Source organism: Diospyros lotus, chromosome 9, assembly GCF_014633365.1.
Source record: "Diospyros lotus cultivar Yz01 chromosome 9, ASM1463336v1, whole genome shotgun sequence".
Taxonomy (NCBI): Eukaryota; Viridiplantae; Streptophyta; class Magnoliopsida; order Ericales; family Ebenaceae; genus Diospyros; species Diospyros lotus.
Genome location: NC_068346.1, coordinates 10,937,969 through 11,010,057, shown reverse-complemented (window position 1 = coordinate 11,010,057; position 72,089 = coordinate 10,937,969). Strand labels below are relative to the sequence as shown.

Here is a 72,089-nt window from a genome sequence, read left to right as displayed (position 1 = left end):
GATTATCTTTCCTTCTAGTCAATTTCTTAACTTAAAACACTCACTTTTAATGTGTTCTTTTTTCATACAATAGTTAGAACTTCTGTCTTTATTTCTAGACTCTAATCTACCTTTTCTTTCGCCACCAAACTTTCGTTCATGTGTTTTCCCTCTAATCAAAAGGCTATCCCCGAGTTTCTAAATTACCCCATAACATCATAAACTTCTTTTTAAGATAAGAATGTCACGACTATAGAATATAGTCTCTAAAAGTTGAATATGAGATTGGCAAAGAACATAACAAAATTAAATCCAAATTTTCTTCATCATATTTGACCTCCATACTTTCCAAAATCAAAAATAATTTCTTTAAAAATAGTTAAATGGTTTTCAATGAATTTACCTTATGTCATTTGATGAGAATATAATATTTGCTTTATATGAAACTTATTAGTCAAGTTTTAGTTATTCATAGTTGTTTTAGTTTCAACCATAGTGTAACTGTCGTTTTCTCTTTTTTTCAAAATGTCCTATAGAATTTGATTTGACAAATGCAGATGAATCAGATATAAAGCTTTACCATCCTTATGTTGTTTTTCTTCAGTACTCCAAGATTGTGACATTTTATCAAATCGCAATAATGCATTATCTAAATCTATCTATGCTAAAATTATTTGTATTTTAACATGTCATAATGAAAATATAATATTCTGATGCAACAATGGAATATCATATTTCAAGGTTATCATTACCAAGATCAACTAACCCCAAATAGTGTCAAATGCCAATAAAAGAAAGGCCCAACAAAAAAAAAAATAGACTAGGATGACAAATTTGGACAATAGATTTGGTCAAGACAAATCATGATCTGTCATATATAGGTTGAACAAATCTGGACAGTAGAATAGATCTATGCAAATCTGATTTGGATCTATTATATTCGGGTTGAATTTGAGTAGAGATCTAGGCAGGGATAGTTTGACTAGTCATTGGTGATGACAGAAGATGTAAGAGTTGTTGTCGGCGATGACAAAAAGCTCAGGGCCAACGATTATGGTGAAGTCATCAACAATGATGATGAAAAACGAATGAGTAATCATCGTCTGCAACCGTGAATATAGCACAAAGGTAGACATTCAGTTGCAATCGACTGGTAAAGACAAACAAGTGGCTAAAGAAGACAAAGGCAAATGAGCAATTCAATTACAGCAATAGAATTGTTGCAGATGATAGAAAAATAAAGAAATATGACATTGGATTACGACTGCCAGAGAAGACAAAAGGACTGCCATGTTGACCAGAAAAGGCAGATGGTCGATCTTAACGATAAAAAATGGCAATCTGAAGGTCACTTGGATTGATGCAGTCAACGACTACTGTGTGAGGACTGACAGCCATGAGCAACAATGAATAGGTGACTAATGGTGGCAATGGTGACGATTGTAAAAAAACCCTAGGTGACGAAGAAGATGAGGGTGCAAATTTGACAGTTAAGATTGAAAGATATTGATGGTTTGATCCAATGGTTTTCATACTAGTTTGTACGAAATTTAGGATTAACAAGAAACGATAATTAAACCATTAAACATACAAAAGAACATAAAAGTTTTACATGAAACTCTCAAATTAGGAAAAACCACGAGTAAAGAGAAAAAATATCACTATAATAATATTAATACAATAATTCCAGGATATTGGATACATTTTTATAGACTTAACATTCATTTATAGATATATACAAAAATAATTTATATAAATCTATATCCTGATCAAAATATAAGTCACAAAGATAAATTTTCAATCTTAAATGTGTCTTAATCATAATCAAATTTGAATTTTGGGTTACAATTATCACCATGTCAATTATATTTTGTAATATATTAGAATTTAATAATTTTATATAATATAATTTGTGTGTGACGACCCGCTCCTACCTACAGGTGCCACGGGTGAATAATCGATCAGATTACTCACTCACTAAGTCATTAATGAAGAGATAGACCATGTTTTTATAAGAAACGCTCTAAGTGGGGCCTAGGCTTCGTCATTCTCCTTACTCTACTCGAGGAATCGGTCCCTAAACATAAAAAGAAGCACAATAGAATGGGACTCGACACTCGAGTGAGCATCATTTTTCTTCAGCTCGTCTCACAACAAGCTAAAGGTGATCCAAACACAAAATAACATATTAAAAATCTGTTGAGTACTGGGGATTTATGGGAAATTCCCTTTCAATCCTTACACAGTTCAAAGATTTGGCTCAACCCAAACTAAAGCCACATACAACAAGAATCTACATAATCACATACTACCCTATGCTAATTACGACCAACTAGATACCATCTAGTGCCCAACAACATATACATTCAACACATATGTATACATACAGGAATATATACAACATACAAAAATCGGGCAACAACACTAGTCGCCACTTCATCCTCTTGACGCCATCACTACTTGCATCTAGACTTGCAACATCTACAACATGAGGTAAAACCTCACGAGTCACAATGACTCAGTAAAGGTGCAAATGAATGTAAACAAGATAACATATGAGATGTAATGACAAGTAAGTATGCATGACTGGTAAGGTATCACTGCCCTCCAAACCCATCTGTTCGAGGCAATAACCTCTCATTTTACCATTAGCATGCATCTAGTCTCCCCATGGCCATAGAACTCCACTAGACCACCTATAGAACATGCACAACAAGCAACTACACACAACATATATTCATCGATTTTACCAAACATTCACAAGACCGCCCACCATTTGGGCCATCCCTTACCTGGCTTAAAGCTTTCTCTACCATGAGCGAGAATGCCAGCCTGAACTTCGAACTCTTCTAGGACCACCGCCTCCCTGGTATGAACTAGATGCGCAATCACACAAACCCATTATATTAGAAATTAAACTAGGGCCTATGTTTTTTTCCATACTTTGTAAAAACCCACCCATCAACAATTTCCAAATAGGCTCAACCGAGGGTTTAATCCAACCAATGCTTATTCTACATTATCCCACATAATGCAATTAACTCGAAATAATTTAATTCAATTACCTTAACCAATCTAGAAAAGAAATCCAACAAAACGCCCACACTAGTGTTGCCTCCTTGGTTGCCACCTTATGTCAAGATTCCATTTTCGAGCCTTTAACACGTTTCTCAAGTCCCAAATTAATTTTTAGAATTTTCTCTATTTTTTTTTAAAAAATAACTATTTTTCCTCATTTTTCTCCTCTTTTTTTCCCCAGATTTTCTTTCTTTTCTTTTTTCTTTTCTCTCTCTCTTCTTCCTCCTTCTTCTTTTTCTTCTTCACGCGCACAACCGCTCCACTAGCCACCCACCACCTAGGCCTCTGCTGGCTGCTGCCGCCTGTCAGCTCGCCTTCGTCAACCATCTTTGGCTACAGCGCTACCGGCTGCCTCCATCACAAGCCACGGTAGCAGGCCTCTCGCACGCAACCTTCGTTACTCGTATCTGCTTTCGGTCACCGGCCATTGCCACCTTTGCTGATCATCGCAACCACCGTCGGCTGCCACCGCACGCTTACTGGACCATCACCTCACACTACTGGAGCCATCATCACGGCTCAGGCTATCATCGCTCCTACCATTACTGATCGGCCTTCAACCGCCATCGATCATCCCCAGCCGGCCACCTCTAACACTTCAAGCCGTTGTCTCTGGCCAACCATCGATCACCCATCTCTCTCTCCCAATCCTTCTTCTCTCTCTCATTCCCTCTCTTGACCCAAGCTCTCAAATGAAAGAAACCAAAATCAGATTTAATTTTTTGCCACTCAGTGTAGCACACTTGGCCCCCAAGCCATTCACACACACACACACACACACACACACACACACACACACACACACACATATATATATATTAATTATAAATTACACATTAATTCTCTCCAAATCTCATTAATTCCACTTGAGAAATTTATTAATTACACTTGGACCCCCTAAGGACTTAAATTAATTACCATCAAGCCATTGAGATCTTGATTTCTTCAAAAGTTAATAATATAGGATAACTCGATAAAATCGATCTCGTCCCTGTGCCCGCACATGACATTTTCTCTCCCAAAAATGCTTTAGGGTTTTCTTACTCACAAAATCAAACCACACTCAAGGTCCATTTGACTTGCCGGAAGTCTTTTATGATCATTCGGTTCAATCAACAATTTGGACTTATATAGAAATTATTTCAGAAACTATTCCCGATCTTATTGCTTTCAGCGTCATTAACCTCGCTTCGAGACGCTAACCAATCTCATACCCTCTTTCCTAGACATCCAACTCCTAGGGCATTTCTTATCGTCTATTCGACAATTTATAAATTCATTTTCCGAAATCAACTTTTAAACTCTTCAAACCACTCAAGGTGCTTCAAAATCACTGTAGATCCTATATTTTCCAATACCATATAATATCAGGTATTACATTGTGATATCATATTATTTTAATTATATAAAATAAAGAAATAAGTAGGTTGTAAATAAATAAAATTACTTGCAAATAACTCAAAATTGGGTTCAATTAAAATTTGTTTAAGGTTATTTATGAAATCAAGCTTAAAATTAACTTTAACTTTAAAATTATGAAAAGATTCATTTAAAATTTACTTAAAACTCATTTAATATAAATTAATCAAATTTGAGCTCAACATCACAACTTGACTCTACATTGTGCGAAGGCAATTATACTTCGGTAATAATTTCTTCATATTTCTATTGATATGTTGATATAGAGAAATATTATCTTATTCGCATCAAGTAAATATTATATTGTCCGATTACATTGTTGATATATATCTTTGTAAGTGTATATATGTAATTTTATTAAAATATTTATTTGTATTAATTATTATAAAGTGTTGATTACCCCTCAGCCTCTCAAGAGTTAAGGCGGAGAAAAGGCTCACATACTCAAATTATTACATTCTTCTCAAACTCCATAAAACTTTAACTAAATAAGTTGAAATCTTTTAACGCTATTCAAGTTTAAATTCGAATAAAATTCTAAATAAATAATTCAAAATGCAGCCTTTGATACAAAAGTAATCCACCAAATATATATATTTTTTATTTACATATTTTTTTATTTAGACATTTAAACTTTTTATTATTTCAATTACACTCCTAAACTATTCAATTTTAAACCAATTACACACTGTAACAACCGAAGCGTGCAATACATGTGCTCAAGCTTGATTGAAGAAGCTAATGTGGATTTTTCAATATTATAATTTAACTCTTATATTTTGATTTATTTTCGTTTGGCTTTCTGAATTTTTCGTTATTTTAATTACAGAAAACATATTTAAAATAATGATTTATAAAAAAAATGATATTTGGACATTTTAAAGTGACATTTAATGTAACACTTTTGTATTTGTATATTTTGTTGCGTGTCTAATCAATACAAGTGTTAGATACACCAATCACATAGAATATTACTCTAAAGAATGAGTTAAATTGACTAAAAAATGTATAATTTACGAGTTTAATCGAAATAATGAAAAGTTTGAGTGTTTACATGAAAAAATGTCAAAGTATATAAATTAAATTGATTAAAAAATGTATGGTCAAAGAGTGTAATTGAAAGGTAAAAAGTTTGGATTGTCGCATGAAAAAATGTGAAAGTATAGGGGTTAAATTGACTAAAAAATGTATGGTCTATAAGTGTAATCGAAACAATAAAAAGTTTAGAGACCTAAATAAAAAAAAAGTTAAATTACAAAAATTAAATTATAATGTTGAAAAATCCATGTAAACTTTTTCAATTGAGCCCAAGCACATGTATAACACAAGTAAGTTTCCATTGTATTAAGGTATCTAATTGATTCAAAATTAAATAATTAAATAGTATAATTGAAAAAATAAAAAATTTAAATGTCTAAATAAAAAAAGGTGTTATTTTGTGCACTCCTTTTAACGGGGTAAACATCACCCCTCGTTAATTTGGAGGGTAAAAAGTCATTGGAAGTGTCTCTTCCCAAACCGTTTTTCTCTCTCATCTCTTTCCCTTTTTCTTTTTCTCGTCATTGACCCTCTTGTCATTGCATCCTCATTTTTTGCCACCGCCGTCCTTTTCACTGCCTCATCTTGCCTCTCACTACTTTCTCGCCTCGTCACTCACGGGTCGACTGTTGATGCATCATTCTTTTCTGTGATGAGGCAGGATGACAGCGACAAAAAGACATCCAGAGACTTACCAGAGAAAAATGAGAAAGAGAAGAGAGATAAGATTGCTCCCACAAAAATGAGGGTAAAATTAATAAACACTTATTAAACTTTAAAGTTGTGATTATTAACTCACTAAACTTTAAATTGTAACTAGTTACTCATTGAACTTTATTCAACATCAACCATCCATCACTTGTTATAACTCTGTCAGCTATTACAAATGAAAAATGCTAACGAAATTTGACGTGGCTAACGGAATCTGACGTGGCAAAAATAAATTTAACATACACTCACTGAACTTTAAAAATGTAACTATTTACTCATTGAATTTTTGCTCAACGCCAACCATCCATCACCCCGTTATATCATCGTCTGATCTTGAAACATATTAAAAGATTTTTTGTAGGCATTTGTGATCACTTATTTCTCAAACCAAAAGCCAAAAATAAACTAATGATTTAAATTAAAAAAGCTACTGATGCAAATCAAAAGTAAAAAAAAAATATTTGTTTAGATTTTTTTACCTCCATTACAAACAACGAAATTCACAAAAAATGTATTTAATAATGAGATCAAGAGTCAAAATTATAATTGTTTCAAGATCAGACGGTGATGTAATGGAATGATGAATAGTTGACGTTGAGCAAAATTCAGTGAGTAAATAGTTATATTTTTAAAGTTCAATAAGTATATGTTAAATTTATTTTTGTTACGTCGATTCCGTTAGCCACGTCAAATTTTATTAGCATTTTTCGTTTATAATAGTTGACAGAATTATAATGAGTGATGAATAGTTGACGTTGAGTAAAGTTCAGTGGGTAACTATTTATAATTTAAGATTTAATAAATAAATAATTTTAATTTTAAAATTTAATAAATATTTATTAATTTTATCTCAAAAATGACCCCGCATGGGGGGTTTGACGGTCACCCCGTTAAAGGCCGCACAAAATCGAACTCATAAAAAAACTTTTTAAGCTAATGTGTATTTGGCAACAGTAATCACTAATCACCTATAGGACGAAGGGTGAATTTGGAATTTGACGCACGAGAGGGGATGGCAAGATCGTAAAAAGGACAAAACCAGTTGCGTAAGTGGGGGAGGAGGACGCTTTAATTGAAGACCTGTCATGAATTGATTAGGCCATCACTATCCCCCACTTTCTTTTTGTTGTTTTCCCGACAGCGACGTGCCACGTCATCGGCAGCGGTTCTCTGACTTCCCGACCTATCTAACACATCCGACGTGCAATACGCATTACGGGTTGGTTTGGGCGACCACATTACGTGTCAGCAAAAAAGAGAGTGGGGCCCCTGCCACGTGGCCTAATGGACGGCTTTCCCCCAGCATGGACGACCTTCTTCCACTTCGAACGTACGTGTATGGGCTTTCTTTACAGTTAAGACACTTAAAAAAGATGGCTTGCTAGGATTCCTGGAACTGTTCAATCTTATTACAAAATTATTATATGGCGGGCCAGCTTTAAAATTCAATTTTATTAATATTTAGGGATAATTATGAAGAGATTTTTGAGACATAAAATTACCTAAGGTTTAAATTTTTTTAAAGAAAATTTTTGAAAACTAATTAATACACTTTTCAAAGATTATTAAAGTTGTAAGTCACTATATTTTAAAATTGGTATCAAATCAATCATTATATTTAAAAAAAACAAAATATAGAAATATTTAAATTTAAAATTGAGGTTTAATTTGGGCATTTATTAATACATGAACTTATTTTGATTGATAATAGAAAGGGATGTTTAAATGGTTAGTTCGATTATCCAATCGACTGAAATTCAATAATTGAAAGAATCGAATCGTTGTATAAAATCAAACTAAACTGACTAAACAAACCCAAAAATGAAACTAATAAAAAGCTGAAAAAATCAAACAAAATTTGTAAAAATCCAATCGATTGAGTAAACCAAACAAACTCAAAAATAACCGAACAAACAAAACTAATTTTTGACCTTACTGTCGTCACCGGCCACCCAATCAGCTATGATTTCAATTATCAAAACCAATCATCGGATTCCCTTAATCACAATGGTTCATATATTTAAAAATGAGTTTGGTTAATTAGTTGATTTTTTTTAGATCTAAAAATTCATTTTATTGTCAAACTCAAAACTTGTTTATGGAAAAACATCGTTGGCCACCATCCACGGTAGATTTTGACTATCGAAATTAACCATCAGATTAGCCTTGATTCAGTGATTTACATACCCAAAAATCAAAAGGATCTGATGGTTAAATTTTAGTAGATCTAGATTTTAAAGTAGAATACTCGCCCACAACAAGATTGCCGAAAAACTTACCAAAGGGGCCTTCAATGGTGGCTACCGAAGTGACGTCGATGGGCGAGCACGGTGGTGCGAAACGTGTGATGGAGCCAGTGACTTACAGTGGGAGAAAACAGTTGGAGGGAGAGAGAGAGATGCTAGTAGCGATAGTCGATGGGAATAAAGTTGGTTGTCGTCGATATTGAAGGTAGAGAAAAAGGGTTGACATTGGAAGGAACGACAAGTTCATTCAGAGACTGTAATGAGAGATGAAGGTAAAAGGAATGAGTCGAGTGAAAGGGAAAGGCGAAAGGACTGAAGCATCAGTTCGGTCCTTCCATTGTTCTGTGACTTTTGTTTTTTCTTCTTCTTTTATATTGGGCCCAAAATAAAATCATTTTATAACTTTAGTCGGTTTGGTTAGTTCAGTTACTTTCAACTCAAAAATCGAATTGAAATCCAAAAATTGAAATTTCTAAAAAAAAAAATCGAACCTAACCAAATTTTCACAAAAATCGAACCAAACCAATAATTTCAATTAGTTCGATTAGGTTATTTCAATTAAACTAGAGTTTTGCACACCCCTAATAATATAATTAAAATGTTAATAAGTAATATTAAAAAATTATCAACCACAATAGTAAACGTGACTTTAAATCTAAAAATAAAATGACTTATTTGATATTATTTAAAATAACTTACCCAAATTAACCCCAAATTTATATACAATGATTTAACTTATTAAAATATAATAATTAAATTAACTCCAAAACCATAATACAATTACATATTCAAAACTTCACCCAAACATAAAATAAACTTTGTCCCCCTTGAAATAACGATTGGAAGATTGACTATAGAAAAGCTAGTACCTACCCATTAGTAACTTGCATTAACAAAGAGAAAGACTACTTGGGACATGCCTATAAAAGTTCTTCGATCCTTAATCTCAGTTGGAGGGAAAATATTTTTTTGAGGGAAAATATTAACAAAGGATCTAGTTGATGGTCCTTTAAGGTATAGCCACTTAAGAGGGGTTGAATTGAGTGTTTAATTTTTTTTCTTTTTTAATAAATATTATTGAGTAATTATTTTATCTAAGAATATATATAAATTATTATTTTTAATTAAATTTTTGTTATTTAATTTTAAACAAATTAAGATTATATAACTATATATATGTAAGTTTGAGATTAATAAATTGCAAGTCATAAGATATAACAATAATAAATAAATAAAGCACAAGACAATTTATAGTGGTTTAGTGTCTTCACACACACCTACTCCACTCTCCCAAGGTCTCAACCACCCTTGGATTCCACTAATCTCACTAACATTTTCACACTAGCTCACCTTAGAAACTAGATACACTCCTAGATTACAATGGGTTCTAGAAAAACCACCAACACCAAGGTTTTCTCCCTATCTTACCTTGGAAATTAGATTCACATAGATTTTAACAGTTATAGAAAACCTATACAATCCACAATAGTAATTTATATGTTACAAATAATTTGTCCACACTTGGACACAAATAAGCAATTAAGAACAAATTATACAAGGCAATAATATTTAAATAAATAAATAAACGATGACCTCAGTTTGAATGGAGAAGATCGGATTCGATTTTGCCATCTCTTTTTTTCTTCTTGCCTTGTGGCTCTTCGGTATATGAACAATGAATCTTTGAGAGCCTTGGAATGCTTGAAAATTAGCTTGAGAGCTTTTGGGAGCTTTGGATGTACAATATGTGCAATAGATGTTCAAAAAATGAGTTTGAGAGATATTTATCAACATTTTAGCCACTAAAAAAATGATTAATATGAAATTTGAAATTCAAAAAAATGTAATCTAAGAAATTTGAGAGGTATTTCTAAAATTCTTATAATTTAATTTTTTTTACTCACACGTCCCTTTCATCACAAAAGGTGTTAATTAAAATTAAGGTCGAATAGATTGTTGTATCTTAAACTTATGGTCAATTTTTAATTTTATCTAGTTTTGACTTTTACTTCAATTTGGTCATCAAACTTTAAGTTTTGTTTTAATTTTATCCTCAAGTGGTTAGGTATATACCTCAGCATATGTGGCGTTGGGGTAGCATGTTATTGGACACATAAACAAAACAAACTCATCATCTTCACCGCTGACCTCCTCATTCTCCATTTATCACCACTCTCATTGTCGGACATCCAAGGCCTTAACCCTCTTTGGTCACACTAGTTATGTCAAGCACGAAGCTCTTCAGCCATGGCAGTGACTAGAGGTCATAGGCCATAGCGTCGATGGCCATTGCAATGCTGAGATTCAACCCAGGTTGAGAAGACTCGCCTCAATCGGTCGACCAACATGATGACCCACATCGGTGAGCCATCTGCCAAAAGGAGATAGAGAGCATCGGCCAAAAGAGGACACGAACCGTTGGCCATGGCAGTCACGACAACCCTAGATTTTGGAAAACATTTGATTATCGACGATGGCGAAAGTAAGGCATAGGCCAATCGATCAACAATGACAAACCCATAGGCTTTGTTGTTTTCTTGACGTGGGTCTCACCATGGCAGTTTTTTCCCCTCGACCTCTGGCCTTCTCCCATCTCTCTTCTTTTTTTGATCGGCTGTCTTTGTGCCCACTGTTAATGGAAGCAAACCAGCGACGAGAGTCGTCGATGATGAAGAGTGAGGAAGAATGAGGTGGCTGGTAGTGGTAAAGGCAGAAATGGTGACGGTGCAAGGTGGAAGGCATAAACCCTGGGTGATTTGGGGAAGAAAATGGGTTTTGACCCATTAAGTGTTGGGTCAACCCATTGAGTCTGATTTGAATCAGGGTCAACCTAACCTATTACTTGGATTTCAAAATACACATGGCAAAACAATGTTGTTTTGCCATATGCATTGTAGCAATATCATGACAAAAAGATATTGTTTTGTTGATATGTCTATTATTGGACACATCGGCATGCCATGTCAACCGCACGTAAACTAGGGCACACGCTTTGTCTATTGAGGATAAAATTGAAACAAAAGTTAAAGTTCGATGACCAAATTAAACCAAAGGTCAAAACTAGATAAAATTGAAAATTGACCCTAATTTCAGGATACAACAATCTATTCGACATAAAATTAATTAAACTAAATTAGATAAATTTAACTAATAATAAGAATTCAAAAATTAGCACAAATAAAATAAAAATGGCTTTTGGTAAGGGTAAGGCATCACCTATTGTTTCTTCAATTGAGAGAGGTGATATTGGACGGATAAGTGGCTTATTTGGCAATTTCTCCAAATATTCTTTAAATAAAAATGTTTAATAAGCATCATTCTTTTCTGATGATGAATGGAGGAAAAAATGACCAAAAGAAAGGAATCTCACCTGCATATCTCCACATCCCCACTTGATTTTGTGGAAACAAGTCGCTTTTGTGATGTGATTTTTAGGAGGTTTGACATTGAAGAGGCGTGTAAGCACAAGGCAACCCTAGTAGTAGGGGTGAATAAGCAGCCTCACTTTGCTTGAGATACTATTAACACATTTGTTTAAGCTCTTTCCCCTCCTTGTGCTCCTAACCATGGGGGGGTTAAAAAGTGATGTCTAGCCTTGACTTGGAGGAACACCACCATCGTGATTGGGCATAGTGTAGCCACCCTCGATCTCCCTATCATAAAGATTAAAGGACCTTAGGGGTGGAAAGCTATCTTTGTGGTGCTCCTTTCCTTCCCAAAGTCAACCCTAAGTTTTTGTTAAACCCAACTTCTTGATGGGCAAAGGTTGATGGGAGATCATTTCTAAGTTTATCTTGAGGTGATTGACACCGACTTTGTGGAAGACCTAAGGATTGGCATGCATTTGATTCATTAGGGGTACATTAGACTTGTTGTCTTTATTACTCTTTTTGATAGGTTTCCTTATTTTCCAAACTTTTTTTCTCTTTAGTTTTTACCTAAGGCATGAAAAGCATGATGGCTATAAACACTCAAAGTTGAAACGATCCAACAGTTGAATCTTACTGGATCTGAAAATTAAAAGTAAAGAACATTAAGTTCTTACCTTAAATAGGAAAAACTCTGGTTTATTGAGCCAACTTGTTCATATTAATTGAGTTTTGATGATTAACAAAAAAAAAAAATCAATATACAAATTATAGTATTTTTGGTGATTAACAAAAAGAGTATTTTTATTAAATATATTAATTATAGTATCGAATTATTTTTGATTGATTTATAAAATATTTTTCATAGAATATGTATTACCAAAAATATTATTTTCTATTAATTTTTTTAATTATCTTTAAATTAATTTATAAAATATTTTTCATAGTATATGTATTAACAAAAATATTATTTTCTATTAAAAATATTTTTTAGATTAATATATTAAATATTTTTTCATAGCATATGTATTACCAAAAATATTATTTTCTATTAAAAATATTTTTTAGATTAATTTATTAAATATTTTTTCATAGCATATGTATTATCAAAAATATTATTTTCTATTAAAAATATTTTTTAATTTATTAAACATTTTTTCATAGTACATGTATTATCAAAAATAGTATTTTTTATAAAAAAATATTTTTTAAATATATATTTTTAATTTATTAAATATTTTTTCATAGCACATGTATTATCAAAATATTATTTTGAATTAAAATATTTTTAAATATATTTTAATTTAATTTATAAAATATTTTTATAACATATGTATCACAAAAAACATTTAACAAACCAGCCATGTGCCTCTTGTTTCGAACCCTTAATCTCCAAGTAGTCCAAACCTTCTATTGCCGGCTGATCTACAAGTCTTATTGGTTATATGAGTGCACATATTAAATTTATGTTATACTAAGATTTCCTATCTATAACAGTCAAATTTTTTACCATTGAAAAAATAGCTAAAATCTTTATAAATACCCCTAAATCTTATTTTTGAGATACCAAGTGCTTCCATTCCAAATTCAAAGCACTTGAAACATGCCAAACGCTCTGAAGCTATCATCCAAGCAATCTGAGGCTCACGAAGTATTATTGCACATCAACCGAAGAGCCACAAGGTAAAAGGAGAAAAATATTTTCAAGTCTACTCTGAATTTCTCCAAGGTCACTAATTTATTTATTTTATTTAAATATTATTGTCTTGTATATTTTTGTGTTGAATTACTTATTTGTGTTTAAGTGTGGACAAATTATTTGTAAATATTTAAATTATTATTGAGGTTTATATAGGTTTCCTAGAACCATTAAAATCTTGGTGAATCTAGTTTCCAAGGTAAGTTAGGGAGAAAACCTTAGTGTAGTGGTTTCCTAAAACATGTTGTAATCTAAGTGTGTATCTAGTTTCCAATGTGAGCTAGCGTGTAAACCTTGGTGAAATTGATTTAGTAGAATCCCAAGAGTGGTTAGACCTCGAGAGAGTGGATTAGGTGTGTGTGAAAACACCGAACCACTATAAATTATCTTGTGCTTCATTTTATTTATTTTTGTTATATCTTGTGATTTACATTAATTATTAATCTCAAACATAATTTATTTTAATTATCAAATATATATTCTTAAAGAAAATAATTAATCAATAATATTTATTAAAAGAGAGAACAAATTTAATTACTCAATTCACCTCCCCTCTTGAGTAGCCATACCCTAAGAGACCAATATGGTTGTCGGCATCTAGGAAAATAGTTAATGGCTAGAGAAGAGAGGAAGAGAAGGCGGGCAAAAGATCAGTGGCTGCTATTAGTGTTGTGTGCCTTGATGGTAGATTTGGATAACATCTAGCAGAATGCATTAATTGTATTTTTGTATAAATCAATAATAGGTAAGGTTTTCTTCATTCATATTTTCTCCAATTAATTATATCAATGAGTCCCTAGATCTTCAATGTGAGAATCTTATTCTCAAGGCGGTGAGACTGTGTAACATGATTATCTAGTAACATAATATCTTAAACTATTCATAGTTCTTAGATTTTTTGGATGGGGACAATAATTAATCAACTATAGACTAGCACATAGGTTACTATCTCATTCAATATGGGGATACTAATGGGAGGATGGTGTGTCACACGCTATATGACATGAGATGTCTTAAGTAAACCTGTTAATGGTCGTTGGAAAACGATTAGCCGAATGTGATACCGATGACTGACCACATGGGATGATGGATAATGGTAGTGTCATCAAGTTGTGATGGTGTGTTGATCCTCAAACTTGAACTGACACGATTGTTTTGTGTATTGGTGTGCGAGATTTGCTAATGAGCTGAACCATCCAATCAGGAGATGAAAACGTTCATCTATGTGGTTCCGTATTGCTAGTATATGGAGACATGTGTTGGGAATAACATTTGTCACATTTGTAGGTATTTGATGGGGTGAACGTACCATGTGATCTACTATTGATGTGACGAGACAGTCTCTGGTCAGGGCAGATTAAAAGTCAGGAAATGTGTTTCCTAATGTGTCATCTGGTCACATTACTGAGGTCTGGCATATAGTTACTGAGTTTGTCACTCCATAACTCTCGCTCAGTTGAGATGTTAAGTGATGGAAGGATTATAACACTCGGTAATTGTTAATTATAATAAGTTCACTTGAAGTGAGACTTCACTGCCACTTATACTGTCTTGAACCGCTGCTAGGCGTTAATCAGGAACTTTCGAAACGTCGTCAGGATTTGGAGAAGCTCCATGATAGGTTAAGGGGTTGACCTATACTGAAAAAGGTTTCGATGTTATCTGATTACTAGCGAGTAGTAAACCTAGAAAGTCACACCATATAGTTTTGTGTTTGGTATCGACATCATATGCCCAAAATTGTCTTTGGAATTGATTGGTCAAAAGTTGACCATTAGCCCTCTGCCAATAGTGCATGATGCATAGTACTTAGTAATAATGTATAGTGCATAACGCATAGTGCATGGCGCATATTGTATAGTGCATAGTATATAGTGTGAAATCAACTATTGATTGCACAGTAAAAGGCAGCGGATTGCACAGTGTATAGTGAAATTTCATAGTAACCTCTTGAATTATTGAGAGAATAATTAGGATGGTGGGGTGGCGGACGTGAAAGAATTTCAAATGAGAGAAAGGAGGAAAAAATTATATGAGGGGGAATTATTTTATAAAATGGTAGGGGCTTCTTTCTCTTTCTAATTTTCTCATGTAGCTTCCTTATTTTCTTCTTCTTTCTTCTTGCTCTGAAAATATTATAAAAGTTATACATATAATTATTACATGTATAATTTTGTGACATGGACACCGGTGATACGTAGATTTTATGTATATAGCACAGGAAGAGGTGATTGGAATGGTACCTTACTGCATACTAGGCGTGGACAGACTAGAACCACCACAACATGAGGTGGACACGATTTCAGTACAAAAATAATTTTTGTACCCCAACCTTACATCGAACAACAAGTATGAGATTTATTTATGTATTCAATTATCGAATATGCATGTTGATTAGATACCCAAGTTATGTATAGCGTGTATATTATATTCCGTTGTGTGTATCTAATACATGATAAAAATTTTATTTTTACCTATACCGCCATATTAGTGATTCCCTTCAGCTGCTGGTCAGGGAAGAAAAAGAGAAAGAGACACAAGCGAGAGGGAAATGAATAGGCAAAGGTGGAGAAGAAGATGAGAATGAGGAAAAAATAATGAAGGGCATATATATTAGAGAAATTTAGAGACAAAAAAAATCCATCTTAAACATATATATTAGAGAGATTTAGAGATAGACAAAATTTCATCTCTAATTTCCATCTCTGTTCAAATTAGAGATGGAATATTATGCCTCTAACCTAAGGATAGAAATCTAATTTTCGTTTCTGATTGAAATAACCACCGATTTTCATCTCTAAAACCAAAGACGAAATTTTTCAGTCTCTAATTTCATCTTTGACAAAAAAAAAAAATAGAAATGGAAATTTTTTTCCATCTTTGAAAGTAGACAAAAATTAGAGACGGAATAATTTTCGTCTCTAATTCTGAAAAAACTTCAAAGATGGAAAATTTTCCATCTTTGATTTTGTCTCTGATATTAGGTAAAATTTACAGAATATAGGCAAAAAAATTTCTATCTTTGAACAATTAGAGACAATATTTTTTGCCTCTAACTTGAAAAATGTTCAAAGACGAAATTTTTAAGTCATTAATTCAATATCTGATTTAGAGAAAAAAAATTACCTTTAAAATAAATTTTAGTTATTTTGCTTATCCATCTCAAAATTTATCTCTGTCAGAGACAAAATTTATTTTCGTCTCTAAAATTTATCTCTTTAGAGAGGGAAATAAATTATGTCTCTAAAATTGATTTTTTTTTTTTTGGTGGTGTTGAGGAATGGGACTAGCAAGTTGAGGAGCTTGCTTTTAGCCAAGCACGTGAGTTAAAACTTCAAGAACAATTACAAAGTGCAGAGTGTCAGTTTAATCAAGATCACCCAATGGTGAGAGTAAATGCAGTTTGCAAGTATTGACTATCCTAAGACTATTATGACATAATAGAAGCATATACAACTAGTTTTGCTAAATATGGATTTTATATGGCTCGCTTTTCTTTTGAGTCAATGTGTCCTAGGCAATCCTTTGACATGCTCGTCTATACTCATGAAGTTGCAAATTTTGAGGCTCTTTACTGATGCCATTATGATCTAGAACCTAAGAGAGTCCAGATACTTATCTTAACTCCTTTTTAGTGAATAATTTAGAGAACGTCTTAGGTCCTTAAGAGCCTTATTTAGGTGTCCAAAAGGATCTCGAGGTGATTGAGACTCTCAAGGATTTGGACGTGGTGGCCCAAGATATGGCTAAGGATCCTGCACCAACCATTAACCCGGCACCTCTTCTTCAAGTTACCAAGGGATATCGACATCAATAGTCCTTCTTCATCAATCATTCATTTTAATGCTTCCTCTCCCTCTCAAGCAGATATCGAGATCCTTTCTAACCAGTCAAAGGAATAAGAGTTTTAAGTTTTTTCTTCTCCATGTACATTTGTTTTTTTCCTTTCGATCTTTGTACACTTTTTTCCTTTAAAGAAAAAGTATTTCTTTTTTCTTTCATAACTTTTATCATTGTGTACTCTAATATGATGTGTGTTTGCTCTTATGCATAGCAAGTTAGCAATACACATAGCATATAATATTTAAAATACTTGACTTTAGCACGAGCTTTAGATGTTAAGTTTAGAAGCACGCTTTAGTATTCACGACATTCAGAAGCATTAATAATTTATTTGCCTTGACACTTACTCTTTGTTTTTTCCCGTAGAAAGGTATTATGCTTGCTCTCTAATCCTTTCGAGAATTTGTTCTATAAAGGGATTCTTGTGTTGCCTTATTTATGGGATTAGCACGTGCATCTAGGGTATAGGATCTTCAGACCTTGATACTGCATGCACCAAAGTGGGTATTTTTTATTCATTGCATGTCTTGACAACTTTATGCTACATTCATATCAATGAATCTTTCAGCCTAATGTATGTCGTAGCAACCTTTATCTTCATATTGCATGCATCACAATCAATTTGTTTTGTCCATTGCATGTCTTAATAGCATTGAGCTACGTGTATCACAATGGATCTAGCTCATTACACGTCTTAACAACCTTCATCTTCATCTTGTATGCACCACAATGAGTATTTTTTATCCATTGCATGTCTTAACAGCGTTGAGTTGCGTGCAACACAATGGATCTTTTAGCTTATTTATACCTTTTGCCTCTTATGGTCCATATTGCACCGTTTTAAAAGTTTCACTTCCCAAGGTTTTCCTATAAAAAGGGCCCTCAATCATTTTTTTTTTTTTACTTTTCACCTAAGCAATCATTTGGAATTTTCATAAGAGTTTTTGGATTTTCCATTTGTCTCTGGGAGATTGCCCCCATACTTTCTCAGTGACCTCTCACACACTCTCTCAGAGTTGTCTTCAGGTACTCGTAGCTTTACCTGTCATTTCTCTAAGACTCCCAAATACTTCTCTTGATTTTTGTTCGACAAGTTCTCTTAAGTTTTGGCTAGGATGAAACATAAAACTAGAACTGCCACTTCTTAGGAGGTGGGGGTGAGGGTGCTTCTAGGTAAAGGCTCTAGATTTATGGAAGCAAACCTTGAAGGCATAAGGTTGCATTTTCTTTTCTCGAGGATTATGAGGTGAGGATACTCGAACAGGGGGACACATGCATCGCAAGTGTTCATGTAGATTGTATAGGAATACATGAGGCTTCATTAAGAACAAGCCTTAAGTTCCCTATTCCCAAGTTCGGCTTGAGCTTTTTGAGGATCGTCCAAGCTTAACTTTACCCAAACAAATAGGCCCAACTTGTAGTTTTTTCCCTTTTATGTCACCAAAGAGGAGTGATGCTTTCTCTCAAATTATTTAGTTGCTTTTTATAGGATTTGGGGCATGTGTCCCACATTAGTTGTGTAAAGAGAAGGGATTGAGTATTTATAGTCTTTCCTTTCACTTGGGTTTGGGCCCTAAGGGGCACCCAGATTTTGTGAGCGAGCGAACCCCTTAGGCCTCAAGCGCGCCATCGCCGTTCGGACGGATGGACGGGTCAAGTTGATTTAGATATATATATATATATATATTTTATATAAAGGAAATTAAAATGATTTTCTTTATTATATTTTTTATTTGCTCCTGAAGGGCGATTTGGTTTTTGAAACCTTCATCCTTTAATTTTGTATCTGTTCGGTCACCCCAAGTGACTGCACTCTCACCCTGCAATTAAAACATAATAAGAACAAATCATAATAAAACTTTTTTTTTATTTTAGTGAGAGGTTTATACTCGCCAGTGTACGAGTGCAGTTGTAGTCCAAATTTAAATTTATATTTTCTGGATGAATCCAGGTCGTCCACTGAGAGATTTATTTATTGCAAAAGAAAAAGAATGTCACACACACGCACACGCATTTGGACAAATTGGCAACAAGGTTTTTTTATGAGTTTTTTTTAGACAACAGATACTAAAAAATAAAGTAAGGCAGAAATTGAAATAAACATTAAACGTAAAAATATGAATTTGGATAGTGCTTGAGTTAAGACAATTTTAGTACCAACCCGTTGATTCCCAAATTTTAGCATAAAAAATTAGCAACATTAATTTAATTTCAGATATGAGGGTTTGTTATTAAATGCAATTAGAGATGATGATAGTTCTAGGTTAAGCAATCCCCATACATGATATGCGAGATTCTAATTTAAGCAACCACCATAAATCCAATTGTAATTAATACACAAAACAACTAAATTAATCATCTGGGTTTAGGCATGATAGCGTTTCCAGTTCTAGTAACTCTCATACATGGCATGAAAGCTCTAAGTTAGGCTTACGCTCCAATCCAAATCTAGTGATTTTTTAATAATTAATACATACTCATACTAAAATTTAAATTAATGTTACTTATTTAAAGCGCAGCTTTTTTTGGGAATCATTGGCGTTGGACACTGTCCTTGCCTTAACCCAAGATTAGATTTAACTACTCATTTTTATTTGAAAGTTAATTGACATAAATTTAAATGACGTAATTTAAATAACAGAATTTAAATGACAAGAAATTTAAAGGCATAAACTAACCGGCCATTTAGGTGGTGAATAATTAAATGACAAGAATTAAAATTACAAAAATTTAAAGGCACAAATTAACCGGCCATTTAGGCGGTGAATAATAAAATAATAATAAATGACATAAGAATTTAAAAGAAGAAAGAAAAAAAGTAAGATTATAAGAGAAAGTACTAAAGAAAATGAGAAAGAACAAGAACAATTCTCAAAGAGAGAATTATAAGGAAACAACTAAATTTTTATTCAAGAATAATAATCACACTTACAAATGCAATCAAGTGATCTATTTATAGGCCACAAGATGTAATACAAACCACACAATTTCAATTATTCAACTAGACATAATTATATCTAATGGGCACTCACACACTTAAAGTTAAATGGATTTTAGCTATAATACACACCTAATATTAAATGGATTTTAGCTAAAATACATACCTAATAAAGCATTCATAAAGTTAAATGGATTTTAGCTATAATATCCACCTAATAGTTAAGTGGATTTTAGCTAAAAAACACACCTAATAAAGCTCTCACATAAAAAAATAAAAATAGATTTCTATAAATTGGTTTTTAATCTTCATTAGGATTAAAAATAATCCTTGGGCCTTCTCCAAATAATATCTTCCATGGGTTGCTCAAATTGGGCCTTAATTCTTCATGGGCTTGAATTCTTCATGGATTTGAATTCTTCATGGACTTTAAATCTTCATGGGCTTGATTTCTTCATGGGTTTGATTTCTTCATGGGTTTGAATTCTTCATGGACTTTAAATCTTCATGGGCTTGATTTCTTCATGGGTTTGAATTCTTCATGGACTTTAAATCTTCATGGGCTTGAATTCTTCATGCCTAAAAAAAAATAATTTAATGTTATTAATAAATTATATATTATATATATGTATTACACATGGCACACATATATATATTAGATTATATTATATATATATATATATTACATGCATGCATATAATGATGTATATGTATTATATATAATTTTATATATTATTATTATTATTATTAAATTTTACTTTAAAATTTCATTTCATTCATTTTTCAATTTAAACTTGCATATAACCATAAAATATATATTAATATCTAATTTAAACCATTTTTAAGATCAAAAGAAGGGTATAATTATAACAAAATTTTTACAAGATTAACCACTAATCACCAAGCATCGGGCATTGATGTTGGCATTCAATGCTGGCTTGATTGCGAAGGCGGATCGATGCCCCATCAAAGCCTATAAAAGGCTGGTCGATCCTCGTTTTCTCATCACTGAGTTCAAAGTTCTTAGCCTTCGTGTGTTCCATCTTCCCCTGAGTTTAGTCTATCGTAGAGAGCAAGATCTTTTCGAGTTTTGCCAGATTTGGCCGATCGTGGTCGCCATTCGTCGGAATGAGACCGTTGTATCCTGCATTGACAGTCGTCGGAGCCTGCCAGTGATCAGAACAAGGCGTGTTTGTCTTCAGGCTAGCACTTCCAAGTATGCCTCGGTCATCTTTCCCTTTGCCTCTCACCATGAGTGTTTTCTGATTGTTGTTTATCGTCGTCAGAATCTGGGTTTGCATTTCCTCGCTGTTGTGCCTGCTTATAGTGAAAGTTGTGATATATATTGTTGTTGTTCATATATCACATTGTTGTTGTTCATACGTTGTTGCGATAGATTATTGTTGTTGCTTTTGCTGGGTGTGCAATCAGTATAATTATTATTACTGTTCCATCAATCTGAAGACAGATAAAGGAAACAAAATCCCTTGAAAATAATATTTTTTGGTTGGATATGGCTGCCCTTAACACCAATATTCCTGTTGCCACTGCGTCAGCTTCTGTTGCTGCCATTTCGGTCACTACCATTGGACTGACTACCACCAAATCAATACCACATGTCAAGAAGCCGCAACAATTTAACGACAAGGATTTTAAAAGGTGACAACAAAAGATGATCTTTTATCTGACCACCCTGAATCTGGCTCACATCCTCAAGGAGGATTGTCCAATCACTCCCGAATGAGATGTAATGGTGGAAACACAAGCTGCCAAGGAGGCATGGCAACATTCAGATTTCCTCCTTCGAAATTGCATACTGAGCGGGTTGGCGGACTCACTCTACAATGTTTACTGCATGGCTTATCCAATGTTCAAGCAACTTTGAAAGGCATTAGACAAGAAGTACAAGCTAGAAGACGCGAGCACCAAGAAGTTCCTGGGTAGGAAGTTTCTTGACTATAAGATGGTCGACACCAAGTTGGTGGTTAGCCAGTTGGAATAACTGCAAGTCCTTTATAGTGACTTGCTGAGTGAGGGACTGGTCATAAATGAGCCATTCCAAGTTGTTGTTGTGATCGAGAAGTTACCACCTTCGTGAAAAGACTTCAAAAACTATTTCAAGCACAAGCGAAAAGAACTTTCCACGGAGGATATGGCTGTTAGACTCCGCATCGAAGATGATAACAGAAAGGGTGATAAAGTCCCTTTCAGGCTAAAAGCTAGGGCAAACATGGGTGAAGCTTCAAAGCCTCAACCCAAGAAACAACAAAGCAAGAAGAAAAGCAGGAACATGGGTCCCAAGAATAAGACCCTTACCAAGTGCATCCAGGGGAGCTATTGGATGTGTGGGAAGACGGGTCACGGAGCCATCGACTACCATTATAGGAAGGGACAGAGCTCAGATAACAACCAGTGCAAGGATAATTAGGCCAACATGATGGAGAAGGATGTCGACCTGATTGCAATTGTCACAAATGTCTGCATGGTGTCCAATGCCAAGGGTTGGTGGGTAGACACTAGGGTTACGAGGCACATCTGCGGGAATAGGGCTTTATTCACCACTTATGAGAAGATTGACGGCTCTGAGAAGTTGTACATGGGGAATGCTTTTGCGTCTCCAGTGGTAGAAAAAGTTAAGGTCTTGCTGAAGTGGACCTCCTGGAAGATACTTACCCTTAATGATGTGTGCCACGTGCCGAAAATCTTGAAGAACTTAGTGTCTAGAACCTTATTGAATAAAAATGGGTTCAAACTTGTATTTGAGTCAGACAAGTTCACTTTAACTAAGGGGGGTACGTATGTGGGACAGGGCTATTTACTTGATGGCATGTTTAAGCTTAATGTGCTAACCCAAGTTCCCAAAAATAATGATAATAAGAACAAGGCTTCCGCTTATACTATTGAGTTGTGTGATGTGTGGCACTCTCGGTTAGGGAACGTTAATTATCATTCGCTCCAAAGAATGGTAAATTTAGGATTGTTGCCTAACTTCAGTATTGACTAAGGGCATAAATGTGAGGTTTGTGTCAAGTCAAAGTTCACAAGGAAGCCATTTTCGTATGTGGAAAGAAACAATAAATTACTTAATCTAATTCACAGTAATGTATGTGACATGAAGAGTTCTCCTACTAGAGGTGGGAAAAAATACTTTGTTACGTTCATAGATGATTGTAGCAAATATTGCTATGTATATCTACTGAACAGTAAAGATAAGACCTTAGATGTCTTCAAGGCATATAAGGTAGAAGTTGAAAATCAACTTGGAAAGAAGGTAAAGGTGTTGAGATCAGATAGAGGTAGTGAGTATGAATCATCGTCTCTCTCTGAGTTTTGTGAGGTTAATGGTATAATCCATCAAACCATAACACCTTACACACCAAAAAAAAAAAAAAAAAATGATATGGCCAAAAGGAAAAATCGGACTTTGAAGGGCATGGTTAACTGAATACTCAGTAGTTCTGGTTTACCCCACAACTTGTGGGGGGAAGTGTTGCTTACAACAAACCTAATATTGAATATAATTCCACATAAGCAGATTGACAAGTCTCCTTATGAAGTGTGGAATGGGAAGCAACCCTCGTACAAAATCCTGAAAGTGTGGGGGTGTTAGGCTAAAGTGCAAGTTCCTTTACCTAAAAAGACCATACTTTGACCAAAGATGATAGATTGTGTCTTTATTGGCTATGTGCTACATAGTGTAGCCTATAGGTTCCTGATGGAAAAATAAAAAAAAATTGATATTCACAATATCACCATAATGGAATTGATAGAAGTTGAGTTTTTTGAGAACATATTCCCTTTTAAGGAAGAGAGACACAATGACGGTGGTTCTAAGAGAAAGTATGAGGCCAGCTCTTTAGAAGGTCAATTCGGTCTGGAAACCGAGGTTGAACCTAGAAGAAGCAAAAGAGCTAAGAAAACTAATTCATATGGACCAGATTTCCTAACTTATATGGTAGAAGATGAGCCTCAAACTTTTAATGAGGCTATGGCATTTTCTGATGCTCCATATTGGAAGGAAGCTATCAATTGTGAAATGGAGTCCATTATACAAAATCAGACGTGGGTATTGGACAACTTACCTCCGGGAAGTAAGCTAATCGGATGCAAATCGATATTTAAAAGGAAACTAAAGGTTGATGGCACTATTGATAAATACAAAACCTGTTTAGTAGCTAAAGGCTATCGTCAAAATGAAAGGCAAGACTTCTTCGATACCTATTCTCTAGTGACAAGAATCACATCTATAAGGGTGTTGATTGAGATTGCAGTATTACACAACTTGGAAATCCACCAAATGGATGTAAAGATTGCATTTTTAAATGGAGATTTAGAGGAAGAAGTTTATATGGAACAACTCGAAGGGTTTGTCCTAAAGGGACATAAAAAGAAAGTGTGCAACCTTATAAAGTATTTTTATGGACTGAAACAAGCACCAAAGCAATGGCATGAGAAATTTTATCACACTATGCTCGCAAATGGGTTCAAGATAAATGAGTGTGATAAATGTGTTTATGTTAAAAACATAGATCACGAGTGTGTCATTGTGTGCTTGTATGTGGATGATATGCTGATAATGGGCACTAACAAAAGTGTCATAGAATCCACAAAGAAGATGTTGAATTCCAACTTTGACATGAAAGACCTTGGATTTGCTGATGTCGTTCATGAAATTCAGATAACAAAGAATGTCGAAGGGTATATACTTTCTCAATCACATTACATAGAGAAAGTGTTGAGGAAATTTGGTCATTATAAGAGTAAGCCCACGGTTACTACGTTTGATCCAAATTCTAAATTAAAGAAAAATAATGGTGAAAGTGCATCTCCTCTAGAATATTCTAGGGTCATCGGGAGTTTGATGTACATCATGAATTGTACAAGACCTGATATTGCCTACTCAGTAGGTAGATTAACGAGATACATGAGCAATCTTGGACGTGACCATTAGGATGCCCTTATCAGGGTACTCAGATATTTAAGGTACATGTTTAAGTATGGATTGCATTACACGAGGTATCCACATGTACTGGAAGGATTTAGTGATGCTAATTGGATTACAGATAGCTTAGAGACTAAATCAACTAGAGTGTACGTGTTTACCTTAGGTGGAGTTGTTATGTCGTGGAAGTTTTCAAAACAGACATGCATTGCACGATCTACCATGGAGTCGGAGTTTATCGCTCTGGATAAAGTAGGTGAAGAAGTAGAATGGCTTCGAAATTTTCTTAAAGATGTTTTGTTGTGGCCAAAGCCTATAAACGCCATATGTATCTATTGTGATAACTTAATTTCCATGATGCAAGCTAAAAATAATGTCTACAATGAGAAGTTGAGACATATTAAGTGCAGGCATAACACTATAAGACAGCTGCTTACCAATGGAATAATCTTTATTGACTATGTCAGGTCTAAGGAAAATTTGGCAGATCCTTTGACTAAAGAAGTGACGAAGAAACAATCACCTATACATTTAAGGGAATGGGGCTAAAGCCTATGAAATGAGTTTTTCGGTGGTAACCTAACCCAGTTGATTGGAGATTCCAAGATCTGGGTTAAATAGGCAAACTGATTGGAATAATTCATATTCTACACATTAAGGAACCTATGGTTTCTTCCTAATTCCCAGTAGCGAAGAGTGTGTGTGATCTGTCAGTTGTACATGTAATATTGATATCTTGTTACAAGAGGAATAGTGACAGAGTACTCTTAGTCAATGATTACCTATGTGAGAGTAGAAATGGGTTGCTTTTAAGAGAACTATTCTAAGGGCTTGGGTTCTTTAGAGCTCTCATGAATTCAGGACGTTGTCCAGGACCAAAATGGACACCAACGTATAGAACTCAAAGGTTCAAGACGAGTTGTGTGTGATATTTGTTGTCTCGATTTACCATTGGAAAGATGGTTCAAGAGCTGGTCTCATTATATCTTCAGTAAGTTTGATAGATATTTATTATGGTAGGTTCAAGTTCAAAAAACACATTGCCTGATGTATAACTTGTTTGCAGGGGTGTTCACGATTCGGTCTGGCCGATTTTGAGCTGGTTTAATGCGTCGAACCGCAAGCTCGATTTTCTACCAAATCAAACCAAGCAGTTTGATTGGTGTAAAAAATCGAACCGAATCGCAATACATTTTGCAGTTCGGTGTGGTTCGATTTTGGCGATTTTAGGATATTATATATATTTTTATATATAATATGTAAATTATATATTTTTTAAGAAATTATATATCATCTATGCGGGTAGTTCGATTTTGAACCGAACCGTTGGTCTGCTAAACCGCAAACCACGCAGTTTGATAGTTTTTCAAATTGAACTGGACTGCCAATTCAAAAAAACCATTTGGTTCGATCCAGTCCAGTTCGGTTCGGCCAAAAACCATGATCTAACAGCTTTTTTTAATACTCCTACTTGTTTGTTTGCTCTCTGTGGCACCGTGTCAGTTTATTTGGTTTAGCACACTACACTCATGTGGGGGACCGTTGTGGGTGTGAGTGTAAGTGTGAGTGTGGGTGTGGGTGTGGGTGTGTGTCCCATATTGGTTGTGTAAAGGGAAGGAAATGGGTATTTGTACTCCTTCCTCTCACTTGGGTTTCAACCCTAAGAGGCACCCAAATTTTGTGAGCAGACGAATCCCTTGGGCCTTGATTAGTGGTTAATTTTGTAAAAAATTTGTTATAATTATACCCTTCTTTTGATCTTAAAAATGGTTTAAATTAGATATTAATATATATTTTATGGTTATATGCAAGTTTAAATTGAAAAATGAATGAAATGAAATTTTAAAGTAAAATTTAAAAAATAATAATAATAATATAAAATTATATATAATACATATACATCATTATATGCTTGCATGTAATATATATATATAATATAATTTATTAATAACATTAAATTTTTTTTTTTTGTAGGCATGAAGAATTCAAGCTCATGAAGAATTAAAATGCATGAAGAATTCAAGCCCATGAAAAAATTAAAGTCCATGAAGAATCAAGCCCATGAAGAATTAAGGTCCAACTTGAGCAACCCATGAAAGATATCATTTGGAGAAAGCCCAAGGATTATTTTTAATCCTAATGAAGATCAAAAATCAATTTATAGAAATCTATTTTTATTTTTTAATGTGATTGCTTTATTAGGTGTATTTTTTAACTAAAATTCATTTAACTATTAAGTGTGTATTATAGCTAAAATCCATTTAACTTTATGAGTGCTTTATTAGGTATGTATTTTAGCTAAAATTCATTTAATATTAGGTGTGTATTATAGCTAAAATCCATTTAACTTTAAGTGTGTGAGTGTCCATTAGATATAATTATGTCTAGTTGAATAATTGAAATTGTGTGGTTTGTATTGCATCTTGTGGCCTATAAATAGCTTACTTGATTGCATTTGTAAGTGTGATTATTATTCTTGAATCAAAGTTTAGTTATTTCCTTAGAATTCTCTCTTTGAGAATTACTTTTGTTCTTACTTCTTTCTCTATTGTTTTCTCTTGTGATCTTACTTCTTTCTTTTTTCTTTTAAATTCTCATGTCATTTATGGTTACTTTATTATTCACCGCCTAAATGGCCGGTTAGTTTCTGCTATTTTAATTATTGTCATTTAAATTATGTTATTTAAATTACGTCGTTTAAATTCATGTCAATTAACTTTTAAATGAAAATGAGTAGCTAAATCTAATCTTGGGTTAAGGCAATGATAGTGTCCAACGCCAATGATTCCCAAAGAAAGCTGCGGTTTAAATGAGTAACATTAATTTAAATTTCAGTATGAGTGTGTCTTAATTATTGAGAAATCATTAGGTTTGGATTGGAGCGTAAGCCTAACTTAGAGCTTTCATGTCACGCATGAGAGTTACTAGAACTGGAAACGCTATCATACCCAAACCTGGATGATTAATTTAGTTGTCTTGTATATTAATTGTAATTGAATTTATGGTAGTTGCTTAAATTAGAATCTCACATATCATGTATGAGGATTGCTTAAACTAGAACTATCATCATCTCTAATTGCATTTAATAACAAACCCTCATATCTGAAATTAAATTAATGTTACTAACCTTATTTGTTAAAATTTGGGAATCAACGGGTTGGCACTGAAATTGTCTTAACTCAAGTATTATCCAATTTTATATTCTCAATTTAAGTATTTATTTCAATTACTGCCTTAATTTATTTTCTAGTATCTGTTGTTTAAAAAACCATAAAAAACCTTGTTGCCAATTTGTCCAAATACGTGTGTGCTTGTGTGTGACATTCTTTTTATTTTGCCATAAATAAATCTCTCAATGGACGACCTGGACTCATTCAGAAAATATAAATTTAAATTTGGACTACAACTGTACTCGTACACTGACGAGTATAAACCTCTCACCTAAATAAAGAAAAAAATATAGAATTTTTATTGTGATTTGTTTTGTGTTTTAATTGCAGGGTGGGAGTGCAGCCAAATTTTGGCGCCGTTGCCGGGGAGATTGAGGCAAAAACAAAGAGAAAAAAATATATACAAGAAGAAGCATCTCCTGATAAATTCGGTAACTCTATTTCTTTTTACTTTATTTTTATTTGTGCATAGTGTATGATATTTAGGTCAGATAGAACTATAGAATATCAATCACTCATGTCTCAACACAATGAGAACATGCCACTTGCACACAACATATCTGCGCATGGTAGTGACCACGGTGACCCTGATCCCATTGATCAGGGTATGATCAGACCCCTTAGGGAGTATCTTCATCCTCCTAGGCAGACAACCCCCTCATGTATTATTCTTCCCATCAATCATCATAGGTTCAACTTCAAACCTGGCACAATCCAATTGTTGCCAACTTTTCATGGCATGGATTCTAAAAATCCATATACTCATATGAAAGAATTTGAGGAAGTATATAGCACTTGCATGGACCATACAACAAATGAGGATGTCATAAGATTAAAACTCTTTCCATTCTCACTGAAAGATAAGGCAAAAATGTGGTTAAGCACTCTCCCACCTAGATCTATAGGAACTTGGAGAGAAATGCAAACAACTTTCTTAAAAAAATACTTCCCTGCCAACAGAACTACTACTCTCCAAAGACAAATCATGAACTTTACATGTAAACCAAATGAGAATTTTGCTCAAGCGTGGGAAAGGTTTAAAGACCTTCTTCACACTTGTCCGTACCATGCTTTTGAGCAATGGAGAGTAGTCAGTTTCTTTTATGATTCACTCACTCCCCAATTGAAAATGCTAGTTTCTACAATGTGCAATGGAGAATTCTATGAGAAGACTCTAGAAGAAGCTTTTCACTTCTTTGACACATTGGCTGAGAATACAAGGAACTGGGAAGTTGGTCCAACATCTGCTCTTGATTTAAGAGAAAATCCACAACCTAGAGGGAGATACCAACTGAGTGAGGGTGACGATTTAAATGCAAGACTAACTGCTTTAACAAAAAAAGTTGAAAACATGCAACCCAAAAAAGTGCAATCTGTTAATCAAGTGGAAGTAAAGTGTGCTGTATGTGATGCAACAAATCATTCAACTGAAGAATGTCCCACCCTACTTACTTTCAAGGAGGTATTGTATGGGCAGACTAATAACAATCATTCACACAACTTTGAGGGGAGACAAAATCAAAATTAGAGTGGAGCCTATTATGGGAATAATCAGAACTACAATTCATATTATCCCAATAATAGAAATCACCCCAATTTTTCTTGAAGAAATGATTCTGGAAATAATTCTCAACCTCCCTTCCCTGCACAACAACACACTTTCCAACAAAATCAAGGTTCTTCATCCAATACTTACCAACCTCCTCATAGGAGATCTTCGGAAGATACCTTGCACTAGTTCATCCAAAGTCAAACAGGTATCAACAATCAGGTTGCTCAGCTTGTAAAAAATCAAGACCAAACAAACAGAGCCATAGAAGACATTAGGAGCCAGTTGACCAAGATAACACAAACATTGAGTGTGAGAGAACCCGGAAGGTTTCCATCCCAAACTAATCCTAACCCAATTAGGCAAACCAACCAGGTAGAAGCTTCAACTAGTAAAACCTGATATTTTACTCTTGAGTAATAAAATGGTTTTGATAATGACTATATGAAAATCAATATATGAAAATCAATCTATGTGGATTATATGAATGAGAAAATGAATTTTTAGTATATAAGTCTTAAAGCAAGATATGAAATCCTATAGAGGAAATATTGAGTATGGCTTGTTGAGAGAGATTTGTTTCAAAATATACTTTTGATAATCTCAACTTGCTTTCAAAATAATCAAAATGAGCTTTCAAAATAATCAAAATGAGGATTCAAAAGAATCAAATGAGGATTTGATAAATTTTCAATCTTTTCAAAAGGATAGTCGACTATGTTTTTCATTTTGTTGACTATGCCTGAAAATAGTCGACTATTCTGTTTGATCTGTCGACTATTCAAGGCATCTGTCGACTATTTTAACATCTGTCGACTATCGAGTAAGGATAGTCGACTATGCCTTTTGGTCTGTCGACTATTTTTGTTCATAAGTTTCAAAATTTTCTTCACATTTTTGCATCTGTCGACTATTGGAATGTGTCTGTCGACTATTGAAAATTTGTGTTATAAGATAGTCGACTATTCGTTTTGTCTGTCGACTATTTCTTGCTTTACTTGTAAAAATAGTCAACTATATATTTCTTCTGTTGACTATTTCTTTTTGCAGAAAGCTCCAATGACTATTTTTTCAAATCCCAACAGCTCCAAACGGCTATATTTCTCTTCAACTTCGTGGGACACTTATATATACATGTCATAGATGATCAAGAGAAGGCTAATGGACAGGAATGAATTGAATTGAGCTTACATTTTACACTCGTTTCTATTTACATTCACTGTGCTTCAATTTTCTCTCTTCAAGGCTGTGATCTTAATTTGTTTACATTCATTTAAGCCTTGTATCATTTTTGAGAGACATTGTAACTAAGAGATTCATCTCTTAGATTCTCTCCAACTATATATTTCTTGTTTTCCTAGCTTGTATAGCTAGAGGGCCCATTTGAGTGGGAGGTTTTGTAATTCCTAGTCTCGGACTAGATGACCTACTTGGTTTAAGTATGGGGTTTTAGTGGATGATTTGAAAAATCCTTAGTGAGGAGCTAAGGTAGTGGATTAGGCTTGGGTTAAGCCGAACCACTATAAATCTTGGTGTTCTTGTGTGCTTGTGTTCTTTAAATCATCTTTATCTTTCCAAGCATTCCTTAATTCCTCACTTGATTCACATTTATCATTTTATATGCTTCACGTTTTAAATCATTAAAACTTCAACCTGTATTAAAAAGTTTTTCAAGTTCTATCAATTAAGTTTTTAAAATAACCAATTCACCCCCCTCTTGGTGTGTGCCATAGCATCTCCCGTTCTAATAAAACCAACACTCATGAACAAGTGCAAGCAGTGACTGCCCTAAGAAGTGGAAGAATAATTGAGAAACCAACTGATCCTAGGATAAACCAACATGTTGATGAAGAAAAAGAACCAAAAGATCATGAATCCACCGTGGAGAAAAATGAAAAAAATGAGAAGATAAGAAAGAAATTCAATATAAGCCTAAACCACCTTTTCCACAAAGGTTGAATCATTTGAAAAAAGAGCAACAAAATGTAGATATATATGAAGTATTTAAGCAAGTGAGAATCAACATCCCGCTGTTGGATGCAATCAAACAAACACCTTCATATGCAAAATTTTTGAAAGATCTGTGCACTGTCAAAAGAAAAACAAATGTGCATGAAAAGGCATTCTTGACTGAACAAGTCAGCGCCATTCTCCAATTGAAAACTCCTCCCAAATACAAAGACCCAGGCTGTCCAACCATTACATGCATCATAGGAAGTCAAAAGGTTGATCGGGCACTCTTGGATTTAGGAGCTAGTGTCAATTTGTTGCCATACAATGTGTATCAACAGTTGGATTAGGTGAGCTTAAACGCACTAGAATGACCCTTCAGCTGGCTGATTGATCAGTCAAAGTTCCACGAGGAATTGTGGAGGATGTTCTGGTACAAATCAATAAGTTCTACTTTCCAGTGGACTTCATCGTTTTGGACACCTAGCCGCATCAGGGGCCTCAACCTCATGTGCCAGTCATCTTAGGTTGACCATTCCTTGTCACATCAAATGCCATCATCAACTGTAGGAATGGTGTGTTAAAGCTATCTTTTGGAAACATGACTGTAGAAATGAATATCTTAGGATAGCCAAACATCAGAACACTGAGAGTGAAGTAGAGGAGGTAGACTTGATCCAAACACTGACCAATGACTATTTTGAAGAGTTCATGAGAAGGCCCAAAGAAGAAAATCAAGATCTTGAGGAAATAAGAGAAGTGGAAGTCATAGGCAAAGAAAGTGAGAAGCCTACATGGATGCCTGGTTTAAAGCCATTAAGGAACTTGGACAATAAGCTCATGGCTCCTAATAGCCAACAGTCCACGCCTGAGAGAAAGCCATTGCCCAGTGATTTGAAGTATGTCTTTCTAGGAGAAGGGGAAGCATTCACAATGGTGATCTCTTTAAGTTTGACACCTCAGCAAGAGCAACAACTGATAGAAGTTCTAAAAGCACACAGGAAGTCATTAGGATGAACCATTTCAGATTTGCAAGGTATTAGCCCTTTGATCTGTACTCATAAGATATTCTTGGAAGAAGGAGCAAAACCAGTTAGGCAAATGCAAAGGAGATTAAATCCCAACATGAAAGAAGTTGTCAGAAAAGAAGTGCTTAAGCTATTGGATGCTGGAATAATTTACCCAATTTCTAATTCTAAGTGGGTAAGTCCAACACAGGTAGTACCTAAAAAGTCTGGGGTCACTGTTGTAAAAAATGAGAACAATGAACTGATTCCCACGCGCATCCAGACAGGATGGCGTATGTGCATCGATTATAGAAAGCTCAATTCTGTGACAAGGAAAGATCATTTCCCTTTACCTTTCTTGGATCAAGTTCTGGAGAGAATAGCAGGCCAACCTACTATTGTTTCTTAGATGGGTACTCAGGGTACAATCAGATAGAAATTGCACTAGAAGATCAAGAGAAGACAACTTTCACATGTCCATTTGGGACATTTGCATACAGGCGCATGCCATTTGGGTTATGCAATGCTCCAGCCACCTTTCAAAGGTGTATGATGAGCATTTTTAGTGAAATGGTTGAGCAGATTGTTGAAGTATTCATGGATGACTTTTTTGTTTATGGAAGTAACTTTGAGGCCTATTTGGAGAATCTGAAAAAGGTTTTAGCAAGATGTGAGGAAACAAATCTGATACTCAATTGGGAAAAATGTCACTTCATGGTGAAACAAGGCATAGTCTTGGGGCACATCGTTTCATCTAGGGGGATAGAGGTAGACAGGTCAAAAATTGAAACAATTCAAAAACTCCCCATCCCTAGGAATGTGAAAGACATCAGAAGTTTTTTAGGACATGCAGGATTTTATAGGAGATTCATTGCTTCCTTTAGCACCATAACAAGGCCTTTGTGCCATTTGTTATCTCAGGATGTTCCGTTTGAATGGAATCCTTCCTGTCAAAATGCTTTTGATAAATTAAAAGATGCACTCATTTCAGCACCTATCATTCAGTCACTTGATTGGTCCCTCCCGTTTGAACTTATGTGCGATGCTAGTGATTACGCGGTAGGAGCTGTGTTAGGGCAGATGAATGATAAGAAACCTCATGTGATATACTATGCTAGCAAAACTCTTAATGAGGTACAAAAGAATTACACCACTACAGAGAAAGAGTTACTAGCAGTTGTCTTTGCCCTGGACAAGTTCCGATCTTACCTCGTATGGTCACTAGTGATCATTTTTACTGATCACGCTACTTTGAAGTATTTGTTCACAAAGCAAGATGCAAAACCCCGTCTGCTCCAATGGATCTTACTCCTGCAAGAGTTCAACATTGAAATCAGAGACAAGATGGGAGTAGAAAATGTGGTGGCTGACCATTTGTCAAGGATTCCAAGTCAAGATCTCACATAATTTGATGAACCAATTCATGACAATTTCCTTGATGAGCAACTGTTTGAAGTGAATGTTATTCGTGCATCATCTGTTGTCCCTTGGTATGCCGACATTGCGAAACTACCTGGCAACTGGTCTGATCCCAGACCATTGGAGTAAGCTAGATAGGCAAAAATTCTTCAGAAAAGTCAGAACCTTCTTTTGGGATGTACCCTACCTCTTCAAGTATTGTCCTGACCAAATCATCCGTAGATGTATACCCGATCATGAGCAACAAAGTGTCATTAATTTATGTCACACTCTTGCATGTGGAGGCCATTTTTCTGTCAAGAAAACAGTTGTAAAAATTTTTCAAAGTGGATTTTATTGGCCAACATTAATCAAGGATGTGTACAAGTTCTGTTCAAGTTGCGATCGATGTCAAAGGTTAGGAAGTCTGTCAAGGAGAAACATGATGCCATTACATTCGATCCAAGTGTTAGAAGTTTTTGACTGTTGGGGTATGGATTTTATGGGCCCATTTGTCAATTCATTTGGTTATGAATACATCTTACTTGCTATCGACTATGTGTCCAAATGGGTCGAAGCAATCCCGGCTAGAACAAATAACCATAAGATTGTTGTAAAATTTTTGAAAGAAAACATATTCAGTCGATTTGGGATGCCATGAGCAATCATCAGCGATGGGGGTTCCCATTTTTGTAATAAAGTTGTGGCAGGATTAATGAAGAAATATGGTGTACTGCATAAGGTTGCAACACCATACCATCCCCAAACCAATGGTCAAGCCGAACTATCTAATAAGGAGATTAAACGCATATTGGAAAAGACTGTTGCTGCTAATCGTAAGGATTGGTCCTTAAGACTAGTAAACGCTCTTTGGGCGAACAGGACAGCTTACAAAACAATTTTAGAAATGTCTCCCTATAGGCTAATATACGGTAAATCTTGTCATCTGCCGGTGAAAATTGAGCATAAAGCATATTGGGCAATTCATAAGATCAACAAGAGTCTAACTGAAGCATGCTTATCTAGGAAGCTCCAATTGAATGAGCTTGAGGAAATTCGAAATGAGGCATTTGAAAATGCACGATTGGCCAAGGTTCGCATGAAAGAGTTACATGATCGGCACATCATTCGAAAAAGCTTTCAGATAGGGCAACAGGTACTCTTGTATGATTCTCGATTGCATCTATTCCCAGGAAAATTAAAATCTCAATGGGTCAGCCCCTTTGTAATCAAGTCCATCTCAGGATATGGGGCATTTGAGATAGAAAATCCGGAGTCAGGACAGCTTCTAATAGTCGATGGTCATAGGTTGAAACCATACCAGGGTAGTGTTGAAGAGAATGAAGGAGTTGTGGATTTGGATGATCCACCATCATCTGATGAATAAGGGAAGTTTCATGTCGTCTGGGAATCTGACATTAAAAGACCACATTTCCATTTAGGTTAAATTGATGTTTATAGATCTGAAAAATTAAAAATAAATAAATAAAAATAAAAATAAAATAAATAAAAAAGAAAAATAAAATAAAATAAAATAAAATAATAATAATAAAGAAGTATATATATAAGTTGTTCATTTTCTGCATTACTTAATTAACTTTGATTCAAATAGTATTTTTCTGTGCAGTCTAAATAAAATTTTTTGCATACGAGTTCATGCATTGAAGACCACCGGGTATGCTTATCTTCTATCCTTTTATTGCCGATTGAGGACAATGCGCAATTTAAGTTGGGGGGTAAGGTGTACTTGATTTATTGATGTTGATTTATTGGTGTTTGAAATTGATCCATTGTGCAAATAATTTTGTTAGACTCGATAATATTGTCTTGTGTGGTATGTATGATTTTATTGGGCCCCTAAAACAAAACATTTATTAAAAAAAAAAAACAAACAAACAAAAATAAAAAAAATCAAAATAAATAAATAAAATAATAATAATAATAATAATAATAATAAGAATAAAAAAATTAAAAAAATAAACAATAAAAAAATAATAATAATAAAATAAAAAAAATTGAATTGAGAGAGACAAAATTAACGCTGGTGGTAGCCATCTTTTCTTGGGCAGTGCAATCACACTGCCCTATAAAGGATAAGGCACACTGCCAAATGTTGAAAAATGAGGCACCAAGCGTTGAAAAAAAGAGACGCCAAGCCTGATGGTGCAATTATGGCATGCCTCGACTTGAGTATAGAATAGTGATGACCATTGCTCTATAAGAGACTCCATATCTGTATGAGGCAAGTCACCCTTTTTGAGCTCAATCTTCTCTCATTTGTGTTATTCTCCGATCAGGTACTCTCATCCCTTTTGTAAAGTTTATAGTTCTTTACTTTCTTCTTAGTATAGTTTTTTTTTTTTTTTTAAAAAAAAATGGATCTTTATCTCTAAAAAATTTACAAGTATTATCCATCTCTCCCCCAAAATGATTTGAAAAAAATTTATGCTGCTAGGTGTGAAAGACTTAGGCTGTTGATGCGTAATAACATCCCTGAAGATATTCGTTGGCTGATCGAAGCAAAAGTTCGATTAGCTGGTGAAACTTCACCTAGTTTTAAGCATTTTCCAGTCTTAGTGAAGAGTAGTTTTGCGAAAAAAAGAAGAGCGAAAAGAGTGAATGGTTGTTACAAATGTGCTCGATGGACCTGTAACACACGATGCAAATCTGTGGAGTTTACGTCCATAATCGAGAAGATAAAATTAGTTTCATAAAAGATGGACTGAGTAATGAGTCTTTGGATGATATCCGATTGACTCTTGAGATGCATCCATGTGGAATATTGCAAAGAGAACTTCTTGCTTTATGGACCCAATTCAGAAGTGACCACCAACGCTATAGTCTTGGGAATCTGACTAAAAACGACCGTGTTTGCCAATTTATAAGAAAATTGGATGGGAAGCTTATCCCCGCTTCATAGAAAGTGTTTAAGCCGTTTCTGGACGTAAAACCAGAGGAAGATGTGAGCCACAATCACTACTTATACATATGCATGATTTTTGTTTGTATTTATTTCTTGTTGAATTGTTGTACAACTACTTTTGATCACCAGACTTCTTTTCAGGACATACAAAAGGAACAAACATGGAAGACCAGTTAGTTCGTCGAATCAATACCATATGTGTACTTTGTGGCTCTCAACTTGGGAGCGATATTTGTTACGCACTTGCAGCGAGCGAACTTGGTAAAAAATTAGGAGAGAAAAAAATTAATTTGGTATATGGAGGGGGAAGTCGTGGATTGAATGGTTATGTTTCACAAGCTGTACATCTTGAAAATTCATCTGTGGTAGGTGTAATGCCAATCCCTTTAGCTGAACCACATATTTTCGGGATTACACGCGGTCAACTTATAGAAACGACTTCTATGTCTGAGCGCATGGCTTGTAAGATTTATCAGTCAGATGCCTTCATTGCTTTACCAGGAGGTTTTGGAAAACTTGAAGAAATCTTTTGTATAATCTCCTGGGCCAAGAGTAATCTCCATACCAAACTCATTGGACTTTTAAATGTTAACCATCTTTTCGATAAGTTACTCTCTTTTCTTGATCAGGCTGTGGACCAACAGTTCATTTCTCTTTCAGCAAGAAAGATTCTCATTTCTGCATCCACCATTGATAAGCTGCTAGAGAAATTACACGCTTATGTTCCACAGTACGATCCTCATGAGCCTCGGATAGACTGGTCTAAGGCAATTAGTAACAAGCGCCAAAGGGGTCCAATTAATTTAGATTTATCACTGTGAGAAATGCTCTTTATTAAGATGGCTGAGTAAGGAGTACTTTTTGTACTCTTGAGACGCATCTAGTTATTGTACAACTTGCAAGATTTTACTTGGTTGTGTTCTTAAAAAAAAAAAAAAAGAAAACCAAAATTGTGGAATGTTGTTAGCAAAGTCTTTGATAAGATGGCTGAGTAAAGAGTACTTTTTGTACTCTTGAGATGCATTTTGCTTATCTTATGACTTGCATGAAATTTTTATTTTGGTGTGAAAATATAAATATATATCTATATGGTATGCTCATTTGTTGTTTAAGTTTTAGCAGTTCACAGCAAATCTATGGACTTGTGGAGTTACAAGTATTCCTAACAACCCTAATTTATTACTGTAATTCAAGTTGGGGGTGTAAGGTCTAGTTATGAATCATCTAGTTTATATTTAACTGTGAGTTTGCTATTGCTAGTTTGTAGTCTTGTGTGAATTGATTATCTTTATATGCTCTTATTAAAATAAAAATAAATAAAAATTTATGTGTTTTAAATAATGCTATTCCTAAAGCTTTGAAGTTATGCACTGATAGCCGGTTAAGTTTGCAATACGAAACATGAATGCACTGATTTCTTATTTGAAAACGTATATGCATTAGAAGAAGTAATTTGCATTCATCAGGGATTCAAAATTTAGAAATTGGTTATCGGTCATAAAAAAGATAACAGTAATTAGCTGATTAGTACACTGTATGATCTCTCAACAGAAGTAGAGACTATTACCCAAGTGAGTGTTTGAGCCTAATAACCGTTAATTCTGAGTGAAATAACACTTACTCTAAATATGCTTTATTGTTTATCTTATCTTTTCAATAGCTTCAAAACATCAATTCGCTTTGAATGTCTAGTATGATAGCGAATAAGTTTGACTGGTTTCAAACTCTGAATTAGATGACTGAGTATCATCGTTTTGTAGAAGCATGATAGGGGAATCAATTTCTTTCATTTTGAGCTTATTAAACCTTTTTTTTTTCTTTAAATTAACCTCCCTTGCTAGCCCATTTGAGCCATTTGTAGTACAACTTCCTTCGCTACCCTCGTTTTACCCAAAACCATATGAATTTTAACCAACCTGGTGTGTTTTTGGGAATTAATCTGTCTATTTATTTTCATATTTAAAGAGAAAAAAAAAAGAAAAAAGAAAAAAGAAAAAAAAAGTGAAAAAAATGGGCAAATTCTCTTTAAATTACGTCGTTTAAATTCATGTCAATTAATTTTCAAATGGAAATGAGTAGCTAAATCTAATCTTGGGTTAAGGCAAGGACAGTATCCAACGCCAATGATTCCCAAAGAAAGCTACGCTTTAAATGAGTAACATTAATTTAAATTTCAGTATGAGTGTGTCTTAATTATTGAGAAATCACTAGGTTTGGATTAGAGCGTAAGCCTAACTTAAAGCTTTCATGTCATGCATGAGAGTTGCCAGAACTGGAAACGCTATCATACCCAAACCCAGATGATTAATTTAGTTGTCTTGTATATTAATTGTAATTGGATTTATGGTAGTTGCTTAAATTAGAATATCACATATCATGTATGGGGATTGCTTAAACTAGAACTATCATCATCTCTAATTACATTTAATAACAAACCCTCATATCTGAAATTAAATTAATGTTACTAACCTTATCTATTAAAATTTGGGAATCAACGGGTTGGCACTGAAATTGTCTTAACTCAAGTACTATCCAATTTTATATTCTCACTTTAAGTATTTATTACAATTACTGCCTTAATTTATTTCCTAGTATCTGTTGTTTAAAAAATCATAAAAAACTTTGTTGCCAATTTGTCCAAATGCGTGTGTGCTTGTGTGTGACATTTTTTTTATTTTGCCATAAATAAATCTCTCAGTGGACGACCTGGACTCATTCAGAAAATATAAATTTAAATTTGGACTACAACTGCACTCGTACACTGACGAGTATAAACCTCTCATCTAAATAAAGAAAAAAATATAAAATTTTTATTGTGTTTTGTTTTGTGTTTTAATTGCAGGGTAGGAGTGTAGCCAAGCCTCACGCACACCATCGCCGTCATCGTCCTTTTAATCGATCGATCGGGCAGGTGGGTCGAGTCGATTTAGATATATATATATTTATAAAAAGGAAATTAAAATATTTTTCTTTATTATATTTTTTATTTACTCCCGAAGGGTCCACGATGATCTAATTTTCAACCCCTCCGTCCTTTAATTTTGCATATGTTCAGTCACCCTAAGCATCAGGCATTGATGCTGGCATTCAATGCCGGCTTCATTATGAAGGCAATTTGGTGCCCCATCCTAGCCTATAAAAGGCTGGTCCATTCTTGTTTTCTCATCACTGAGTTGAAAGTTCTCAACCTTCATGTGTTCCATCTTCCCCCGAGTTCAGTCTATCGTAGAGAGCAAGATCTTTTCGAGTTTTGCCAGATCCAGCCGATTGTGGTTGCCATTCGTCGAAATGAGACCGTTGTATCCTGCATTAATAGTCTTTGGAGCCTGCCAGTGAGTGGAACAGGGTGTATTTGTCTTCAGGCCAACGCTCCCAAGCGTGCCTCGGTCATCCTTCCCCCTGCCTCTCGCCGTGAGTGTTTTCTAGTTTCTATTTATTGTCATCGGAATCTGGGTTTGCATTTCCTCACTATTGTGCCTGCTCACAGTTAAAGTTGTGATATATATATATATTGTTGTTGTTCATATATCACATTGTCTTTGTTCATACGTTGTTGCATTTGATTATTGTTGTTGCTTCTGTTGGGTGTGCAATCAGTATAATTGTTATTACCGTTCCATCACTTTTTACTCTCCAAAGATTACTAGGGATTGACAAAAAATTTTGTCAATCTCCCAAGAAAAATAGACGACTTTGAAAACAAAGTGGTTCATTGTGAAGCCTCTGGTTAATTGGAAAGCTCCTTTACAATGGTGTTGGGACGTTAAGCGAGTGGCTTAGGTTGATTGTTCCCCCCTCCCGCGCTAAGAATGTCCAGGTAGTCAACAGTAAGGTAATCAACTAGTTAGTTTCCCAGAGCCTCGTCTCCATAAATGAGATTTTGACTTGCGAGAACATTGTCTATGTAAGATGTGGACTTCCAGTCACTCAATTGGCAGGCCCTTCTAGGGCTTTTGGTAAGGGTAAGGCATGGTCTATTGTTCTTTCGATTGAGAGAGATGATACTGGAGGGATAAGTGGTTCATTTGGAAATTCCTCCAAAGATTCTTTAAATGATGGCATTCAATCAGATGATAAGTGGAGGGAGAAAAGGACCAAGATGAGGGAAGAATCTTACCTACACACCTCCACATCCCCACTAAAGCATATTTCTCCTAATAGTGCTTTTCCTTTTTTTTATTCTCTATTGGGCTTTCTTTATTTTGTCTTGATTTTCCATAAATGGGTCACTTTGGCGACATGATTCTTAGGAGGTTTGACACTGAAAAGGCACATAAGCAAAAGGTAACCCTAGTAATAGAGGTGAATAAGCAACCTCGCCTTGCTCAGGATACTGCCGACACATTTGACTAAGCTAAGGCAGCTAGCCAATTGTCTTCTTCGCCTCGTGTGGCTCCTCCTTGTCTAATGATAACTCACACATCTCCCATTCGACCTTAAATGGCCTATTTGGCTTCTTTTCTGGCAACTGTCACTGTGAGCTTTTATCGAGCTCTTTTCCTTTCCTGTGCTATTAACAATGGCAAGGGTTAAAAGAAGTATATGCAACTAGTTTTGCTAAATATGTTTTTTATCTAGCTCGCTCTTATCTCAAGTCAAGGAGTCCTAGGTAGTCCTTTAACAAGCTCGTCTAATACTTGTGACATTGCAAATTTTGGGGCCCATGACTGGTGTCAGCACAATCCAAAGCCTAAGAGTCCAGATACTTAACTCCTCTTTGGTGGATAATTTGGAGAACCTCTTGAGTCCCTAGGAGCCTTATTTGAGTGACCAAGAGAATCTCAAGGTAATTAAGGCTCTTAAGGATTTGGACGTGGCAACCCAAGATATGGTTGAGGATCCTGGTCTTTCTTCAGCGATCATTCTTTTTAGCACTCCCTCTTCATCTCAAGCTCACGTCAAGATCCTTTCTAGCCTGTCAAAGGAATAAGATTTTTAAGTTTTTTTTTTTTATTTCTTCATGTACTTTTGTTTTTCTCTTTTTATCCTTATATGATTTTTTCCTTTAATGAAAAAGTATTTTTTTCTTTCATCACTTTTGTCGTTGTGTACTATTTTATGATATGTTTATGCCTTTCTGCATAACATGTCAACAATACACATAGCATATAATATTTTAAATGCTTAACTTTAGCACGAATTTTAGATGTTAAGTTTAGAAGCATGCTTTAGTATTCACAACATTCAGGAGCATTTATAATTTGCTTGCCTTGACACTTACTCTTCGTTTTTTTCATAGAAAGAGGTATTATGCTTGCTCTCTAATCCTTTGGGAGAATATGTTTTGTCAAGGGATTCTTATGTTGGCTTATTTGTTGAATTAACACTTGCATCCAAGGAGGAAAGTCTTTTAGTGATCCCCTGGATGTCTTAACGGTTCTTAAGACCAAAGTGATTCTAAGTTGGATTGAATCACAAGCTATGAGTTTTTTCTCACCAGATATTTAGGGTTTTCAAATCTTGATACTACATGCACCAAGTTAATTCTTTAGAGGAATGATTGCATACTCCTAAGTTGATTCTTTTGAGGAGCCCAATCTCCTCCAACAGTCATGCTCTCAACAATCTTAAGATATTTCTCTCTTCAATAAGGTTGTCTTACAACCTTGTCTTTTCTAGCAAAAAAATCTTCTTCTCCAAGTTGAGATAGTTCTAGGAAAGCCTCCCTTGTGTCTTTATATCAAGGACCTTCGGGAGAGGGAGACTCTCTCAAACTCTTAAGAGAGTCACGGGAGCTTGCTTAGGTTGTTTTCCTATCGTGAAGTTCTACAGAGCTTGTGGTAGTGTAACATAGAAAATGATACTTTGTAGGAAGCTTTCCATCTCAAGAGAGGTTGAACACTTTTATCATATTGTCTTTGACTCTTTAGAGTGTTTTGTACTTGGCCATGAGGACAATCAGATGAGCTGACCAGGAAATCCCTATGGCTCTAGCCAAGAGAGTTTCCCATAACCTTTGGGGATTTTTGGGATATCATGCTCCTTGTTACTCTATTAGTTTCTAGTATTCTGAGATTTTGTGCATGCCGGTTGTCTTTTTCTAGGCTTTTTGATTAGGTTTCTACAAAATGATATCAATTGTTGTTGGCTAGATACAGTAACAAAAAATATTCTAAAAAAAAAAAAATAGTCAAAAGGTGTAGGGTATTTCTTGCACAAACCTTCTGATATTTAAGTCAAACTCATTAAAAATCAGAAAAAGCTATAAAGAATTCTAGATAGTATTTTTCACTTATATGGGGATGAGGGGTCACTTCATATTTATAAATGAGGTAGATGATTGGGATGATTAGGTTTTGACTTTTTGGGAAGAAGATTGGAGAGATAATAGTCTACACATTTGCCTCAAGGATTCATCACATGAGAGGCCTCCCAAGAAATGGGTTTAAAGACTTAAGTCAAAAGAGTTTCTTAGAGAGACCTTTGAGTTTTTGGGGGGAGTGTAGCTCTGAGTCCTGTGTTAGGAAAATTTCCCATACACTTTCAGGTCTCTTTGGCCATCGTTGGCTTTTCTTCTTCATTTTATCCATCTTTTCGGGCCTCTTTTTCGAAATAGGCCTTGGTTCAACCTCAACCCATTACACATCAAGTTGGTCTAGAATCGATTTCGATCTGGAATCCAGATCGATTTCCAATCTTACGAACATAAACATGGTATAGTGGCAAAAAGAAAATCTCACTAAAAAGGAAGGCAATTAAAAATTAGACAAATTTTATTTTATTTATTAATTAATCATTTAACCTTAATGATTTAGCTTTAGCTATTGGGAAAAATGATGTGATATAGACGACGAACTTCCAGTTTGCTTGTATCTCTTTGTCTGTCTTGTATTTATTTACTTGAACTTGTGGTGCTAAATGTCCTTATAAACACCTAATTATAACGTTTTGACATGCCCCAAAAATGATATATATTCACATTAAATGCGCCCAGAAATCCATTTTTAATTTGAGATCGATCATTTATATACCTAATTTTTTTTTAATATTTGTTTGTTTTTCATTCATCATGAACCAAAAAGTTACCTTACAAGCTCCAAAAAATTCGTAAAATGTAAGTTTCGATATCATTTTAGAGTTAAAGAAAGGTAAGATTAATTTGGATGTCAAAATAATATTTATAAATATATATATGTATAAGATAACAATAAATTTAATAAAAAAAATATTATACCAAATATTGAGTAAAACTGTGTTTTTAAATTTTGATATGTGTATGTCAAGAAAAATATTCTCTTATCTGCGTCAGGTTTGTCCAACACTTACATGTAGAAAGGTGGGGCCATGCTCTCTCTAATTTTGCCTATAATTGATTAGTTAGAATATTTAAGGAGCTTCAAATTTTATTTTTATGATTTTAAAACATAACAAACTTGGCATATATATTACCCATATGGAAAATTAATTGAAAATTATATATGTTAAAAGAATTCATTTCAAAACATGCCAATTCAATTTTTAATAATTTTATATATTCTATTAGTTGTGAATAGCAAATACTACTCATTAGCGTTTATTAAAATGAGTAAAATAAAATTATATCAAAATAAGATTTGAATACTTTTTAGACTAAGGTATAGAATGATCAAGATAAATATAAGAAATATTTCAAGATTTTTATTAAATTATTTGTTAAATTTTTTGAAATACACTGAAGAACATATGTGTCATATTTTCTTATTTGTAAGGTTTAAAATAATTTATTTAGAGAAAAAAAGATAAATTTATCTTCACGTGACTTCTTTTTTAAAGGTCGTTAGATAAATTTAACAAATATAATAATAAAAAATTATTTAAAATATTTTTTATATCTCATTTTATTTAATCTATATTTTAATTAACAAATATTATCTTGATAGCCTGTAAAGTTTAAATGAATTTGTCCTTAAATGCCATGTAAAATGAAGAGTAATCACCCAAAAGTGATGGTTTTTGTGGGCCATGCCCATTCCATCAAGTTTCAATGTAAAAATAATATAAATTCAATATACTAAAGATAAATTATAAACTATAATTATAAAAATAACTAAAAAGTTACAATGAATGTCATTAAAATTTAATTACCCAGGAGAAGAATTGGACACTAAGTAGCCCAAGTCCAATTGGGCCGTGGTATGCCAGCTAAACTTAGGCAACTTTAAGAAATTCCTTGTGGTTGTGGTGGTTAGATGTAATAATTGTTGCTTATCATATGGTATTTGACCCCAAGGAGGGCATTATAATATATAAATGTGACAAGCAAGTAAATTTGAATTAGTGTCACTTCAACCTAATCAATCAGCCGCTGGTTTCTCTATACCCCTTAATTTCAGTCCAACTTTTCTACTTATTCTTTCAAAAATTATTTTGTCTCAGTGACTTATGTCGTCCAATAAAATTAATATTTTAAATTAATTATACGTTATCATATATATTTATTTTTCGTCATCCTCTAATTGTACATCACCTTCCTTATTTGGGACGATCGCCCTTATATGGTGTTTGGTGTTCGTGCACTCAATTACATCAAGGGAGATAAAATCGCATGTTAGAGTTTTGGCCCTTGTACATAGCGATGATCAAATTTGCAACTCACTGGATTGACACCGACATATTTTTTATCCGACAGTTCGATCTATATCCTGGAGCAACACCTTCCTTATTTATTACTTTATGTAACATGTTAAAAAAGTGCATCATGACATAAAAACATACTTTATAACATATGGAGACAATTGAGGTCGAATCTTTTTAATTCAACTTGGGCTTAAACATGAAAATACCCCCACCTTGGGCTTGTAAAAGAAATTCAGTTGGGCCCAATTACTTATTTCACGTGGCCCACTCCATAATTTTTCTGGGTTGGGTCTCCCAATTCAAATAGCCATAACACACTTTGGGTTCCTCCATCTTGTGTTGTTCATTATAAGCTCTTCCCTTCTTCTTCGTTAATGTCTTGCTTGTGTAATATGGTTATATCACCATTCTAAAGACAACCAACCATCGCATAATATTCTTAACTTGTTCGGCTCCAACTGATCCTTTTAGGCATTTTAAGATTGTTAGAAGTTCAATCTAAATTCTTTCCATCTTTGTATTCTTTATTTGGTCGATATTTTTGTTAATTAGTTTTAATTTCTTTCATATCGTTTCCCAAAAAATGTTGTAAAAGGGGTGAGTTGAACTTTTGAAAATTTAATTTTTATTTTACATAAATATCATTTTAGTTTTATTTAATATTTTTTTTATTATTTTTTTGATAGTTCGAAAGAATAATAAATTTACGTATAAGTTTGATAAAGAATTTATTCTTTATAAATTGACGTGACGTACATAAATTTATAATAATTTTATTTAAAATTAATAATAATTTTTTGTTTATAAGTATAAAAGAGTTTTAGGACTAAGGCATGGTTGCATACATAAAGGGGTCCACATTAATGGGTGATGATCACCGTTCACCACTCAAAAGAGTCAAAACTAAATATTAACCGTGATTAACTTTTCCGACTAACCAAGAGTAAAGGCGAGGGATTTGGGACAAGTATTTAACCAAGTGCCCTTAGGCCAACTAGCCCTCCCTCTTAGGGTAGGAAGACGAGGGTTTTCCACAAAAATGCCATTTTCTGGGGATTTTGTGCGATTTTTTTGAGGAAGGAGGGGTAAAAGTACAAAAAATGCAAGAGATTCCGATCGTGGAGCTCTTTCCATGGTGTCTATGCGATTTCAAATTCGTCAAGCAATAGCATTGCTCTCTCACTTGGGCAAGTCCTTCGAATCCACCCGCTGTTTCTTTAGTTTCTTCTGATTACTTACTTTGTACCGATAGCTTCTTTCTAGGGTTTCATTTTGGTTGCAAACAAAACAAAGCTTCCGAGTCGATGAATTGTTAAGTCTTTTGAACTGATTAACTCGTTGACTTGGATGTTGCCTGCAAGTATTGCCTTGCTTGATATTTACATATATTGTCCGTGGTAGCCTAGCAGCTATTTTTGAGGTTTATATGAGGATTTAGTGCGAAAAACTATTTTTTCTTCCCCCGCCCTTATTATTTTTTTGAAGTTTCGAAGATGATATCCCATCCCAGCTACTGGGATTAAAAGTAGGTGGTGTTTTTTGTTTTGGTTGTTTATTTTTAGTTTTCAGTATCTGTATTTTCACCTCCCTGTTTTGCATTTATGTTTTACATATTCTAAACCTGATCATATTTCTCTGGGTATCGATTGTTTCAAGTTTTTTGATTTGTGTATAGGAAAATCAAAATAAATAAAAGAAATTAGTACATGATTAGCCATTTTGTGAACTTAATTAAATGTGGTATGTGTTGCTCTTTCTGCTTCTGGTAGTTTTTTGTTTTCCTTTTTCCACTTGGATCACTCATACATCTTTCCTAAAATAGGATTCAGACTGTGCTGGGAGTGTCGTCTCTTCAAATATAGAAAACCCAGGTATCTTTGATCCAAATAGTGGTACTTGAGATTTGTTTGTTTTGTTGGTGGATTCATTTTCTTGTACTTGAGATTTGTTTGTTTTGTTGGTGGATTCATTTTCTTGGGCAAGAGGAAAGCGGTGAAGAAGAATTTTGAAGGTAATGGAATGCAATCGAGGTGAGGCCTGTAGGGCGAAAGAAATTGCTGAGAAGAAATTTACAGCTAAAGACCTTATGGGGGCGAAGAAATTTGCCATGAAAGCTCAGTCATTATACCCTGGGCTTGATGGAATACAACAAATGTTAGCAACCCTCAATGTGTATATTTCAGCTGAGAACAGAGTAAATGGCCAAGCAGATTGGTATGGGATACTTGATGTGAATCCAGATGCAACTGAGGATACAATAAGGAAACAATATAGGAAGCTTGCACTCATGCTTCACCCTGACAAAAACAAGTCTGTTGGGGCCGATGGGGCATTTAAGCTTATTTCTGAGGCTTGGAGATTGTTGTCTGATAAGGCTAAGAAACTAGAATATGATCGGAAGAGGAATGATCTGAAGGTTCCATCTGCAAGCAGGGGGCCATCAGCACCACCCCCATCAAATGGCTTTTATAATTCCACCAACAGCAAACGTCCAAACATGAAGGTTCAAAACCGCAAAACCACCAAGGCAGGTTCCTCTCCTGCTGCTGCAAATAAGCGTCCGCCAGCACCACCTCCATCAAATGGTTTTTATAATTCCACCACAAGTGAAGCTCCAAATATGAAATTTCACAACACCAAAACCACCAAGGCACGTGCCTCTCCTGCTGCTTCAAATAGCCGTCCACCAGCACCACCTCCATCAAATGATTTTTATAATTCCACCAAAAGTGAAGCTCCAAATACAAAGGTTCACTACAACAAAACCACCAAGGCAGGTGCCTCTCTTGCTCCTGCTTCATCTCGTAAGCAGAATCTCTCTACCTTTTGGACCCTGTGCTGTCGGTGCATGATGCAGCATGAGTATGTCAGAATGTTTCTCAACAAGAATCTGATATGCTTCAATTGTAATCTACCATATTTCGCCTTTGAAATCCCAGCACCATCTTTTGGTGGTTCTGAGGCATCCAACCGGTGCAACCATTCTCAGCAGCAACAGGACTTAAGTCACCAAGAAGCAAGCAATAATGTATCTACTACAGGAAGAAACAATTCTACCATTTCAAATGCAGGGTTAGGAGGATTCGGCAGTTCTGATGTGTCTGGTCCCACTAATGTCCAGTGTGATCGGTTCTCTACAACGGCTTTTGCTTCATCAGGTCCTCAATCTGAAAATGTAGTTCCACAGGCCTCTGGGACAGTTAAGGGAGAACAAATGGAGAGACAGGCAACAAAGGAGGTTTTGCAAAAGAGAATGCAATCTTCTATGGAGACATGTGGTGTCTCATTATCTGGCTGCTCTGGTGCTGTGAAGAGAAGAAAAGGTATGGAGAATCATGACACAATGAATGAGAAAGCAAATGAGGAGTTAAAGGAAAAAGATCATGTCATGGCAAATGGCGTCAGGCAGGACGGATGCAATAACGGCAAGCCACTGGACATCAATAAAGAAAGTCATGCCAATATGTCTTCTCCTGGGGGTTCTGGTGGCAATGTAGACATGGAGCCTGTTAAACAACGGTCAATTGATGTTCCAGATCCTGATTTTCATGATTTTAATAAGGATAGAACAGAAAGCTGCTTTGGGGATAATCAGGTATGGGCTGCATATGATGATAATGATAGCATGCCCCGTTATTATGCCATGATTCACAGCGTGATGTCTTTAAATCCATTAAAGATGTGGATTAGTTGGCTTAACTTAAAAGACGACAGTGAAGTGGGCTCATTTAACTGGACCAGGTCGGGTTTCTCAAAAACATGTGGAGATTTCAGAATGGGTAAAAACGAAATCAGCAACACACTGAACTCTTTTTCACACAAGGTTCGATGGACAAAAGGTTCACAGGGGGTTATTCAGATTTTTCCCATGAAAGGGGATGTCTGGGCTCTGTACAGGAACTGGTCTCCTGAATGGAATGAGCTGACTGCAGATGAAATCATCCACAAGTATGACATGGTAGAAGTACTTGAAGATTATGACGAGGAACAAGGGGTAACAGTTGCTCCACTAGTCAAAGTTGCTGGCTTCAGGACTGTGTTCTGTAGGCATTTTAACTCTAGGGAGATCAGAATGATTCCAAGAGAAGAGATGTTCCGTTTTTCTCATCACGTCCCTTCACGCTTGCTTACCGGACAGGAAGCTTCAAATGCTCCTAAGGGCTGTCACGAGCTGGACCCTGCAGCTACACCTCTCGATCTTCTTGAGGTCATAACAGATGTTGAAGAAAAAGACATTGTACAGCACGAACAAAGAGCTGAGATAGGAAAGATGGTAGATGGTGTTGTAAAGTGTAATCATGAAATGGAAGAAAATTGCAGTGGTTCTAGGCAAGGGATTTCTGGGAATGTTAGGGATACGGAGGAAATATAAGTTTTGGAGAATAGCATCTAAAGGAAAGAAGAGAAGCGCGCAAATTCTACTGAAGAGATGACAGTAAACTTCTGAATTTTGTGTGATCTGATGTAGATTATTTTTGGTTCTTTTGTTAGCAGTGATGTAGAACAGATTCATCATTATTAGTCTTCATGTCTATACTATGTTGCAGAGATGAAACTTCTTTAGAGTTTGAGGTGACTTGAACACTAATTAAAAGCACGATATTATATTCCATGGGACCATACCAACATAGCTTCTCTTCTCTGAAAGATTTGTAAGCATTCCTAATTCTCTTAACTTCTTTAGAGATGATTTCTCCTTTCCAATTGGAGATTGTGCACAAAAGCCTACCGACATTGTTTCTGGTCGGACTTTTTTACAGTTGGTTTCCCCTTTTCAGTTTATTTTGTTTGATTTTAGTTTAGTTTTAGATCCTCGTTTTGTGTCACAAGTCACCTAGAATTTAGTTTAACACTTCCAATAGTACTTCAATAAATTACAATAGATGCTTAATTAATGCTTTAAAACGAAATTCTAAGCCAAATTTTCTAATAATTTCCAAGGAAGTAGTTGTAAGTTTCCCATGAGTTCTTACGGAGTTGTATTCCAAATGCATCCTAAAGTTCATTCTTAGATGTTATAAAGGTTTTATGGATGTGTGATGTGTCCTAATAGTCTGCAAATTGAATTAGTAATTCATGGACTTAAATTACATATTGTTTCTTGAGCCTCTACTCTTTCGCTGAATGCATGGACTTGCAAATGTCCTTGTTCAGGGAAAATGATATTTATAGAGTTCATAACATAAACAATTATAAAAGATTAATAAAGATTCATGTTTTTTTTTTTCCTTTCTTTGAAAAAATTATTCCATTTTTTTTTCTACAGGGCAGCAAAGCCTTCGCGTAAATAAGTTTGAAAACGGTGACTCTTCAAATTTTTTAATTTTTGGTCTTCATGTCCACACTATGTTGCAGAGATGAAGCTTGTTTTGAATTTCAGACGACTTGAACACTAAAAGCACAATATTGTCTTCCATGGTATTGGTACCATGCCAACAGAGTTTCTGTGAAAGATTTGTAAGCATTCCTAATACTCTCTACTTGTTAAACGATGGCATGGCTTCTCATTTTCAGTTTGATATTGTCCAGAAAAGCCTGCCCAGTTGCCCACATTTTTTTCTGATCGGATTTCCAAGGGGAACTCAGGATGGGAGTTAGTTGATTTTAGTTTAATTCTTCATCATGCTTTTGGATCTTGGTTCTGTCACAAACCAACCTTAGCAGTAGAAAAAACTTGTCTCGGGCTCATTTTCAGTTTGATTTTAGTTTAATTCTTCATCATTTGCCCAATAGGCATAGCCAAGTGGCAAAGGGGCAGTTGAAAGCTTATTTGGAAGCTCTTAGTGTAGGTTCGATTATTGGGGGAGACAAAATGCTTCTTTCTGGGAAAGGACCGTAAGAGTGACATTAGTAGTGCCAAGGCCTACTATTCTGGTCACTCGGACATGTCTCTCGATTTACTTCTTCAGTGTAGCTTTAAGAACGGGGTGGGACATCAGTAATGGGACTAATCTAAAAGAAAAAAAAAAACTTCTTGTTGCATGCTGACGTTTATTGAGAATTTTTTTAGATAGAAAGTTATTGCAGAATGCCATCGTACCCCATTATGAGTCACCACCATGAATTATTATTTGTGTAATTGTGAGATTGTTCATTTATAACAATAAAATCTATCTTCATGCAAAGTAAGAATAAGAGTATAAACAAAACGATCTAAGTACGTGTCCTCCTCGTCCCTTTAAAATCAACCTCCAACAATAGAGTTCATGTTATTTGTTTTAAAAAAAATTAATTTATCATATAAATTACATTTAAATTTGAAGGACTTAGAGATCATTATTTAAAATAGTATTCAAGTAGTAAAAGGAATTTTGTTTTTCTAATTCTTGGCCATGTCGTACTAAAAATCATCCACAAGTATGACATGGCCAAGAATTAGGATGTTGTTTCATCGATTCAATTAAATAATTAAATGATGGTATAGAAATAAATTTGGTAATGTGATTAGTAGTAAAATGAATTAATTGGGAGTTTTATACAAATACAAAAAACTTTGACAAAGTACATTTTTTTAATTATAGTTTAATAAAAAAAATTCTAAAAAAAAGTTATGTGGAAATTTATGTGTGCAATATGATTTTGGAAAAATTGTATAAATTATTTTTTATATAAATGTATAATAAAATTTTAAGTTATTTAGGGATAGAGTAAAGAGGTAAAACTACCCTATGATCGATTTTATGGTTTTCGATGCTCTTATTTTTAATTATACCAGGGAAAGTAAATTACAAGTGTGAGAGTTTGTCTTACAACAAAAAGTGAGAATTAAACTTATGACCTAATGGATTGACATCGATATATCACTTGTTCGATCACTCGATTTATATCATGAAAGCGAAAGAAGATATAGCTTAATCCAGTAATAAGATTGTTACCTTCTTATTATTATTATTATGATTTAAAAGTCATGGATTTATTATTTTAAATAGAAAATATATGTAAAGGGTGGGCTTTTTAACAAAATAAATTGTGTAAAAACATATTTTATTTGAAAAGTGTATAAATTAAGTAACACGGGAGGCTTGTGATGAAAGATATTTATATATTTTCTTAATATTAATATTTGTCACATCACGCAACTGAATAACGTGGCATCCGATTACGACTTGATAAATTCATATATATCCATAACAAAGTGACAAGGGCCGTTATGGGGGCTGGCTGGTATGGGCGGCCTTATTAGGCCCTTACGGCCATTAAAAGCAATAGGCCACGCGTCTGGTGGGGTGCCGCCTCCTAAACCTATGTTTTTCTTGAATAATAATAATAATAAAATGGTATTGAGATGTGAAAAATTCACATTTATTTATTTATTTATTTATTTTTATTTTACTCTTTTCGCATTCCAGAAAGGATTTGGGCTGCGTGCCTTCAACCTCCACACGTCATCTCGTTACTTGTTTCAGCCAATCACGAACAAGTCCTTGAAGTACTGGGACTTACCAATTAAACTCAGATACTGTATATATTTACGCGTGTGTGGGTGTGAAGAGGGAGCTTGAAGATACAGAAAGAGAGAGCGAGCGCGCGCGATCGAGGATTGAGATTGAGAATTTGACAGAGCACAGCGAGCGTTGGTTTCCGGTGCCACCGTCACAATGGTGATTTTCTTGCTTTGTCTTCTCTTTAATTTGTTTGTTTGAATGGCGGAAGTTTGCTATTTATTTCACATGATGATCGTAGATCCGTCTGGATCATTGATTACGAAGTCTGCATTCTAAAGTATGGTTTCCTGATTCGAAGCTAATTAATGTTAGTGATCCACTACTACTTTGAGACAGCGCTCTTCAGAAGAATCAATTCAATCTTTGAGACCTATAAGTTTTCATTTATTTATTTTTCTACGATTGAAGTTAAGCTTGTTTATTTATTTGTTCTCTGAAAATTGTTTTCCAGTTGATAATTCATAGAATATATATATATATATATATAGGCACATAAACAGTTTCATATTCTTTTCTAATAACGTAGCAGACTAAGTGTTCTAAGATTTTTCATCAGAGCATGAATAATGAAGACAAATAAATTAATCTTCAAAATTGTAAAAATTTATGATATTTTAATCTGTTATGATTATAAAAATAAATCTTTTGTTGATCTCAAAATTCATGGAGAATAGGTCGAATCTTAAATGCTAACAATATATATCGAATGTTAAAAAATTAATGATAATTTTTTTCATCATAATTGACAATTCTTTTACTTAAGAGTAGCCGTTATTTGTTTGACTTTGTTATAAATTTTATTTTACAAACAAAGTCAAGACGTTTTGCTGATTGGAAAATTCAAAAGTTTGACGACAACATTACCAAAAGAGGAGTCGTGCCTAGATCCACTTCGAAAAAAGAAAATAATTATTCCGTTGGCCCCCTTCTCCTCGGATTTTTTATATTTCTCGTCGTTGGTTCTAGTAAGTTTTTTTTATCTTATTTCATTATAAAATTACAAATCTTAATCTCATTAAACATGATGATGATGATGATAAGTTACATGAATTTTAATTCTTCAATCTTATCACAAAAAGTTTGATTACAAACTTTAATTCTCTCATAATCATCTTCATTCATTATTATGTTTTCAGATATTTCTAATTCATTGTTCACTTTTATTCTCCCAAAGAGCTTTGGCTTCTGGGATCAGTGAAGGGTTTCATCCAAAAATAGATTGATTAATAAATAGCATCTTCCAACATTCACAAGACGTACACAAAGCTGATGTGCACAAATTAAATATTTTCTCTTTTATTTTTGAATTATGCTAAATGTACATCCATTTTGTACATTTTGTACTACAGAAAAGGGTATTATGACCAAAATACCATGCGCCTCACATGCCTTTATGCGTCTTGTGAGAAATTTTTTTGTCATAATATCCCCTTATGTAGTTTAAGATGTACAAAATGAATGTACTAATAACATTTTCCTTTATTTTCATTGGATGGCAGAATCCTAATTTCATGTGAAGAGAGTTAGTTTTTGCGATGAATTTGATAATTGCTTGTAATAAATTACATGTTTGCTTTGAAGACGAAGAATCATTGATGAGACTTTTTAATTTATGCAGCTCTATTTCAGATAATCAGAACAGCTATCGGAGGAGGCATGACCTAAACAAATTTGTAAACTATCAATACGATTGACTACATCTCCCCCCCCACCCTTTGGGCTTGGACGACATAGACTTTGTTTTGTTTTGTTTTTTTTTTGGTTAGTGATGATATGGACGACTTCCCTTCCAATAACATGGTTATATTATATGGGTGTTACAGTCATTGCACTATACTCTTCTAGCATATTAAACGGGTTCTTTTAGATGTGTGTTAAAGATACAATTTTGGCCTAAAATCCATTCATGAAGAGTTAGATTAATTTTAGTTTCTGATTTTTAGTTCTCATTTTTAATCCATTATTTTGAAAATAAAAAAAAATATTTTTATGGCATACAATTAATTGATAATTGACATGTATTTGTAGACATAAAAAAACCCATGAGAATTGAGAAAGTGGTCTCTTTTTTATGTTATTATTAGATTTGTGTGGGTTTTATCATACCAATATATACAAAAAATTAAAAAATAAATTTTAAATATAAAACATGTAATCATTTTTAATAAAAAATACATGGTATTAGAAAACTAAAAATTAAGACTGCATTCTCTTTACTTTTTAATTTTTAGTTTTGAATTTTGAATTTATTTTCAATTTTCTATTTTAATAGTCTGTTTTTAGAAAATTGAAAACGCGTTCTTTTTATCATTTTGAAAAATTATTTCTTAAAACAGAAAATTAGAAAATGCGTTTTCTTTTAAATTTTGAAAATAATTTTTTAATAATATTTTATTCAATAAATTTAATTATTAGGTAAATTAAAAATATTTAATGTTTATAAATTATTAAAAAAAATATATACATTTTAAAGTTAATAAATTTTTTAATATTTTTTTATTATAATAATAAAATATAAATAAATAAATGTATTTTGAGTTTAGAGAATGAAAATACTCAAAATAACTTTTTAAAAAATATATTTTTAAAAACAGTAAAGAGAACGCGTTTTCATTATTTTAAAAAATTAAAAACTAAAAATAACTTGAAAACAGTAAAGAGAACGCAATCTAAATGATTAATTTAAATTTTCATAAACTTGGGATAAAATTTATCTTTTAAATTTAAAGAGGTAGTCTATAAAGGTAATCTTAATCCTTTTAAATTTTCTTAGGAGGATGAGTTCTAGATGCCATTGAACAAAAAAAAAAAAAAAATAGTTTTAATATAAGAATTATCTCTTTATGCCCATTTAAGAAAATGCTATCTGATCAAGTAAACATTTAACTTAACTATTGAAGTGATTTTTTCAATTGATCTCAAAGGTAGTCTTACTATTTATCTTTTATAGTATAAGGATACTCAGTAAAACTTGATTGAGATTTTATCATGTGATATGTCCAAATTTTGATTAGTTCTAATCATCTAAAGCTATGCTATGACTAGTGTTTGGTTAAAATTTATGAGTCTGGACTTAAATTTATATTTTCTTAAAACTAGAATGATTTCTTTAAACACTTATAATTCAAATATTCTTATGATAATTCTTTTATTTTTCAACTGATAAATGATACTATTGCTGGGTTCAGCAGTAGCATTGTTTGATTTTAAAAATATTCATTCAACTTAAAATAATATATATTTTTTTAATGATATCCTTATTGAGTTCGTAATGATTATCGACGGTGATTATCAAGAGTCAAAGGTTCTTTATCTATTTTTTTAAATTTTTTAATTTTATGTTCTCGACATGCTATAATTATTTGATGGTGTATGACTAAATTTTTAATGAATAAAATTTAAAATTTAATAATTGTGTAAGATAAATTTAAATATAAAAATTAATTTATTATAAAAAATAAAATTTAAATACCAATAAACTTATATACCCTAAACATAAAGGTTGTCCATAGTTGTGGAAAGGAAGAACGGAATATAATTAGAGTGGAAAAACTAAGATGGTAGTGATTCATTGTTTATGTTGGTGTTTTATGATAATTTATCTTTTTATTCTTCCTCTTTTATGGACTTCAATGCAAAGATTCTTTTCTTCTTCTTCTTATTGTTCTCTTCTTTATTTTCTTTGAGCTCTATCTCATAGGTAATGAAAGATCCCATTAGATCATAAAGGACAAGAGTCTTGAGATTCTTTGACTCTTGGATGATAGTAACTTTGGGCTTCCATTCCTTTCACAAGCTCTTTAATATCTTTCTAACAATTTCATAGTTATGATAAGTTTTGTCAAGAGATTTAAGATTATTAATAATATCAGTAAATCTAGTAAATATTTCAAAAATAGACTTATCAGATTTCATCTTGAAAAGTTCATAATTATGAAGTAGTATGCCAATCCTAATTTCCTTAACTTTATTAGTCCCTTCATGTGTTACTTGTAGCATATCTCATATTTCTTTGGCAGTATCATAACCTAAGATTCTATTGAATTTAATGAGTGATAGTACACAATATAAAAGATTCATAACTTTAGCATTACTCTATGCATTCCTAGTATCTTTTTCATCAAAATCTTCCTCGAATTTTGGAACTACTTCCCCATATGTAGTAGTAGGTATTTCTATGCCTTGAGTTATGGCTTTTCATGTATCATAATCATTAGCTTGAACATGGATTTTCATTCTAACTTTCCAATAAGTGTAGTTTGTGCTATTGAACATAGAATGTCTATTTGTGAACTGACATTCAGTTATACCATTATAAATAATAGTTGTCATTATGAAATATAGAAGATAAAGATCACAAGAAAAATTATAAATAGCTAGAGCAGATTATAAACCTTGTAATGCCTCATTTTTCTCGAGCGTTAAATAGCTTAGGAATTTTAGGAATCTATTTTTTTTTTTTATAAACTCAATATAATCATTTCTCGACAATCCCGTTCTACCTTCTCAGCATACCAAAATAAGAATCAATAACTTAAGACAAGTAATCATCACAAATGCCAAAACTTAAAATTGAAACCTGATATGGTACATAACTGAATTCACTTAATCATAACATAAGAATCTGTACCATCATATCATCAAATACTTAAATACATGGAGACTTATCTGTATAATCTGACAATTTCTTAGAAATATATTAAATCGTAACAATTATACATGATCTTCAATATAGTATAATCTTCTAAATATGACTAAAAACATATCATGAATCCTCATGAAAGAGTATATGCCGGAACAATTCGTCGAACCCATTGGCCACGTCATCACGTGCCATCACGTCTCAATCATCCCCTTGCTATAGTTGCAAATCCTAACTGGATTATTTGAATGTTCTAGGGGCATAACCCAATTAGAAGATGAATTTTCTAGTAAAGATTTAATAATATGATACATGAATGCATAATACAATAACATGAACGATCACTTGCCTTAGTGTAACTTTCCTAGGCCACTGACCTGGCACGGAACCCTAGGCAGAATCCCGACCTACTTTCAGGATAATTTTAACGTTATTCTATCATTTGCCCTTGGGGAATTACGGCTACACTATTAGGATGACATCCAAATTCCATGCATGAGTATCAATATGTCAATAATATCATGCTATGCAAAAATCATAATCCATTAATGCAACATATATATGTATAAATATGATAGGATGCTTATATAATACATATAAATTAGCCACTTTCATGACTATCATGCTCAACATAAGAAAAATACAACATGTAGAAGCTTTTGGGGGAAAACCACTCACTTTAGCACGAAGTTTGGAATACCTTAAAAAACGCACATCGCCTTGATTTTGCGTGCCCGACCTCAAAAGTTGCACAAACCACTATTACTCAAGCACGACAATCTTATAAATCATATTTAATTACAAAATATCTCAATACCTTAATATTTTCACATTTTCCTTTGTTTTCTTCCATTTTTCCTTCTAAAATTCCAAATAAATACCTCTTAAACTATTTTCTCCAATATTTTTCCACAACAATTCATTATATTCTAAGGACTTCAAATGAAAATTTTAGAAAATACCTCAAAGCTTCGTTTGCAAGCAAAATGAGGCTGATCGCTGCGGAAATCGAGAAATCGGGAAGGTTAAAACTAAAACTTTCTGCACAATCGTTGCGATCACGATTTTATAGGATTTTTGGTATTTTTTGCACAATTTTCTAGGAAGGGACGCACCCTCACGTGCCCCAAGAGGGCTGACCCACGAGCTTGCGTGTGATGGCCGCTAGTGAGCCTCATGTTCCGGCCTTCTTCTTCGGCGACGGCACACCGGAAATGCTGGGTTTCTCCACCATCATGATCTCCTTTTCCTATCGATCAGTATGGAGCATCTTCAAGCTCGAAAAAAGCACTGGAAGCCCGTCAACGGACCGGCCAAAGCTTCGGCTCGGCCGTCCGCCTCCTACTACGGTCAACTCTCGAATCCTTCTCAAACCATCACCAAAACACACAAAAGTTTCCAGAAATCATCTACTCATCATGGGCAACAAAAGCCCCTTATTTTGGTCGCTCAATTTGTTCAAAATCGAGGTCGATTTGAAGCTTAAAAACTTGCAAAACCCTCGGCCAAACTTCTTCTATTTATAACCAAATTTGAACCCAAAACGACAACTCTTGCTTCAACCAAGGCCATTAAGGTCTCCCCAAACCTTAGATCTATCCAAAACCCACCGAAGGCAACTCAAAAGCTCGCTTTAAACGGCCAAATTTTTGGTCGAAAGTTGGCCGATTCTAATGTGTTTTTGGCTATTTGTCGACTAATAAGCTTGTCTTGGCCTTGCCCCAAGGTCCCTTGCCACTTTCTCGGACATCCCATGGCCGAATTCGGTGATAGGATGGAGCTTGGTCGACCATGGCTTCCAAGCTCTTTAGAAAATTACACTTTCACCCCCCTTTCATTCTTGAATTGCATTTTAGCCCTTTCCACAAGGCCCCTTGGTTTTCCAACATTCCTGTTGTGACCCTTGCATTCTAACCTTCTCATTTGACCCCCGAAATTTTGGAAATAATGTCGTTTCGACCTCCCTCGGGAATTTTTAAAAATTACACTTTGGCCCTGACTTATATTTTGTTTGCAAAACCCTCTTGTTTCACCCTGAAACCACTTAAGAGTTGTTTATGAGACCCAATTTGACTCTTTTAAGGGTTTCGTTGACTTTTTAGAAGCCTCTTACGACAGTTTAGTTTTTCAGCCCAATCTGAAGCTGTACCAAAAATTATCCCTGATCCGATTTCTCTTGATGCTAAAAATTATTTCTCGAGATGCCCGTTAATGCCGTATCATTTTTCTTAGATATCTTAGCTCCATGGCACTCATTGCAGTCGATTCGGTCAATTTTTCAGGCTATTTAGATATCAATCTTCCCCAAAATTTCATTTTTCTAATAAAACACTTATTCTCAAATAATCTCAATTTCTTGGGTTTTACAAATTTGCTCTGATACCAATTGTTGCCTAGATAAATACTCAAGATGGGGTAGATTGGGTTTTTCTAAAATTAATAATTATATTTTTTTTGAAAACTCTTTAACTAGTGATCTTATTAACTAATGATTGCAATATAAGTAGAGAGATAAAAATCAGGCAATCTATAGAGAACGCGATAATTTTTATAGATGTTCAAACTCTTATGAGCTTACTCCTTTCTCTCAAGGCCTAGCTTAAGGCTCTCAAGACTTAGCTTGATGTTTCATTAGGGAAAATCAACACTAACTTTTAATTGGAGCTAGAACCAACATACAATCCCTTACCTTAAGCAAGAACCACTAGCACACAGCTAGTAAATACAATCTCCCCACAACAGGTGAGCAACAATAACAAACTTATAGAAAAAATAATCTCAAACAAGTTACCAGTAATTTGAGAATTCCACTAGCTAATAAGCTTGTAGCACTTGAACCTTCTCATCCTTGTTTGAATGCTTTTGTCAAGTTTATTCACTCTATTGTATTTTTTTTTTGTCTTTTATTCTACTTCATACTCACATTTTATTTATACATAATATTAGAGGAAATAAATGTTATATAGAAATGACAAAGCAATATTTGAATTTCAAAAGAAATCTTCAGATTCTTCAACTCTAGCTAGCATTTGTTGACAACTTAGAACACAACTAAGAGATTTTTACACAAAAGTCAATTTGTAAGGGCTGAAGAAACATTATTCTCTAGTAATAGATTATATAATTAACAAGAGAGAATCAATCTATGACTTTGAGGAACATAATGAAATTACATTTGAAAAATTATACATTTCGTGTGTTATAGAAAAACATGCAGAAATCATGACATTCAAAAACAACCGTTGAACTTAGGTTGACCAAAATTATCTAGTGACCAAATTCACAACTTTGGTCGATCGAAGAATAACTTCAGTGACCTAAATGGCATTCTACGAAAATCAAGCATACTGTCTCACTTCAGTCGACTTAAATAAAATATTAGTTGACTTAAGATACATATATACTGTGACAATCCAAATTTTTTTATCAATTTTTAATCACATTTCACTAATTAATCATACATCACACCACAACAACGAAAGCTAGATAAACACGAAGTAAACCACTCAGGGGCTTAATCATACATGACCATATCACATTAATCAAATCAAACGAACCATAATATTCGAGCCCCATATCACATCTTGCACCTCACGGATCTTTTAGTCAAGATTGTCTTGTACACATAGTTATCTACGACTGACATGCCAAATAGTCTAGCCACTGCGTCAGCTCCTACACCTGGAATGACGGTAAAAACAAGATGAGCCACAAGACTCAACAAGCATAACAAAATAATGGAGGTAAAGGTAGGCATAGACCTCCCACACCGGAACACATCCCACTATCAACAGGTAAGACAGACCAAAACTAGAAATAACCATACCCATCATATACCTCGCTAGACAAAGATAAATCAGAGATAACTACAACCAAAGTACACCTCGCAACATAACAATGACAATGTTTGGAGTACATCCCTCACCCAAAATACACCCACACAAAGTGTAATGCAGCATATGAAAATGCCATACCATATCGTGCAATAGAGAAACCAGTACTCCGCATAAATATAACAATGCACATAAAAGTCCTTGGGGCCTACATAAAAAATACATATCCTGGCACCCAAGTCCCAGCATACAAACTTGCCATAGTCATGAACTGGCTGGTATAAAGCCCATGAGCCCGAGGCTCTCACAATATGATCCATATGAGCCCGAAGCTCTCATCACAATCACATACCGGAGTCCTCGTGTCATAGCTATCTGGAGCCCAACTCACACTCGTAGCTATCGAGGGTTAACTCCATACCACAAACCACAATCATATACCAAATCAAATGGTAACCTCGCAATGCAACAGATAATAAATGCAATGGCTCTTGCAACATTAATGTGATGACAAAGCCCCCATAAGCCAAGCATCAGGCCATACTACTCCTATATAAGAACTCACACAGGAAAAATGCTCTAAATGCACATGCTTGCCTATCGTACCCAAATTGACACTTAATAGGCCAACTGGGTTATGCCGATGAGCACACTTCCCCGTACATACAAAGCATGACCCCGAATGAATGTAAACTCGATCCCATGTAATGTAATGTCATGCAATATGCCACATAATGGCAAAGCCGGTCGATAGTGACCAAGTATTGGTCGACAATTCGTGACTAAGAACAACCGATCAACAACTATCCTCAGCCCGATGACGGTTCGCTTCAGTGTCACAAATAGTCAACACGTTACCCCACTGGACGACAACTCACGCCGCTTGTTATTACCACCCACACCCACAAAATAAAACCATAACCATATCATGACAGGCAAACACCAATGGTGGGTGTCCGACGGTACCAGCTTGCCCGACCTGTCTATAGTCTATTGCAACAGCTAATAACTGACGCCCATACATCCAGCCATCAACTGCCACGATCGACGGTCAGTAGTTGTATATCCCACACTCTACGACTCACACAAATAAAACATCAAGACTCCCGAACAATTCACCCCAGAGGGTACTCATAACTACAATTAACTCACTAAGAACCTAGCCCAAATCAGGTTCAACATCATTCCTAAGGAAGTAGGGGTGATACAATACCCCGTAAGCATTTATAGAATTAAACCCTAGAAGTCTCTTATTTAATTTAATAAAATTCGGATAATAATTAACTATAACGCTCAAAATTAATTTCTATAACCAAATCGGGTTGAGGGAGGACATATAATTCATAAATCGAATGAGAATCACGAATGGAGTGAAGAGCTTGCCTTAAATTAATTTATTACGATGTTTATACGCTCACACACAGCTAAATTAATACACGCTGCAAAATAGTTAAATTCAACCAAAATTAATAAAATTATACCCTAAATAAAATTCCAAACCGCACAAATTAACTCACATAATTTACTTAACTTACCTGATTATTCAAACCTTGATTATACCAAATTTCTACAATTTTTTTTGGATTTTTCTTCCTTATTTAAGCTCTCAAGCACTGCCCATTCTTTTCTGAAGTTCCTTCACTGTTTACTGCTTCAATTCACCCCAATTACACACATAATTCATGGCTAAAAAGACAAAAGAAGAAAGCGCCAGAGACAGTCGCGTGGCAGCCAGCGCACCACCGCCTCTAGACTATAAAACGATGCTGTTTTGGGTGCCATGGCTTGGTAAAAATCAGCAAAATTCTTCCCCCAGCGCATGCCCGCCCGCCCCGCGGTTCGATCCCTCGCCCAACACACGCGCCGACGCTAACCAGCTTCCTCAACCTATGTACACACTTTATTATGATGTTCTACCCTTGTGTTTAGTTTTGATGATGAAAAACAATACCTTGTTTTATCCCTAAGTCATGAGTCAAGTCTATGATTTTCAACAAAAATCAATTTCAAATGCTTTGTTAAAATGAAAACCAAAAAGATTTATCATTTTCTATATTAGTTGGAGATTTGCAAAGTTAAGTATTTAGTCTTAAAAGAATCTCCTAAAATGATTTTCAAATTAGCTTTGAAGTCGTTGGTCAACATAGAGCTAAAATTGTTCTAAGGCGAAAGACCATCTTTAACATATATGTGTTTGATGAAAATCCAATCTTAAGTATGAAAAATCATTTATGTTAATCTCATACTTCAAAATAAGCTTTCATATTTTGAAACGTGCATGAAAGGTTTTGGCTTGAAACTTAATCGTATGAAAAATCATTTAGTTCATGCATCATATCTTGAAACTCATTTTGATAACGTTTCAATATTTTTTCTAAGTCTGGAAGACTAGCACCTTATAAGGAGACATATATGAAAATGTTTCCTTTTTAGAAAACTAACTCCCGATAATTCAATAACTAACATTCATTAGTGATAAAATAATTTTGAACGAATTTTTCAAGAAATAGAAAATGTATATCGTGGAGGTGGTAAAATCGCAAAATCCTAAGTTCCTACTAAAATCCAAATTCTACTTTTTTATTCTTATGGATTTTGATTTTTTAGATATTTTTATTGAATCCAAATGAGGGGTACTTTCTTATTTACATTTATGTATTAAAGTAAATGGAAGGTAAAATATAAATTAAATAAAATGAGGACCTTTACTTAAACTAAAGAAATATAAATATGTGGTGATGTTTTGTATTAATCAAGTGTGCTTCTACATGTTATCTGTTAAGTTTCCAGATTTTTCAAGAAGATAGTTGACTATGTTGTTTAGTGCTGTCGACTATGCATAAGGATAGTCGACTATGCTTGTTTAATTTGTCGACTATATATGGCCTCTGTCGACTGTATTTCATTCTGTCGACTATTGTGTAAGGATAGTCGACTATGCTATTTCATCTGTCGACTATGTTTGTTCATGAATTTCAAAATTTTCTTTGTAATTTTTGATCTGTCGACTATGTAAAAGGATCTATCGACTATGAGATTTTTGTGTTATAAGATAGTTGACTATGCTTTTCTGTCTGTCAACTATGGCTAGTCTTATTTGATAAAATAGTCGACTAACATATTTTCTCTGTCGACTATGTGTTTCGCAGAAAGCTTCCAATGGCTATTTTTTCAAATCCCAACGACTTCAAACGGCTATATTTCTCTTCAACTTTGTGGGACACTTATATATACATGTCATGGATGATCAAGAGAAGGCTAATGGACGGAAACGAGATGATCTAAATATTACAAATCATTTTATTTGTGCTTACAGTGTTCTCTGTGCTTTCATTGTTATATTTTTCTATGCAAGGCTTTGTTCTATCATTGTAAATCTATTCTTAAGCCTAGTTTTCATTGTGAGAGAACTTGTAACTAAGAGTATTAACTCTTAGCTTCTTTCTTTCATTTGTATCGTTGTTATTTTCCTAGCTTGTGTAGCTAGATGGCCCATTTGAGTGGGAGGTTGTAATTCTTAGTCTCGGACTAGAGGACCTACTCGGGTTGAGTAGGGGGTTGATAGTGGATGGTTTGAAAAATCCTTGGTGAGGAGCTAAGGTAGTGGATTAGGCTTGGGTTAAGCTGAACCACTATAAATCTTTGTGTTCTCTCTTGCTTATTGACTGCACTCCCACCCTGCAATTAAAACACAAAACAAAACACAATAAAAATTTTATATTTTTTTCTTTGTTTAGGTGAGAGGTTTATACTCGTCAGTGTACGAGTGCAGTTGTAGTCCAAATTTAAATTTATATTTTCTGAATGAGTCCAGGTCGTCCACTGAGAGATTTATTTATGGCAAAATAAAAAGAATGTCACACAAGCACACACGCATTTGGATAAATTGGCAACAAGGTTTTTTATGGTTTTTTAAACAACAGATACTAGGAAATAAATTAAGGCAGTAATTGAAATAAATACTTTAAGTGAGAATATAAAATTGGATAGTACTTGAGTTAAGACAATTTCAGTGCCAACCCGTTGATTCCCAAATTTTAGCATAAAAGATTAGCAACATTAATTTAATTTCAGATATGAGGGTTTGTTATTAAATGCAATTAGAGATGATGATAGTTCTAGGTTAAGCAATCCCCATACATGATATGCGGGATTCTAATTTAAGCAACCACCATAAATTCAATTGCAATTAATACACAAAACAACTAAATTAATCATCCGGGTTTGGGTATGATAGCGTTTCCAGTTCTAGTAACTCTCATACATGGCATTAAAGCTCTAAGTTAGGCTTACGCTCCAATCCAAACCTAGTGATTTCTCAATAATTAAGATACACTCATACTGAAATTTAAATTAATGTTACTTATTTAAAGCGCAGCTTTCTTTGGGAATCATTGGCGTTGGACACTGTCCTTGCCTTAACCCAAGATTAGATTTAGCTACTCATTTCCATTTAAAAGTTAATTGACATGAATTTAAACGACGTAATTTAAATAACAGAATTTAAATGACAAGAAATTTTAAAGGCATAAACTAACCGGCCATTTAGGCGGTGGATAATTAAATAACAAGAATTAAAATTGCAGAAATTTTAAAGGCATAAACTAACCGTCCATTTAGGCGGTGAATAATTAAATAACAAGAATTAAAATTGCAGTAATTTAAAGGCACAAATTAACCGACCATTTAGGCGGTGAATAATAAAGTAATAATAAATGACATAAGAATTTAAAAGAAGAAAGGAAGGAAGTAAGATCACAAGAGAGAATACTAAAGAAAAGAGGAAAGAACAAGAACAATTCTCAAAGAGAGAATTATAAGGAAACAACTAAACTTTGATTCAAGAATAATAATCACACTTACAAATGCAATCAAGTGATCTATTTATAGGCCACAAGATGCAATACAAACCACACAATTTCAATTATTCAACTAGACATAATTATATCTAATGGGCACTCACACACTTAAAGTTAAATGGATTTTAGCTATAATACACACCTAATATTAAATGGATTTTAGCTAAAATACATACCTAATAAAGCATTCATAAAGTTAAATGGATTTTAGCTATAATATCCACCTAATAGTTAAATGAATTTTAGCTAAAAAACACACCTAATAAAGCTCTCACATAAAAAATAAAAATAGATTTCTATAAATTGGTTTTTAATCTTCATTAGGATTAAAAATAATCCTTGGGCCTTCTCCAAATAATATCTTCCATGGGTTGCTCAAATTAGGACTTAATTCTTCATGGGCTTGAATTCTTCATGGACTTTAATTTTTCATGGGCTTGATTTCTTCATGGACTTGAATTCTTCATGGGCTTGATTTCTCCATGGGTTTGATTTCTTCATGGATTTGAAGTCTTCATGGACTTTAAGTCTTTATGGGTTTGAATTCTTCATGCCTAAAAAAAAAATAAAAAATAAAAATAATTTAATGTTATTAATAAATTATATATTATATATATGTATTACACATGGCACATATATATATTATATTATATTATATATACATATTACATGCATGCATATAATGATGTATATGTATTATATATAATTTTATATATTATTATTATTATTATTAAATTTTAATTTAAAATTTTATTTCATTCATTTTTCAATTTAAACTTGCATATAACCATAAAATATATATTAATATCTAATTTAAATTATTTTTAAGATCAAAAGAAGGGTATAATTATAACAAAATTTTTATAAAATTAACCACTAATCACTTATGTTTCTTTTTATTTGTTTATCATTGCTAGCATTTCATTATCCTCACTTGCATTGAGTTTTTATTTTCAATCAAAAGGATTTCAAAGTTCTATCAATTAAGTTTTTAAAATAACCAATTCACCCCCTCTTGGTGTGTGCCATAGAACCTAATGTTCTAACATATTATACTTAACGTGATTTTTTGTCGCTTTTGAAAATCACATTTCAGCACCCATAATTTCCATTAATTACACATGCACCTAAACTTTTATTTTCACTTATTCCACTAACACCCCAAATTTTCAAAAATTATCCCAAATCAATTTATTTTAATCTTTCTTTATTTCCATAAATGCTCCTAAGATTTTTAATAATTAATTGCCTCTTTCTTTTAATACAAAATAATTTAATATTTCCCTTAAATCATAAACACTTGATAATCATCGTAAACACAAATTAAATTAATATTTCCTTTAAATTTACAAATATTTAATAATCACCTTAATTATAATAATTAATAATGATTAACCATTCCATATTTAAATTGCTACATATTTCCTATTCCCAATTAAATTAATAGTTATTAATTATTCCCGAATTACCGAGATGTTACATATACGATGAATATGATTTTTTTCTTTGCAATAAGTTAATTAAAATAAATTTATATTATAAGAATATTTTTGTTATCATTAAGATATTATTTATCTACCATTGAGCCTAACAATTATTAAAGATGAGGGCTCTCTCGAAGTGATGCCCTTGTTAGTTGAAAGAGTGTCTAGGTTGAGCAAGAAGAGTATGCCCCTGCCTCAACTGGGAAAGATTCACTACGTGGCCTGATAGGGTTATTATGGGGAAATGACTGAGAAAAGCCCCCTAGGAATGATCCTCTACTGCTCGAGGGGATCTATGTGAGTAGCTTGGGGCTGTGGTGATCTTTCACAATGAGTAGGTCTCGCATTTGTTCTCATTTTAGGAGACTTTTTGCTTGTTCCCACATATAATGCTAAATTGTTGTTCTCATAATACAATAATTAAAACTTGTTCGTTTCGAGAAAACTAAATAAATAGTTAGTAGGGCCCGATGAGAAGGTGAAAAGCAACGCCTATGCTATAAGACAACGCTAGGAATTGTTAAGAGCTACTCGAGGATAATGTCACTTGAGGAAGGGTCGGTTAGAGGGTGCAGGACCTAAAGGGTCTTTGACGTTGGTATCGGGAGATGGATCTCTAGGAGTGTTATTTGGCTTAAGAGGAAACGCTCGGAAACATAGTAGAATCTTCTAAAAAGGACTTGGTCTTCAAATTTGCAAGACACAAGGCAATTAGGAGGCAAGTGGGGATCTCTCCCACATGGGCCTTTCGATGCCTAAGTCAAACATGGTCATGGTACTAAAGAGATGCTGATACAGGTGCAACATGATGCAGATGAGATGTCCGAAGAGCCAGGAGTCTTCGGATGGGTTGTGCTGAAGAGTTTTCGAAGTGGCCACAGGATATGTCTAAAAAGTTGGAGAGAAGACCCTGGTTTTGGAAGAAGGATTTGTGTTTAGACTTGGGACCAAAAGATTGGAATTAGGATCCCAAAAAATAAAGGTGTGTTTGATTGCATTACCTAGAATTTAATTATAAGTAATATTGTTTAGAAAACAAAAACTATCTCACTCCATTGGAAAATGAATTTTATGGAAAGAAGGTTTAAATGGTTGTATCATATATATTTTTTCATAAAAAAATTAAGAGTGTTTGATTGTTTTCTAAAAAAAATATATAATAATTACATATTTTCTATAAAAAATATGTGCAATCAAACACATTCTAAGAGTTAAAAGAGAATTTATAGTCGTTGGGTGATTGGGACACATAGCATAGAGACACGTGACAAACCCAATTCGAGTAAGGGTGCACTAGTGTTTTGGTGTCTCAAGTTAAACTTGGAAGGCTAGAAGAGACCTTCCTGAAGATTGGTCTTCGGAGGAATAAGGCACGACAGGGGGCATGCCAGGTTATTAAGGAACAATTTGGATTAAGTTATGGGAGAGAGGTCTCCAGAAGACCTCCAAGAGGCAGCTCAACCAAATGCCTAGTGAGGTAGATGGGCCAAACCTTTAGGGAGACAAGTCGTTGAAGGGTTCTCAGAGGATCTGGCCAGGTCTTCAGGTGGTTGGTCCTTGAAGACCTTTCGAGAAAGGGATTTCCTCGGGGAGTTGAAATTTTCTCCTACGGAAGCTCCTTGGAGGCTTTCTGAAGGCAGCCCTCCAGAGGGTATGTTATAACATTATTAAAATAAAAAAAATAAAAATTCAATCTAAATCCAAACAAAAACAAAGATCAAAATGGAGTTTTTTTTTTTTTTTTTTCTAAATACAATTAGCCTTTTCTTTCTTTTCTTTTTTTAATTTTTAACCTAACCCAGGTGAGTTAAAATGATTGGTGACGTGGAAGAGGGCCGGGGGACTGGTTAATAATAAGTCGAAGCGGCAGAAAGAAAGAGGAGGAGCGACGGAAAAGCTCTTCAATCTCCGTTTTCTCATTCTCCCAACTCTCTTCTACCGCTTCCACCCGAGCCGCCTCCGCCATCGCCGCCGCACCACCAACTGCATAGGTCTCTCTATCCCTATCTGTATATATGTATCTATATCTGCCACTGGTACTGTAGTGTTAATTTTGCTTGAAAAGTTTGGGGCTGGGCGTTTCTAGTGCGCGTACTGTTTTGTTCCTTTGTCTTCAATTAAGTTTTCGATTTTTTTTACTAAGTATTAGGTTTTCTATTTTTCTATGTTCTTTCTGTTTGGTTTGAGGGATTTTAGGTCATATTTTTGGTTTGGCATTTGCCGGAGGTAGGTATTGGCCGGGAAAGTGTTTTCTTCTACAGTCAATTTCTTTGACAAACTGAAGGAAGTGAAGTGAAGCGAATGTTTCTTTGCTTGGTTTGCAAAATGAGAAGTTAGTAAGAAGATAGTTGCCGGGAAAAAAAAGAAAAAGAAAAAAAGTTCATTATTGCGGTTTGATTGTACATAAAATTGCATATGTATAAGTAGTTTGATTTTTCTTTCATTTTCGTTTCCCTAGAAAACTTCTAGTTCATACTTAGCATAAACTGCCACTTGTTTGCTGTACCGTGGCTGGTTCCTTATTTTCACTATCAATTCTGTTGAACTGGAACTTGCTTAACCAAACTGCTTCTTGGGGATGGTTCTTGAGCTGGTTACTCGTTCTGGCTATTAATTAGATGGAACTGAGACTTGTTTAACGTAACTGGAATCCTTTTTCTTAGTGAATAAACATGTTTGGGTGCTTACCTCATGCTTTGTTTCAATGTTTGTTACAGGTCGTATCCTGTTTATTGGATACAACTAGTTATGCCTTCTCAATTTATTTGTATTTAAAAGATGCATACAAGTATTTTGCCTTTGTGCATACGCTACCCTTGTTTTTTTTTTTTTTGTTAATGTTTATTGTAACTTGCGAAGTCATAGGAATTTGATGTTTTCCAGTCTCCCCCCCCCAAAAAAAAAGGAGAGAGAGGGAGTAAAAGAATAACCGCTCTTCTGATCTGTTGCTCTAATCAGTATTATTTTCATCCTTTTTCTTGACTTTCAACATTTATGTTCTAATGTGGAGCGTGAGTTTGTCCTTATTGTAATGCAAAATACTTTTCATATGATAATGAGCATCATGCTTTATAGTAAGTGGCCTCATAAAAATGGATTTGGCATTCCCATCACTTGCAGTTACCATTTAGTTAAATCTTCAATGCTGTGTCATCTTATTTGGTGTTCACATCTTAACCGTTTGGTCTATCTTAAATTGTAGTGGTATGTCATCATTGTCATATAGAGTGACACAAGTATAAAAGTGGAAATAGAATTGTCCATCCAAAATTTCATGTGGCTTTTGTTGTGTTGCCCTAGCATTGTCATATTGAGAATGCCATTAGGACTGCTCATAGATTTTTTTAGAAGAAAGTTAATGAAATCATGAGGCTTTGTACCTTTGGTGATAGTTGAATTTTTGGCTTCCCTTGGCAAGTGTGTTGCTGTAAAACTCTCTTCTCTCATTGAAGCGCAGTGCTTTCCAATTTCATCTTCACTACAAGCACATTCCTATCTTCAAAGATAGGTTTCCACTCAAAATAACACTCTAAGCTTGCTCCTGAATCCAATTAGTCCTCGAGATGCATCTTTCAATGGAAATGAAAGCATTCTACTTTGATTCCACTATTTGACAAATCAAGGGGACGGACCAACTGCTATTCCGATCTTCCTTGTGCCACTAAATCTACGGTTCCAGCATCATGAAAGGGATTTTCATCTTCTACATCATCAAGTTCTCCCTCAAGAAGACCACCTTTGGGCAAGTCAAAAGGGTTGTGGTCACCTTCTGGAATCTCCATGCAGGTTCCTGAATGTTCCTACTGCTGCAAAGCATGTATTGCTTGCGACAAATCTTCAATTATTTATCGCATTGCAGGCAATTCTGTTTCTTTCATTTGATTGCCTCTTCCATGTTTTCTAGTGTCTCTAACCATTGCTTTCAAGTGAAAACCCTAACACAACTATAGGATCGTTTCACTCTGATACCACTTTGATGCAGTGTGGGTGGAAGAATCAGCAAAAACAAGTG

The 72,089-nt window shown here is 34.2% G+C and overlaps 1 protein-coding gene and 1 pseudogene across 2 annotated transcripts; both read left to right on the top strand.

Moving 5' to 3' along the window:
* The first annotated feature begins 46,809 nt into the window (after positions 1–46,809).
* Positions 46,810–53,635, top strand: LOC127810218 (uncharacterized). Of its 2 annotated transcripts, XR_008025389.1 has the most exons (5): positions 46,810–47,001; positions 47,637–47,685; positions 47,798–50,466; positions 51,170–51,271; positions 53,164–53,635. XR_008025389.1 is itself a non-coding variant. In XM_052349559.1 (3 exons), the coding sequence occupies exon 3, from the start codon at positions 47,829–47,831 to the stop codon at positions 50,184–50,186; it is 2,358 nt and encodes a 785-aa protein (XP_052205519.1). In that variant the 5' UTR covers positions 46,810–47,001; positions 47,637–47,685; positions 47,800–47,828; the 3' UTR covers positions 50,187–50,461. The 2 variants fall into 2 exon arrangements, 1 of the variants encoding a protein (XP_052205519.1); XM_052349559.1 differs by lacking the exons at positions 51,170–51,271; positions 53,164–53,635 and having other exon boundaries at positions 47,800–50,461.
* Positions 53,636–69,902: 16,267 nt separating this feature from the next.
* The window catches only part of LOC127810595 (F-box only protein 6-like), a 5,837-nt pseudogene continuing 3,650 nt past the window's right edge, over positions 69,903–72,089 (top strand).

Excerpts from the sequence above, each read along its gene's own strand:
- LOC127810218 (XM_052349559.1), top strand. The coding sequence starts at position 47,829 with ATGGAATGCAATCGAGGTGAGGCCTGTAGGGCGAAAGAAATTGCTGAG.